This window comes from Lytechinus variegatus, chromosome 4 (assembly GCF_018143015.1).
Source record: "Lytechinus variegatus isolate NC3 chromosome 4, Lvar_3.0, whole genome shotgun sequence".
Lineage (NCBI taxonomy): Eukaryota > Metazoa > Echinodermata > Echinoidea > Temnopleuroida > Toxopneustidae > Lytechinus > Lytechinus variegatus.
The window spans coordinates 26,571,180-26,643,268 of record NC_054743.1 but is presented as its reverse complement, the minus strand read 5'-3'; the positions used below and the strand labels follow the sequence as shown (position 1 = coordinate 26,643,268).

Genomic DNA, 72,089 nt, shown 5'->3' with positions numbered 1-72,089 from the left:
GTGTGTGTGTGTGTGGGGGGGGCTGACCATGCAAAAAATCACAATCACATGGTAATTTTTTACGTTTTTTGTACACGGGTTTAGAAAAAAGTGGGGGGGGGGGGGGCTGAAGCCCCCAGCCCCCCCCCCCCCCGCGGCCCCTGTACATTATGTGCAAGCAAGTGAGAATTCGATGACACCGCCGTAATTGTTAAGCTCTTAATAATTGGAGACGTCGCTCCGTTCAAACCGAATCCTATTCCTATTTGTTTGTCCATCTATCGTTGTATCTATATGACTACACACACAAACGACCTCCCACCCTCACACATACACACACTCCCACACATATATAAACGGATAATGATAACGAATAATTAAAAAAAAAAATTTGAAAACAACTATGTCACATGGTGTGATCACAGTGTGTTCACATGGTGGACTATGTGAAAATATTATTCACACTCATATTAAATTTCAACAGTGTGGAGATATTTTCACACTTTGGACACCTCAACGGTCTGACTGTTCACACGTTGGACTATATGTGAATATGTGATTCACAGCACTGTCGACATATTCCAATTCAACAGTGTGAAGGTGATTTGACATTGTGTTCCGCACTGTGAACACACTGTGGGACACTGTGTTCTGTCCAGTAGGGATATGTGTATGGAGAGCAGGTGTGTTGAAATGCTCAAATTTAACAATGTGAAGGTGATTTTACATTGTGTTCCGCACTGTGAAAATACTGTGGACACACTGTTGGACAGCCTGTTCTGTTTAGTAGGGATGTGTGTGGAGTGAAGGTGTGTTGACATGCTCAAATTTAAATTTGTATGTGAAGGGGATTCCGGGAAGGGATTTCACATTGTGTTCCACACTGTGAACATACTGTGGCCCACACTGTTGGACAGCATGTTCTGTTCAGTAGAGATATGTGTATGGAGTAAAAGTGTGTTGACATGCTCAAATTGAACAATCTGAAGGTGATTTCACATTGTGTTCCACACTGTGAACACACTCTGGCACACAAAGTGTTTTTTTTTTCAGTAGAACATAGGGATACCTATCAATCGATCCACTGTTATTTCATGATTCATTTATGTCAAGCGAATGTTCATGTTCTTGCCAGGTGCATTGACCTCTAGCTTAATTAACAGGAAACGATCCAACATCTTTTCAAGTCGGACTCCTTCCACATTGAACTGTGTGGTACATCGAGCATGAATAGCATGCGTGTTTGGCACTGATCAGTCAATAATTCAAAAATGTCAAAACGAAGGAATCAGAAAAAAGTATTTTATTATCATTATTTTTCAGCAAAATTCAGATCTATCTAAACTAAGCGGTTAAGAGGATTTTTAACAGTAATCTATAGAATAAATTTTGGTGCTCTTATAGTGTTGATTGTTATAGGGTACGTACTCATTAAAATGTGAATAGTTATGCCCGCGAACGATAATCATTTATTTACTTGTTTTCAGATTATTAAAAAAAACATAACAATCAAACGAATATTTCTTTGTTTGCTGTAATAATTTCAGAATGTATTTTGTCATTATTGTTTTATTATTGAAGGAGAAATTCAACCTAACGTTGAGAATGCATATATGTTCGTGAAGATTCAGTGAAAGTAGAGCAGGATACGATGACGTTACATTCCCCTATTTGTTATGAGATAATAAAAATATATTTCCAATTTCTTTTCATTAGAAAATGATATTCCTGTGTAATCAATTTATCGTCAGATCCCATGGGATAGAATCTTTATTACATGGTATGATGCCATATGGGCAGCTGGGAGTGACGTCACAGGATACCTAATGTATATTGCATTATGCTACACCTTCTTTATGTTAAATTTCAATTCGTCATTTCTCTTTGTATATAGATGTATATCTTTATGATAATTAGAAATCTATGTATTGACGTATTACAAATTTTAACGACATACAGTTATGAATGTTCTTGTTTATGTTATCATTTTATATATTTTTAAAACAAAATATTCATGCCATATGAATGAAGTTTGTTAATGAATTCAATTCGTACAAAAGATTATGCTTCCCTCATTTATCTGAATTGATCAAATATAAGTTGACTCTTGAGTAGACTTTCTCTAATTAATAGGCCTGATTTTTCCTCTTACTTTTGGAGCGTCATGGTCTAGTTGTTATGACTCTCGTCTTTCAGTCAGAGGGTCGTGGGTTCGAATCCCAGGCATGGTGTGTGTGTGTGTGTGTGTGTAAGAAATTAACCAACTAAACTCAGCCCTGGAACCGGAAGGATTAATTCCTTAGATTTTAATTAGCAGCTGGAGCTACAGCCGGTGTATACAATAAAGTGCGTCATTCATTAGGCAACTAATCGGCGCCTCACAAATGCTATATTATCATCATTACTTTAACAGTTGAATCAACATTGTGTACAACAAAAAGTATGAATGGACAAAAAAGTCTATGACGACAAAAATTATGTACAAGTTGAGGCTAAAGACATACAAGACAAAAGAATAAAATATTAACAATCGCGTCAGTATGGTCATCATTGCATATATATTGTACTTTCAGTTGTGGATTTTTTCAATAATGTTTACATATGTACATAAAATATTATATTAGATAGCCAAGACAGATAGCCAAGCGCGATTGGTCAATTGCGCGTCACGTGATATGATCGAAATCCGTGTATTTTCCCAGCCGGTCCACCTTCGATGAATATATTGACCAACCGGTCCGTGAATATATTTTTCTACGCGTATGGCGCCCTCTTGTGGATTAGATGTTACCAACTACACGGAAATAAAATATGTGGGACTAAAGTGTCTGGACTGGACTCTAACTAAGATCTAGGGCTAGGCCTAAAACAAACTAGATTTGATTAGAAAAGGGCCATTCACTGCATTAAAGAAGAAGTAGAGTTATACCAGTTCCATTAATCACTGTGACTATCGTAAACAACAGGCTGCACGCATCGTTAGGCCATTTTTATCTTCATCATTAAAGGCTATCTAATATAACAGATATTGACTGATGGGATGTGTAAAAAAAACATTCTTTGGACCGCCTAAAGGATTAATATTTCCCCTCGTGATCATATTTTCCCTCAGCGCTGCGCGCTTCGGGGAAAATATAACCCCTCGGGAAAATATAAATCCGGCAGTCCAAAGAATGTTTATATTACACACCCCATTAGTCAATATCTGTATAATATTAGATAGCCAAGACAGATAGCCAAGCGCGATTGGTCCACAACCCGTCACGTGATATGATCGAAATCAATGTATTTTCCCAGCCGGTCCACCTTCGATGAATATAGACCAATTTCACAACGTGAGAGGGCAGCAGACTGGTCGCCATGCTGCGGTGGGCGAATCAACTTTTATACTACACAAGTCAATAGGGTATTTGGTACATTCGTTCGATTTTTTTTTATTTTGAACCAATTGAGCAGATTTCTTGTAAGATTCACAATGAGCATTAATCGGAGAAGTTCAGGTCGCAGCTGTGCTGTGTTCAATTGCCACAACAAGTGGAGAAAGCTTCAGGATTGGAAGCAAAGTGAATGTGAAATTCACTCGCCTTGGACTCATGAAGCCTGTTTGTGTGTGAAGCCGTACTCCCTGCATAGGTTTCCAGGCCGTGATGAAGGAATGCGTCGCCAGTGGATCTCTCTTCCCCTTCCTCTATCCTTCCTCTCAGTTTTATTCTCTTGCCTTGCCCCCTCCTTTTGGATACTTTTTGGCCTGCATAAAATGTGGTGGTGGTGTTTTTTTTTGTGGGGGGGGAGGGAGGGGGGATTTGTTTGATCATGCTTAGGTGGAAATATCAGTCCCTCTCTCTCTCTCTCTCACACACACACACACACACTATCCCTCTCTCCCTCTCACTATCCCCTTCTCTGTATTACACTATCCCTCTCTCTCCCTCTCTCACACACTCTCTCGCTAGCCCCCCCCCCCTTTTCTCACTATTCCCCTCTTCCCTCTCACTATCCCCCTCCTCTCACACATACTCTCTCCCCCTTCTCCCCTCTCTCATCCTCTCTCTTATCCTCTTCCTCTCTCACTCTATGTCTCGTTCACTCTCCCGCTACTCTAACACAATACTAGCAACAAGAAGTGAGCTCCCTGATGAAAACCAACAGCGATTCTTGGTCATCATCAACTCACTTTTACTGACAAAACTAAGGGGAAAAGGTAGCCAAAGTGCAATAATTCATCATACCTTCATCGGTCAGATATGGCCATTGTCTTACATCGTCTACCCAGGTGTCCATGCTTCATTTTATTGATTTATGATGAAGTTAATGACACAATATCAGAGTTTATCTGTAATCTTTCATTGAATTTGTACACAGAGCCAATCGCGAGCAGCGCACTTGCACACCGCAGGCGCGTTTCCGTTTTACACCCTGGCGAAGGCATTTTCCGGAAAAGTAGCCAAAAAGCGACTAGTGAAGAGTCTACGTCTACGTTTGTTTACATTATCAGCTGGGCGCGCGATCCAAAGTCGAAGTTATCCGCAGAACATGCCGTACTCGGCAGCTGAGCTTATACTTTCCAGGTTCAATACGAATGTTTGCCTTGATCATTTGCCTTGCCGATTTGCTGATGTCTGTCTTTCTCTCTATCTGTCTACATATCTATCTCTCAAATTCTATCTCTATCTATCTATGTAACTGCAGTATCTATATTTCTAATAATCTTCTCTGTCTCTCTCATTCTTTATGTAACATAATATCTATCTCAAATTCTCTATCTCTCTCTATCTATCCATCCATCTGTCTGTCTTTCTCTATTTCTCTCTCTCTACCTACCTATGTAACTACAGAATCTATCTGTTAATTTGTCGCTCTTCTCTCTCATTCTTGATCTATAGTGACATCTATCTATCTCTCTATCCATCTCTCTATCCATCTGTCTGTCTTTCTCTATTTCTCTCTATTTTTTAACTAGAGTATCTATCTATCTGTCAATTTGTTAATAATCTTCTCTGTCTCTCTCATTCATTAATTATCTATTTAATCTCTCCCTCTATCTATCCATCTGTCTGTCTTTCTCTTATTCTCTCTCTCTATTTATCTATCTATTTTTTTAACTTATCTATCTGTTAATTTGTTAATATTCTTTGTCTCTCTCCATCTTTATCTATCTAACATCTATCTATCTCTATCTATCCATCTGTCTGTCTTTCTCTATTTCTCTCTATCTATATATCTATCTATGTATCTATCTATCTGTTAATTTGTCTATTTTCTCTGTCTCTCTCATTCTTTATCTTTCTATCTATCTAACATCTGTCTCTCAAATTCTCTATCTCTCTCCTTCTCTAGCACCTGTCTGTCTTTTTTCTCTCTTTCTCTTTGTCCGTCCATATTTCTATCTATAACATCTCTCTCTCTCTCTCTCCCTCTATCCTTCTCTCTTTCTTTCTCTCTCTCCCCCTCTCCTTCTATATATCGACCTCTCTGTCTCTCACCCTCTCTCTATTTATCTATCTATCCATCCATCTCTCCCTCTTTCTCTCTCTTTCTATCTATCTATCCACCTCTCTCTCTCCCTCTCTCTATTTCTATCTATATCTGTCTATATCTATTTATCAGTCTTCTATAACTATCGGCAGCTTCTAAGTGTATCAATCCATCAAACTTCAATTTGTCTTTCCATTATAAGTATCTGTTTATTTTGATTTTGTCTGTCATTCTATTCATTTAGTTAATAATTTATTTTTAGAAAAAAAAATATAAACAACGCGACTGCAAAAGCATGTTCGGATTTCACTCCTGAATGCCGCTCTCTCTGTACATGAAGTGCCGAGGAACTCTGTGCTCTGATCAGTAACTGTGCAAATTGCATGCGGTGGTGGACCATAGGCTCGCCTGTGTCAGTGGTCGCAAGCTGCATGCAACCAGCGACGTGTGTAGACTCTTCACTAGTCGCTTTTTGGCTACTTTTCCGGAAAATGCCTTCGCCAGGGTGTAAAACGGAAACGCGCCCACCGCAGCAATGGCGTCGCCGATAGAGGGCCAAATACATAAACCGGCCGTGAAATTGGTCTATATTGACCAACCAGTCCATGAATATATTTTCTTCGTGTATGGCGCCCTCTTGTGGATTAGATGTTACCATGCATTATCGGCCTGCCTTGGGTCCTGGACCTGGACTGGGCTAGAAATTAGATATAGATCTAGGACTAGGCCTAAACAAAGTTGATTTAAATAGAAAAAGGGTCATTCACTGCGTTGGACTAACGTTACTTAGATATCTATAGATCAAGATCTAACGTTAGATCTATACCAGTTCAATCAATCACTGTGAATATCATAAACATGCTGCACGCATCGTTAGGCCTAACTTTTATTTTCATCATTAGAGGCTATCTAATATAACAGATATTGACTGATGGGATGTGTAAAAAAAACATTCTTTGGACCACCTAAAGGATTAATATTTTCCCTCGTGATCATATTTTCCCTCAGCGCTGCACGCTTCGGGAAAATATAACCCCTCGGGAAAATACAAATCCGGCGGTCCAAAGAATGTTTATATTACACACCCCATTAGTCAATATCTGTATAATATTACATAGGCTATGTAGATTCGAATCAGTGATAGGTCAATACGCCATCACGTGACCATAGCTGCGAGGATCGCATTTGTTATATTCTAGGTTTTGACGTCACTTTAGGGAATATACTGCGTTGTATTTTCAATTGCGGCGTTATATTCACTAAGGTGACGTCACTCGCTGCATACAAGTTGCGTACCAAGGTAGTTTATATGATGTACGCGCTAATGTTAACGCGTCGATTGCATGAAGAACGCGCTTGATGTATCTTCCAAAAAAAATCTATTATGACGTAGATGGATCAGAGCTGTAGCAAGAATTTCGCGTTTGAGCCAGATGATGAATGTAATTTCTGATGGCGAATCCACATATACTATATAATATAACAGATATTGCCTGGTCTATCGTTTTAACAAATAACATTTCAACTCCCCTCCGAAGCTATATTTTTCCCTCGGAATAATATTTTCCCTCAGCGCTGCTCGCTTCGGGCAAAATATATTAAATATATTACATCTATTTTCCCCATGAAAAACTGCGAACAGATTTTAAGAGCGCCCTCTCGTCATCTCGCCGTCTTGAAACAGATAAATATTAACGTAATAAATTCTACGTTTATGTGGCCTAATGTCTGCCTCATTGAGAAAGATCGCCCCCAATATTCCGCTCATTTTTACATATCACTTTCTTTGAAACTCTCATCCTCGATGGTAGTTCCAGAAAGGTGGGTACATATAGCGTATTTGATGGAGGCGGTGGCTATAGAGGAGACAACTGTCCCATTTGCAACGAGAAGTGTTGTCATTCTTACTTTATCGAAAAGTATTAGTCTCTTTAGTTGTGTTATTTTTATGTACACTGTCAATATTCCATATCGTCATGGTTGGGGTAAATGAAAAAAATAAATGCAAATAGTCAGATATTTCCATACCTCTTTCTTTTAAAGGAATTCATGGATACGCCCTATGCATGATTCATATCTGTCAACCTCAATAATCAATCTGTTTCGTAACACTTTATCCTGGTGAAGAAGCTTCATGGAGGTGATTTCACTGCTTGACAAATTCAAGCCAACAAGTTGCTGCGATTTCAGAAGCTTAGCCAAATATCCGATTAATGATCAACCTTCAAGAATGTCTAGCTAGCTTTCTTGCGTCAGTTTCTGAGAAAGCTTTTGACGTATCAGTTTCGACGTACACAGGGAATGAAAAAAAAAGACCGACTAAAACAACGTTATTTTAATTATCAACATTTATACGGTATATCCATTGGTTCCATGGGCACTGATCCTCGGCGGGGGGGTCCCTCGAATTCCGAAGTTTTTACAGCAGCCATTGGGTGAGATTCATCTCATCCCCACCCCTGTCCCTCTAGAGCAATGCCATAAAATCGGCCTACATGGTTCCGTACACGCTTTCACTGATCAGTAAAGCCACACTGCAAGTGTTTCATATATAATATATGCACCATCTCAAAGTCGGCTATGAATTGACGTTACGACATAATTCTTGTTCATCATAAGTTGGTATTTCGAGCATTTCGACGTATCCCTCGGTCCTGAGGAATCCCGTGGCGGCCTCCTGTCTGTTTTTATGGGACATTATGGCGGCTCCAACCCCGAGTGACGCAATAAGCGCGACCAGAGCAACTCCAAGGGCAGCTACCGCCAATGTCGTCGAGCTCCTAAAATGCCAGTAATTATCCTGGGCTGATTTCATGTATGGATCACCCACAGAGGGCCCATAGTGATCCGGTATGATCCGTTTGATTGGGTTAAGACGGTTAGCCGCGTCAGCCGGAGTTCCGGCCGCGTTATTTGCGGCTGACGCTGCGTCGCTTGGCTGTTGACTCTCTTCGCTTTCTGCACTGGTCGACGTGGAACTGCCAACTGACGCCCCGTTCTGTGATTGTGCACTCTGATCAGCTGTGCCTGGGTCGGCGGCGTTTTGGTTTAACGGAATTTTGAATTCTTTCACCACCATGCGTAAAGGCCGGTGTGCTGCTAGGGTTGTCCCCATTGACCCTAGATAAAGATGAAAATTTGAATTAAGTTATTGTTAGTTAAAAAAAACAAGAATACCTAGCAAATGAGAAGTTTGCACCCAATCGGATAATGAGAGTATCTGTGACGGCAAGTTTAGAATACTGCAAGGAGGGGGGGGGGGGGGGGGGGTGGAGAAGGGTACATAATCGTCAAGAGATTTCCTTATTTGATGCAGTAGAAATTTTGTTAATCTGTGAGATTGGTGAAATTAGAATAAAGAGAGGAATCAGAGTATACAAATGCCCCCCATCTGTGCTCTACTTATATTTGTAAATTTTTAATGAAAAAATAAACAAACATTATAAAAGAAAATTAATAAACATCCGCATAAACTTCGTTCTATAACTGGTTTATTGTTATGGTTCTTTATGTGTCTAGTTTTAACCAGCAATTTAAGCAACGAAAAGAAAATTATTGTAGAAATTTCTAAAACTTGTTTGTTTAGAATCTTAACATATCAGTTCATAAACAACTCAATTTTGTACAAATGTATTTTTTTTACTGTGAATGGGGATAGACTAGAAGGCTTATTAGACCTAATGATAATGGTGACATCATAATTCTTCCTACTTTTTTCGCTAAAAAAAACCTATTCTTGTATTTACAACGTATGTTTCCCCCTTCTATCCCTAAGGAAAATAATGGGGTGGAGTTGAATGGAGCTGCAATAGTGGCCTATTATACAGTGTGTATCAAAAACAATTTTACTCCTATAAAATTATACATTTGCAATATCCTGAAGACTTCCACATTCTAACATTGGTACAGATCCATATAAGCAAATGACGATATAACTGTCGAAAAATATTTCCGCCTGAGTGAGCACCACTTACTTTTGAAAAGTTAGTGAAAAATTATTTGCGAAGAACTTTGAAATAGTTATGCGAATAAAAGTAGACCTTAATCATGAAGAACACATGGAATTTAGCTAGTAAAATTGATTTGAAGATATCTTTTACCCTTTTTTCAACTTGCTTCCTTGCCCAAAAAACTTCGAAGAGTGCATTGCGCCCCACCCCATTCCCCCACACAATGAGGCGGCCATCGTGACAATATTTGCTTTACACTGAGCTGTGATTTTCATGAAATGGCCTAGGCTTGGTTTTTTTTTTGTTAATCCATATCAAGCTTGGAAAAAGTGTGGTGAAACAAGTATTAAATGAAAAATGAAATTTAAACCCACTTTAAATGATAAGAAATTTGTGAAAATGCTGGAGATGTCTGATATCAATTTTTGTTCCGCAGATTTAGTTATGTCTTCGGATCCAGCTGGCATAAAAAATGTAAAGATTGTGCTTACTAAGTGTTGAAATTTCAATTTGGTTGGCAAAATTGTTTCAAAATGCTTGAATGTATTCGTTTTATTTCAATTGAATAAAATTGCAAGGGAAATGTATGAGAAATGTTTCGCAGGGTAAGTTTGATTTCGCCCTTTCCCCCTTGACACGGGGTGACGAGCATTTCTGCGCAAACAGATTTCCGCGAGTTTTACAAAAATGGGCAGTGCTCACTCAAGGGTAGCATTCTGTAACAACATTTACTTTCATTGGATAGATGAGACCCTAACCCAAGAATAAATGTAAAAAAAATACCCACATGTTGTATATTTTTTAATTCCTGTGGCATTTTCAAAGTGTAAACTTTTTTTTATACGCACTGCAGTGCGACCCCATTGATGGTCAACTAATAGTGACGGAGCTGCCCCCCCCCATCGAATATGGAAACAACTTGAATAGATCATAGAATTCGATTGCCTAAGACTGAAAGAAAAGGAGAGAAACAAAATCAAAACTTACCGATGACGCAAACAAGCAAGAATAAATGCCGCGATGATGCATAAATCTCCATCATATTCTACATGTATATTGGTAAGTCACGGGTGATTCGGGATCAAGACGCTTGACTAATTAATGGTCAATGCACAATAATCGTGAGAAAATCCGTTAATCCAACTGCTCTCGGCGGGACGGAAAATCTATCTACAAAATCATGGTACAATATACTTGCCCGGAGATTCAGTGAGTAATTTAACAGTATTAGAATTAAGGTGGGAACGAATGGATAATTACCATATCACGAACTTTTGGACATTTTCCGAGTGACAAAAAGTAAAAGAAAACAAAACTTTCAACCTGCTTTGACCATGGTGACCTTTCAGAATACAAATGTCATTGGGACGGCTAAATCACTGCCATCTTTGACGCATCCCCTCATTTACCATTATTTCCTCTCATAATTAAGTCGTACATTTCAAAGTTGGCAAGGTATTACGTATTGTGCATTGATGATCAGTTAGCCAAGTTGTACACTTGTTGAGTACAATGGACATGCGTGTCTGCCTGTCCTTCGAGCACTTGTGACATGAGCACTAGGTCTTTAAAGTGGATTGTTAAATAATTATGTGTTATTAGAATGAAATGTCTAAACGATCATTACTTTCAAGAGCTTCGAAAGTGATAATCTTGAAAAGATCAGAGCTCGGTGTTATCTACATGTATAGCCTCTATGAATCGTGGATTTATTTGTTGATAGGCCTATCTCATCAAAAAGTACATTGGCACTTCAAACCACTTTTTTTTTGGGGGGGGGGTAGAGTAATGAGGACATAAGAAACTGGCGGTTGTGTATTAAAAACAAATAATACATTGAACAGTTTAAAAACAGGATCATTCACAAATTCCAATTACAAATCGGTCTCGATCGCTCCAACTCTCACTCTCTTTCTACACGTATCTTTCTCAACCGTTTTTATCTTAATAGATGATACGCCATAAAAAGTTCGTCCTAAAAAGTACTACATGTAACTTAAGAAAAACATGAAAAGAGAAAACCCTTACAAACTGAAAGGACGCTTTCGTTAAGTTCGCAATTAGTAAGCATACCCTGCATGGCAAAAAAGTTTGAAATCAATTGAGGATGTGATTAATCAAAGAAGCAAACCGGGAGGGGTAACTCTAAGCCCCGGCCCTCCCCTCTACCCATCCCGACACCGACATTATCTCTCTATCGACAGGTAGTTTCCCTTTAGGAGCACATTCATCAATTGTTAGACCCCTGTTGAAAAAGCCGAATCTGGATCAAAATGAACTTTCAAATGACAGACCAGTTTCTAATCTCTCTTTTCTTGCTAAACTCATTGAAAAAGCAGCTTGTTCACAACTAGTTCAACACATCGAAAGCAATAATATGTTTGATTCTGTTCAATCTGCTTACAGGTCGCATCATAGCACAGAGTCGGCACTGGTTAAAGTTAAAAACGATATCATGTTTTCCCTTGACTGTAACAGAGTTGTTTTGATCACACTTTTAGATTTATCTGCTGCTTTCGACACGATCGATCACAAAATTATTTTTTATCGTCTTTACAGCAGAATAGGTGTGAGATCTACTAACAGCTCTGTCATGGTTTGAGTCGGCGTACCTCACAGGATGTTCTTCCAGAGTAAACATTACTGGTGAACTATCTAAACCCAATATTGATTTTGGTCTTCCTCAAGGTTCGGTAGTAGGCCCCATCGGGTATTCTATATACACCCTACCAGTTGGTAACATTATTACACATCATTGTATCAGCTACCATCTTTATGCCGATGACACCCAATTGTACATTTCATTCAATCCGAAAATCCCAGGAGATTTAGTTGTTGCTATGTTTCGACTTCAGAGCTGTATTTCAGATATTAGAAACTGGATGACAGTTAACAAATTAAAGTTAAATGACTCAAAAACAGAATTCTTCATAGCAGCATCTCCTCACAGCCTACGCAATCTGCCAGATCTAAAATTAATTGGCGATCCATAAGCCCTTCAGTTACCGTTAAAAATCTTGGTGTAATTTTTGATAGAGAAATGTCAATGGTGGACCGTGTTTCACAAATATGCACTACTGTAACTTTTCATTTAAGGAATATTTCTCGAATTAGAAGATATATTACTCAATCGACCTGTAACCATGGTAACAATGCAATTCGTTCTCTAGTTCTGTCCCGTTTAGATTACTGCAATGGTCTTCTCTATAACATCCCCATTACCATGATTACTCAAGTAGATCGCATTCAAAGGTCTTCAAAATTGGGCAGCTCGAATAATCTATCAAGTAACAAGATTTCACTTCTCTAAACCACTCCTTGAATCGTTACACTGGCTTCCCATACGACATCGTATATAGTTTTTAAGTTACTTTTGTTTGTTTTAAGGCACCTTTATATCTGCGTGATTGTTTGACCCTATACACCCCTCGCAGGAATGTACGAGCCTCCAGTGACCCATTCCGTCTCACATATAAAATCACAAAGAAACTGGCTGGAGATAGGACTTTTACAGTAACCGCTTCTAAATATTGGAATCGCTTAAAATTACCTTTTACTCTTCACCATCTGTTGCTTCATTTAAAAAGTGACTTAAAACCTTTCTTTTTTCCAATCCCGATTTTTAGGATTTTAGAATTGTAAGGTTCATTTTTATAGTTGTAACAATTTCTTTTCTTGTTGTAAGCGCTTTGGGCCATTCTGGGAAAAGCGCAGTATAAAATAATAATAGTGTTGCCCCTTGATGGCGTGCGATCCCGAGAGTCTTGTTCATTCTTGATGAAATGAAGGAAAACTATAGAGAGATCGATGAGAAACTATTTCTGGACCCCCCCCCCCCCCTCCCCCTAACAATCACCATGTTCACAAAGCTCTTATAACATTGTGGGGGTGATTGAAAGCTATTCTAATAACTTTATGGTCAAAAGAAGTTGAGAAAGCAGTGTCTTGTCTCTGCGTTAATATTAGAGTTCAGCCAGTTTATTTTCCTTTTCATTTACGCTTGTGTTTATGTTGTGGTATAACTAAATGATCAATAATTCTCAGATGTCGGATGCACATGTTACCACTTAAAAGAGACATGAAGGTGTCAATTACGTAGGCCGGTGCCTTTCGAGTACATTTTTTTTCTGAAAATAATATTGCACTTTATGGACTTTTTCTACTTTTTTTAAGAATCAAGCTTACATGGCGAGTCGGGAAGCTGATTGCACGTGACGTCACAAAATTACAATTTATTAAAATCCACATCTCTCTTTTTCGCTAATCCTTCCTTGTTAATTTCTTTATTTAAAAGATTCCCGAATTAACAACAATAGCAATGATATTAATGATAATGACAATAGTAGTAAAGATAACAATAATGATGATAATAATAATAATGATAATAATAATGATAAGAATTATCATAACAATAATAGCAATAATTACAATGATAACAATCGTATAAATGCGCATAATATATATTAAGCGCTCAATTTTTGGCCTTTCAATATTTTTTTGGCAGTATTTGTGATTTAAAACATTTGTTGGCTCCCACAGTTTACATATTCGACTATTTATCTCGGATTATTGACAACTTATACCATGGTCACATTTGCTCTACGGCGGCCGTACGGCGAGTCGAAAACAGCCGTTTCAACATTTTTGTACCAACTACATATAGGTGGTTTGAATTGAAATTAATAAAACGGCTGTTGTCGACTCGCCGTACGGCCGCCGTAGATCAAATGTGACCAAGGTATTATTAATATAGGTGGATATAGACTTTATCTTGCTGGAAGAAAATATAGCAGCATCGATTTATTTTATATTCAACGACCTATAATAATGTACAATTAATGGTGATTTATACAATTCATTTTTTCACAAGAGTTTTTTTTGGGGGGTTTCATACAAAAGGGATTGAAAAGTCTTCAATTAATCTAATATTATCAATACATTTAATACGAAAGTGAAAGTACTTAGTGAAAAGAATATTAGCGCTCCTGATATCAAAGTTGTAAGCACAACAATCTAGACGATAAGAATCATCTCAGTAAAATTAAGGGGTTAGTTTTTTTCTTTTCCGCATGAGAAAGTTGCTATCATTTTCAGATACACATTCTCTTTTGCTTTGTGGTTTTCTCATTTATTTTTCCTGAATTGAATTAACGTTTTACCCATCATAATGTAATTATAATAGGCCCATCTATTTTCATAAGCATAGTACCGAAAGTAATAAAATAAAATGAAAGTTCGATTAGAGTTTAATTCAATTTGTTATAATAAAAACAGAAAAAAGGAAAATACTGCGGTTTCAATAAATTGCACATAATCGTTAGTTTTTTTTAAAATAACTTCTTCCTTTGTTAAACCACATCCAGATTTCACTTCCATATTGTTTTGTGCAGGCTTTACAAAGATCATACACTCATTGTGAAAACGTCTGTTATACTTTCAGTGCGTAATGAAATAATTTGTTAATATTTCCTCGAAATTCAAAGCGAGTTCAATTCCTTTCTATTTGCATTGAGATCATAAAGATTTCATGGGTGAAAGTTCAACTTCTTTAATATTTCAACAACCTAGCGCCAGTCACGTAAATTTGAATGTGTGTAAGGGATGCGTGTGGGTGTTTTTTTTTTTGGTGACATCATGATAGCTGAGACCCACCCATTTATTTCTCTTTCATTCTTTCTGTCTCTGTTTCTCTTAGTGGCACAAAGAGGCAAAATTAAGGGGTGTGAAGGAGGGGGGGGGGGTGAGGGGAGATGGGTTTTAAACTGTGCACTCTCTCTACGATAAGCGAGCGAGTGGAGCGCTTTTGGCAAGTAATTTGACTCAATTTATTTGTTCATGTTTTATTTACAAAATCCATAAAAACAGAGGGGGGGGGGTAATCCGATTCAGTTAAAAACCGCTTTACAAAGGAGCCCTCCACGAAAAAAAAAATGAATAGCAGTACATAAACATGTTGAATGCATAAATAACACAACATAATAAAAAATGAAAACATAAACCATAATTTAAGTGCGGCTGCACGTGGTATACTACACCTTCCTTCTAACATGTCTAAACTGGGCCAGGTTGTATACAGTTAGAGCATGTTTGTGAAAGGTTTGCAAAGTTTTTGAAGTTATTTAGGGACTAAGAGTTTTTTCAGGACTATGATAATTTATTCAACATAACATTTGCAGTGAATGAGAAAGATTTTTTTAAATTTAGATTTAGGGTATGGTATTTGTAGACTTGACTCATAGAGGTAGATAACTTTTGACTACATTTCCATATAATTTATAGTATATCAGAATTTTTGATCTTATACGATTTTCACTCCCCCCCCCAAAAACAAAGGGGTGTCATAGATCATATATAATTGTGGTTGTATGTAGAAATTTCATATATAGGGGGCATACAAATTATGAGAAAGTGGGGGGGGGGGGGGAAGGCGACAAAGTAAGTGAACAGGTTGATTTTTTCATTTCATATATAAAGATCAAAATTAAGGATTTGGTACACGCTTTTATGAGGGAATTTCCCTTTTACAAGTTTTGGTGGGGGTTAACGACGACCGGCACAGAGGAGAGAGAGAAAAAAACTCGTGTCTTTATTTGCAAAAAAAAATAGGAGACACTATACATGCTATAGCAATTTATTTTGTCTGGAACAACCACATGCGAAGCAAGCAAGATTTACTCTGCATTGGGCTATTATATCTGTTTCTGTTTTATGAAACAACAATTGCGTTTTCTGTGGAGTATATTTTTTACGCAGATAACCTATTTGTTATTGTACTTGACATTGAGAATAATTGTACAGTTTGTGTATAATATGGATTTAAAGTTTTAATCTGAATCTGAGTACAGGGGCCCGTTGCAGAAAGAGTTGCAATCAAACGCAACTCTAAAAATCATGCGTAACTTGATTTTCAACCAATCAACAGCGCGCATTTTGGAATTGCAATTGCTTTGTTTTACTTGCGTTTAAACGCAACTCTTTCTGCAACGGACCCCTGATCGGAGTTGTTTCTGTGCATCCCTCCCTGGCCCCCTCACCCATCCCCCCACATGTCTATCAATCTATCTGTTTCTCCCCCTCTCTCCCTCGAAACTTACAATCTATATTACCATTCATTAATTTTACCCAAAAGGATATAGGTCTACGTGTGCCAAAATCGCTTTTGATCAATTCGAACGGATTAACATGTTTAAGGGAAATTCCCTCGACTGTCAAGAGTTTCGAAGTAACCATGGCCTGATCATGGTCCCACAGGATTTGAAACAACATACGTTTAAACAAATGAAGCATTTCACTGCGCTTTTAGGTTCAGTAACCATAGTAACAATAACGAAACCAATTTCAAACGGATCACGCATATTGTCATTGGAAAAAGCGCAAATCGTATTGAATCCTTTTCCGCATGTTGTGGCGGTGTCTCAAGACTTAAAGGACAAGTCCACCCCAACAAAAACTTTGATTTGAATAAAAAGAGAAAAAATCAACAAGCATAACACTAAAAATTTCATCAAAGTCGGATGTAAAATAGGAAAGTTATGACATTTTAAAGTTTCACTTCATTTCACAAAACAGTTATATGCACATCTCGGTCGGTATGCAAATGAGGGAACTGATGACATCACTCACTATTTCTTTTGTATTTTATTATATGAAATGTGAAATATTTTGATTTTCTCATCATTATCATGTGAAATGAAGTTCAATTCCTCCCACTGTTTTAACATGTTGTGCTTCAGGCAAGGAAGTCCTAATCATCGAATTCGTAAAAATTGAAATATTGTATAATTAAAACAATAACAAACAAAAGAAATAGTGAGTGAGTGACATCATCGACTCTCTAATTTGGATGTAACTGGCTCTTTCATATTATAACTATTTTGTTAAAAATAAACGAAACTTTGAAATGTCATAACTTTCTCATTTTACATCCGATTTTGATGAAATTTTCAGCATTGTGCTTGTCTGATTTTTCTCTATTGATTCAAATAAACATTTTTCTGAGGTGGACTTGACCTTTAAACTTCTAAAATGCAAGAAGGAAATGAAATGGAAAGTCACGTGACAGGTATATGATACGGAAAATATATTCCATTAAAGGAAGGCGATGTGTTTAGTGTCAAAACAATAAACTTGAAAGTCAATATGATTAAAAGCAGGATTACAAGCAGGTGCGGACCCAGCATCGTCCAATGCGGGGGGGGGGGGGGATCTCAATAACAAGTTTCTTCCATCGGCTGCTCGAAGAAATGAGCTGAAAACTAGATACTAGTTAATTCATTAATTAATTTTATCGATTATTTTATTCAATTATTTATTTATCTATTTACTTCATTTTATTGAGTAGGGTCGAAAGATTTGCTATCTCTTTAGATCGAAACGAAAATAGCGAGCTGCAAAATACTTATGTATCTCATTAAACAGACAATATATGCACGGGGTGTGGAAGCGGAATTTTTATTTGTCATTAAAAAAAATTGCCATTTCTTTTTCGCCCTTTGAATTCAATATTTTTCTAATCAACAGGAGCATATCCGATAATCAAACTAACGTTAACATGTCAATACTGAAAACAAAATAAATTTTATTTTCGATATTTTCAATAAAAATCAAGAAAAGAAGTATTGAAACTGGAAAAAGTATTTGAAACAATCGCGGATAGGTCACAACCAGTGGATGTGATTAAAAAAAAGGAAATTGCATAAGCCGAGAGTTCGTTACCATCATGGGCGGAAATCTGTCCCCAAAGGTAGGGCGACCAGGGGCTGGAAAATTTGAAAAGCCCCCAAAAAAGTAATCATTATTTAGTCCTAAAAACATGTATCATTTCAATTGTGAATGATGTATTTTTCTCCATCATAAAATAGTAGGGGGCATTTGATATTGTGTCCCCCTTACTATTTTTGGTAGGGGGACGCGCCCCCCCCCCCTGGGATTTCTGCCCATGGCTACCATATTTGTGATCTTAAACATCTTTGCATGGCATACGATTTTCAATAAATTCAACCATTATTTTGATACATAACTTAATTAAGATGGGAACTGAAACCATGAAGAGCCCAATGACACACCGCTTAGTAGACCAGGGGCCCGTTGCAGAAAGAGTTGCAATCAATCGCAACTCTAAAAATCATGCGTGACTTGATTTTCAACCAATCAACGTCGCGCATTTGGGACTTGCGATTGATACTTGGCTTGCGTTTGAACGCAACTCTTTCTGCAACGGGCCCCCAAACTTTTAAAATCAGTGGCGTTATGAGTAAAATAATCTTGAGAGGGTCAGACATGGCGCAGGCGGCAAATTATTCTTAACGCTACGAACTAGCGAAGCGAGAAATATCTTAACATCTTGAATACAAAATCAAAATTGTGTGAGTTTTTTGCATATTATAAAAATTACATAATACTTTCCTTTTATTTTCTTTCTTTTTGTCCTTATACTTGTGGGGGTTGGGGTCCATTCCAACATCTGTTTGTTCCGAATGGTTGTCTTTGACATTACAAGCAACCAATTGAAATAAAGTATACGTTCATGCTAAGCTTTATGTAACCGGGTCCGGAATACTATTAAACCTGATAATGATACTCGAACTGAAATTCCCCCTTTTCTACTTAAAGGCTTATGTAATTAAAGCGATCGAAACATCCTTTGTAAATACCAGGCGTTTCCGTGATATGAAACTTGATCTTAATAGTTCCATTTTACGTCAAAGTATTAATTGATTATCTTTTTTCTATAATGTCTTTCACATCCATGCAGTAGGCATTATACCTGCTTTGCGTTTTTATAATCGTGGTTTTGAAGGAAGCAAAGAGCACTAGCACAACTTATTCCATATCATACGGATTTTATTTCCACAACTACATTCAAACTTGATTGCAAAAGTGGTCTAGACGAAGTGAAGTGAAAACATATGAGGAGTTCCTCTTCCATCCAAAGTGGATTATAGATCTATGCCAACATGACTACCCCAATGTCAACATTGTATGGAGATACATTTTTAACGACCGGGATGGTTACCGCGATGAATGCAACCGCCGAAACCGTCCTCCACAAGTCAAACTCACTCGCAGTTATCCTCGAGTCTTCCACGCTCGCTCTCATCATGGCGATCGCAATCGTAGCAAATCTGGTCGCCATGGTTACCATCTTCCGTGTCCCGATGCTGAGGAAGAATCCGCATAATATCTTGATCGTCAATCTGACGCTGGACGATCTCGGGGTCGCGTTAACGAGCATGGTGTTTTCAATGATATCTGTATTCGACGACGGCCGTCTCTTGAAGACATATCCTGTCCTGTGCGATGTAAGTGATGATAACGATGGTGATGATGACGATGATGACGAGAATGATGACGATGATAATGATGATATAGGAATGATGTCGATGATCAGGGTCAAGAATGCATAATATGATTTGAAGCGGATATTTTGCTTGTCATTCTTTTTAAGTAAAAAGGCACTCCGTGAGTATTTTTGTTGTTGCAAAAGCAGCCTCCCCGATATGGGCAATCTTGGATCTGCCCCAGTACTCCCCCCTTCCCACTCCTTACTGCCATGCCGCCATCGTGATCATGATCATAATGGTGATGGCAATGATAAAGGATAACGGCGATGATGAGATGGTGACTATAGCTTCTTTTATATGTGATAATGGTTTCAAAATCTTTTTGGAATGAAAAGGAAAATAAACATGGCAATGACGAGATATGATCCAGATGGCGGTGCTGGTGATTATACAAGTACTAGTAATCGAGAATGTGATGTTGATGATGCGATATGGTTCAACATTTTACAAGTTGTCGGAAATAAAGGAGCAACGATTTTAAGTTAGTGCTTGTGGTGGTGATGAGGATGAATTAAATAATGAACTATCTTTGGAGATGACAATTGACAGTGCGGTGATGATGGATGGTTGCTTGGGGTGATGATGAGGATGGTCAAATGGTAAAATGTGAAATGGCGATAATGAATGGTGGTGGTGATAACAGTGACGTTGATGGAAATAAGTATTAAATGGTGAGCTAGGTCTTGGGGAGGGGGTGACGATAATGAGAACCGAGATGGCTTGATCGCGTTGATGGTGATAATGATGCCAAAGGATTAAGTGGTGCAGGGACTGCGGAACGGTTGGTTGGGGGCCGGGGGTTACCATGCAAAAAAATCACAATCAGGTGGTAATTTTCACGGTTTTCAACACGGTTTTGGAAAAATGGGGGAGCGGCTGAAGCCCACCCAGCGATGAAACTAAAAATACATTAGATGAGGAAGTAGTAAATTAAGAATAAAAACATAAGAAACAAGTTGTAAAAGATCATTAAGAATAAATTGATATAAAATTGCAGGTGTTGCTTTCCTCATTCATTAAAAAGTTAACATTGCAAGTAGGCATGTTTATGGTATTGCTTTCAAATGATTAATGGATTGATTGATAGGGCATGTCTTTATTCAGGAGTATGGGGCTATTGCGGAATCGATTTGTTTTACATTTGTATTGCTGATATCTAGAAATTGGCGGAAATTGATGGTTAAGTTTTTTTAGAGGAGGTAGCCAGGTACCAAAGTTTTGATCTTTGGTTAAATATGATGTAGCATTTGACAAGGCCTCGTAACTTGGCTCTATTTATCGTCAAGCAGTGGCTGAGACGAGACTAGCGGCCGACGAAAAGAAAAAGCGATACGCGAGTGAGCGAGCGACTTAATAGTCGCGAGCACGAAATCCTCGCACCCACTCGGTTTTTGCGAATATTTTGTTTTCCCAGTCGGTAGGTATGTGATATAACTATGGCAACACAGGGCCTTGTTTAAAGGCTATAGATGATGAACCACAGATATAAAGGTGAAGATGACAATAACGAATGCATAGGTCATGATGGTAATGACGGTGACAATGAAGAAAATAGTGAGGATGACGATGGTTGTGGTGGTGGTGATGATGATAAAATAGTGGGGTGGAGACCCGGGGGGGGGGGGCACTTCCATTCACGAGTGGATACCATGCGCGACCATGGGGTCTCAAAAAGCACCCTAAACACGTAATTTCCATATTCTGAAAATGCACGCCTTAACAAGTATTGGCGTGTGAAACCCTACCCTTAACAAGTATTGGAAACAAAACGATACTCTTGGCAAATATTCCCTGAAATGAACCCCTAAACAAGTACAGGAATGTTTTATTGTTACGGGTCCATCGGTCGTCGGCTTTACCTTATTTGGTTAAGTACGACCCCACCTTCTAAACCTCGCGCAAATCGGACTCTAAACACGAAGTGTTGGGGCAAAAAGGACATCCTTTATAAAACATTTTAATTTTGTTTTATCATCCCCGCAAATTCGACCCTAAACACGTAATTTTCCTCGCGAAATAGATACCCTTTTTCCCACTATTTTTGTGTTTTTGAAACCCTTATCACGTTACGTACATAACGTGCCATATCGTGAAAAAGACATCCTTTTTACGTGTTTTTTGGTCGCGCATGGTATCCACTCGTCAATGTAAGTGGCCCCCGCCCCCCCGGGGTGGAGATGGTGGTAAGGGGTAGCGAAACGGTTTTGAAGGGGGAGGGGATGAGAAGTGGGGGGCTGACCCATGCAAGAAATATCGGACACCCCCCCCCCCTCTGGCTCTGCAGCATTTGGTGGTGGTGATGATGGTGACGACGATGTTGAATATTCAATAATGGGGGGGGGGGTGGTGATGATTATGGGGATGTTGATGCTGACGATAACAATGGTGGTAAATTGCAAATTCGTCCACTCACCACATGGTCTACCTTCATTTAGTCTAATGCCATTCCGTCTTCAACATTCCGTCTAACAACCATTTGGCCTAATAACCATTTGGTCCAATTATCACTTCGTCTAATCACCAGTTTGTCTATTACCATTCGTCTAATAACCAGTTGGTCTGATATTTTTTTATTTTCATTCATTTTACCCAATTAGCACTAGGTCTAATCAGATCAAATGGTATATGGACTAAATGGCTATATTGGACCAACTGGTTATTAGACAAAATGGCGAGTGGACAAAATCACAATTAGACCATGTGGATATTGGATGAACTGATGGTAGACCGAATGGTAGTAGAAGAGTTGGTAATTGGACGAATTGGCATTGGACCAAATGAAAATAAACCGCAATAATATGCATGACAGAAAAAGTCGTGATGCTGAAGACAATGGTGGTGATGATGATGCTGACGATATCAATCATAAGGTGGTCATGATAGTGATACGATGATTATAAGGTGGGGATGAAAGAAATACAACAGCAAGAGAGCTAGATCATAATGGACAGAAGTTTTTATAAAATATTTGGGAAACTACAATGAAACAGATTTTATCATTTGAAAGATTAATATTAGCAGTTTGGAAATCAATTCTTTCATATCAATGCAGGAATTGTGAAATACAAACTTGGTTCATGACAAGATAATGTACTTTGAAATTAATCTTCATACTTTTTACTTACAATTTCTTGTATGTAAACTTCCTTATTTTTCTGATTCATTCACTTTTTGTTGAAACTCATGATTACTTCACACACGAAAGATATTTTACTTTGTCATTGTTTTTCCAGTTTAATGGATATTGCACAGTGTTATTCTCCGCTTCCAGTTTTGCCACCATCACCTGCATCGCTATCGACCGCTACCTATCTGTAGTCTGGTCTACGCGCTTCCCGCCAAGCCATCGACGCTCCTGCATTATGGTTGTCGGGATCTGGATTTTCTCCGCATCATACGCAGCTCTGCCATTGGTTCATTTCCTTTCATCTTTCTCCTATCTGGACGGCACGCACCACTGCTCGCCCATCTGGGAGAGTTGTTTCTTCTACGTCGTTGGTTTCATGGTCAATTATGTCGTCACAATACCCATAATGTTTCTTTGTTACGTGTTTGTCTTCCGGGTCATTTGGAAGAAACAGGTGAAGTTAAGTGAATACCAGGCAGCAGCCAAGAACCTCACATATAGCCAAGTAAGTTCCAAAAAAGCATCATAAATTTTGACTATTAATCTCCTCCATAAATATTATTTTCCAAAGAACTCTAAAACATGTAATAAAAGTATAAAATGCAACTTCGAATATTAGCCAAAAATGCACATCTGGAATTCTTGTTTGGTTTAAAAAAAAAATAAATAAAACTAGCAACATGCATTAACAGACCAATGCTAGACTCAAAATATATGAATTGAAATTCCAAATCTTAAAATATTCACATTTGAAGCCTTTCAAGTTCAACTTTGATTGTATCCACTGGAAAATCTAATCTTGGAAAAGGGAATCACGTACTTTTTGGAAGAGACGATTCAATTTTGATGTTTCCTGAAATCTTAACAACACAGAAGGTACTTGTGATATATAGTTGCTTGCATTTTTTGTTCTTAATTTTTATTCTCTACAGCAATCATTTGATGACACAATTGGTGAATCTGGATCTAAAACGGGCCAGTCTGTTTCCTTTGCACTTGTTCCTCCATCTTCCGGGATGTCCACTTCTTCAGACGAGATCAAGGAAAGGAATGGAGTGGCAAGAATGTCCAAGTCTCTATCAATGCCACAGCTGGATGTTTTGGGGTCTGAAGAATGTTCTTCAGTTGATTTGAAAACATATGACAGATGTACAGGAGATTGCCATCTTAGAGGATACCATAACTGTGAGAGATGCAGATCACTTCTTATCGAACAAATTCGTGGCTGCACTGCAAACCAAGAGAATGGACGTGAAAGACCTGTCCAACGATCAGCAAGCACAGTCGGACCCTCACGGAGAAAGTCCAAGCGAGGTCAATCTCGCGGGCGGAGTTGTTCAACTGACAGACAGCTTTCTACATCCAGGTCATTTGGCAGAACTGACGTTGAGGTCAGAAAACCGAGAAAGGTTTCAAGAAGTCTTGACCGGTCCGGGTCTTTCTTTTCTCTGTCAAGTCTCCGTCGCAAGTCATTTGGGCTGAAACGCAATACAACGGGAAAAGCGACCAAAGAGCAGCGGAAGATGTACAGAAAACGTATGAAGAAACTCACAGCAGACAAACAAGTTGCTCTTACAGGTTTGCATTGTGTTTTTATTTGACACACCATGAGAAGACAAGTTTGTGCCATGAATGATTATAGATTGAAGAATCATGTGCAGCTGTATGTATTCTTGAAAATGATAAAGATCCAAAAAGTCTTGAACCAATTAATCTGAAGGCTAACATGATGGTACTTTATGGGCAATGACCTGTTTTAACCTACTTGGTACTAGGTTATCTGAGAACTAACACCAATTTCTTGTAGACCAAGTGAATATAAACTCAAAGATGCCATCAACTCAGACACACTGGACAAGTGTCCAGGATATGACCAGAAACTTTTCTCTAGGATCATTTAACAAGATTAGTTCATTCTAAATCCTTTTTTCTTACAGGGTCATTTCTGATTCTATCCAGCCTCATCTGTTGGTTACCTTATGCCATCACACGGTCTTGTTTCTTCCCTGTCGACACCAAACACTGGGTCGAGGTCACCGCCATGTGGATCTCCTTCGTCAATGCTTTCCTTGATCCAGTCATCTACGCTTTCATGAACAGGCGAGTCAAGGCCAAGATAAGGGAGGACTTCAGGGCTATTCGACGGTGCATCAGGTCCTGCGGTCGCAATGATTTAGAGGAAGACGACTCGTAGATATTGCTGATGGCATCATCATCATCAAAAGCAGCTGAAGCCTACATGCCAATCTTCAGACAATCCAAAGTATATTTACCACTGACATTTATGACTTGGAATAAAAAGGTAAAATCATTCAATACTTCATGACCATTAAATGTAGCTAGTAAAACCAAAAAGCCCACAGACCTGGGGCCCTGTTTCATAGAGTTAAAACAATTGCAACTTTGCCATTATGGCGATTACCATGTACACTCTGATCTTGGTTGGTAGTAAAGCTTATTCTCTGCATAGTTGTTTCAAAGGTACATTATTTCAAGACCAGCAATTTATAACACTCAGTTAATGAGAGACCAAACACTTTTGGACACCGTTCTCACTACCTTCCTAAAACTAGTTCAGAAGCAATCTTCACAGAATGCCTACGCTGTGGTTTCGAATTTCGCGCGATAAGTGTCACCCCACTGACAGCGTTCTCATAGCAAAAAGATCACTTTACATGAAGTGATTTTAACAAGTGGAATGCCTCTGGCCGTCTCACCTGCATCACGCGGTTCAATATAGCAGCAGTGCTGACTTTGAATACTACTCTAACTCACACAAGATGTTCAGTGATACATGGTTACTCTTATGTCCACTTTTTATGAACGAGACCAATAAACTTACAGAGATATGATGGTTATTCAACAAAAAACCCCAACATAGCCAAAGTTCATTGACCTTACGTGACCTTTGACCTTGATCATGTGACCTGAAACTCGCACAGGATGTTCAGTGATACTTGATTACTCTTATGTACAAGTTTCATGAATCAGATCCATAAATTTTCAAAGTTACGATGGTAATTCAACAGATACACCCAATTCGGCCAAAGTTCATTGACCTTTGACCTTGGTCATGTGACCTGAAATGCGTACAGGATGTTCGGTGATATTTGATTACTCATATGTCCAAGTTTAATGAACTAGACTAATAAACATTCAAAGTTATGATGGTAATTCAACAGATACCCCCGATTCGGCCAAAGTTCATTGACCCTAAATGACCTTTGACCTTAATCATGAGACCTGAAACTTGCACAAAATATTCAGTGATGCTTGATTACTATTATGTCCAAGTTTCATGAATCAGATCCATAAACTTTCAAAGTTATGATGGGAATTCAACAGATATCCCCAATTCGGCCAAAGTTCATTGACCCTAAATGACCTTTGACCTTGGACATGTGACGTGAAACTCATGCAGGATGTTTAGTGATACTTGATTAACCTTATGTCCAAGTTTCATGAAATAGGTCTATATATTTTCTAAGTTATGATGACATTTCAAAAACTTAACCTCAGGTTAAGATTTCGATGTTGATTCCTCCAACATGGTCTAAGTTCATTGACCCTAAATGACCTTTGACCTTGGTCATATGACATGAAACTCTAATAGGATGTTCAGTAATACTTGATTAACCTTATGGCCAAGTTTCATGAACTAGGTCCATATACTTTCTAAGTTATGATGTCATTTCAAAAACTTAACCTCAGGTTAAGATTTGATGTTGACGCCGCCGCCGCCGTCGCCGCCGCCGTCGGAAAAGCGGCGCCTATAGTCTCACTTGCTTCGCAGGTGAGACAAAAACCACTTCCGGGTGATCGAATGGGAATGCTAGCAAAGCAATCTTACAAACTGGTTTCCTCAACCGGTTTCCAGTAAACTAGTTTTAGAAAGTGTAGTGAGAACAGGGTCTTGGTCAGTCATTCTACTACATAAGTATGTGCATTATCGTCACACATTTCACTGACATATCGCTTCTCAGTCACAAACCTCTTTTCCACTCACCATCAAGTCTGAATTTGGTCTGAACAAATCTGAAACACATACGAATTGCACTCTGTAGACGAGCACTAAACCTGCATCTTGCCAATGCTCACTCTCTCTCACACTCTGTGCAATATACAAATAGCAAATAGGCATGAGTGCGATGGTGCGAGATTTCGCATGAGGTGAAAGATGCTCTATTCAACGAGGCGTTAGCCGAGTTGAATAGAGCGTTTCTTTCTTTCACCGAATGCGAAATCTCGCACCATTGCACGAATAAGAATATTCGCTATTTGTGTTGTACAACGCCTCGGAATCTAGCGAAAATATGAAAAAAAAAAGTTTTTCCCTCCAGTAATCTATGAAAAGGGAGCAAAAATATTGAAAGCAAAAAGCAAAATCCCACAAGCCGGGCCCACAAGCACACATGATCTTGGACAGCATTGCGCATTTAGCCAGCGGGCTGTACGCGCATTGTCACCTTATTCAATGAAATCGCATTGTGACGTCACCTCCTAAAGCCGTGCAATGGTACATTTTGGATGGTACGTCTTGTGTGCAACGGTACGAATGTGTGACATTCAGCCTCCCATTTGATCGCGTACAACAAGCTAAGTAGGCGTTGTACAATGTGCCTTAACGATCAGAAATAGACAACTATGCACTATTCTTGTTATCACAGATTCTATATTTTTCCATTCACCAATACACGTACATATCATATTACAGAATTAGTCATTTTTCCTAATTCACCATCATGCATAATGTATACATGAATGAAATCCACACAGAGAAATGAAAGTTACAGCACACAGGCACTTCTCCACCTTGTGTGGAATTTTCAACCTCTTATATTCTCAGATTAGAATTATATTCAAAAACTGGTTAGAACACAGAGAATAAACACTTTTTTTTCACTTTTATAAATAGTTTGTTTTACATGACACTTCCTGCACATTTTGAGCAGATGCCTGAAGAGAACAAAAAAAAGTTTCAGCATGACATAAAATAGAATACATTACAAAGAAAATGATGGACCATGCAAACATTGTTTTTTTAGGTACTGGCTATGGCCATCTATCTACATCATTGTATGCAGCAATATAGAGGTATATTTCATATTACATCAGCTTTTTTCAAAGATAAAGTCTGGTACTGGAAAAAAAACACAGAAAATAAAATGTTCACAGAATTGAACAAATCTTCCACAGAAATACAATAAATAAATTAATGATACATGTATCTGCCAAACTTTTTTTCCCCAGAAAAATGTATAATTACAGAGTAATAACTAAATTTATTGGAAAATGCCTGTCTGTTTATAGTGTGGTCCCACATGCTGTATCCTGTGTTAGCTACACCGGGAAAAGCAAATGGTAACAAAATGAATAATTACAAGCCTGAATTAGTTCAATTGAACATTGTTCTCAATAAGCATTCTGGCATATGACAAATACTTCAGTACTGCTTCCAATCATTTCCTAACAAAATTAGATTTCTATAACAGAACTCAAACTTACGTTTTAAGAGAGGTAAACTTCTGTTACCGGTATATGCACACCTTGTACTTAGACCCTGTAGCTCAAAATAGTATACTTTTAAACAATGATGATAGTGATTTTTTTAATTTTCACATTTTATTGCTTTAGCAGGTTAATCCAAACAATGCAAGAGGTAAATGTGATTATGAATCCTAATAACATGCAACATTTTCATAATGCTAAATACAATGTTTCTACGGGCTGCATACTATTACCCCGGCTTTAGCACGGCTACCCTGATCGGCGCATCAAGTATTCAAAGAATTCCTTCTTACCGGGTACCCATGTACAACACCTGGGTGAAGAGTGACAAATGTAGATAAACGCCACGCCAAAAAGATGCAAGTGCCATGGTGGGATAAGAAATCCTGACCTTTTGTTTTGAAGTCTAGATACTTATCCACTGAGCCACAACACCTCTATTTATGTGTACACCCTGTATAGGGACCCTACAGTTTAAAGGTCAAGTCCACCTCAGAAAAATGTTGATTTGAATCAATAGAGAAAAATCAGACAAGCACAATGCTGAAAATTTCATCAAAATCGGATGTAAAATAAGAAAGTTATGACATTTCAAAGTTTCGCTTATTTTCAACAAAATAGTTATACGAACGAGCCAGTTACATCCAAATGAGAGAGTCGATGATGTCATTCACTCACTATTTCTTTTGTTTTTTATTGTTTGAATTATACAATATTTCAATTTTTATGAATTTGACGATTAGGACCTGCTTGCCTGAAGCACAAAATGTTAAAATAATGGAATTCCACTTGTTCAGGGAGGAATGAAACTTCATTTCACATGACAATGGCAAGAAAATAAAAATATTTCATATAATAAAATACAAAAGAAATAGTGAGTGATGTCATCAACTCTCTCATTTGGATGTAACTGGCTCGTTCATATAACTGTTTTGCTGAAAATAAGCGAAACTTTAAAATGCTATAACTTTCTTATTTTACATCCGATTTTGATGAAATTTTCTGTGTTATGCTTGTTGAATTTTTCTCTTTTTATTCAAATCAAGTTTTTGTTGGGGTGGACTTGTCCTTTAAAGTAATGTATTTTTCAAGTTTGTGTTGAAGAGGTTGTTTGAACAAGGCAAAGAACACTTGTCAAGTTTTCTGTAGTATCTCTCTTTTGGTGCATTTGATATTTTGCCAGAGATGTCAACACATACATGTAAATATAAAATTTATAAATAATCATGGCAGAAACACTTACAGAATGTAATTCTTTTTTAAACAGCCTGATACAGGTCATTTTATCTTTTTATATACTTAGTTCACCTGTGTTGTTGATGTATCAACGTGCCAAAATCTATATGTTTATCATTCTCATCAATTATGAAATTTTCTCTGTGAATATCACAAAAAATCTAATTTATATGTTGTAAAAACAGTGAGCAGGTCTTACATCTTGTATGAAATGAACATATTGTATCTCCTTTAATGAAATGTATATATATGCACTGTACATGGACAGAGCAAGATATTAACTCAAAGATAATTGTCATGCTTTTGTGCTGCAGCTTAAAGCTCCCACTCAGCTTTACAGCTGCATGGTAACAGGTCCATGTAAGTTAAATGGCTGACTTGCCCAATTGGTTTATATATGTCACCTTTGTGGAAATTTTGCAGAAATGTCAAACTTGCAATTGGGAAGCACCATAGATAGTGGTTACTGAATACTACCCAGAGTGGAGAATGTGCGGATCCTGTTGGCAAAGTCCAAATCTAATCTGTTAAATATTGCTTTCCAAAATCAATACACTATGATTACTGTAATATTGCTTGAAATAAAAAGAAATAGATGGATATCAACGGATAACTTGTGTCCACTTTGTTCTTTGTGTATATCTTTAATCTTTATCATTGTGTCCATCAATGAGCATACACTACACATTCACTTATCCCCACATCCGATTTAACCTATAATAGAAGTATCGATTTTTCCTTAGATTTACATAGATATTTATCTCCTATCCCTCCTCAAATTGGCAACATTTCAAAAATAAATACTGACTTTTCAAGTTCACAAAAATTGAAATGGATATGAAATAGTGTCAAATAAATGATGATAGCAAAGTTTCAGTAAAACATTGCCAATTTACATTTTTAATACTAATCTTTTTTGTGTGTGGGTTTACTTGTTTATGCTGCAAGGCTGGTTTAGAAATTGAAATAACTGGCTTAAACAGCTTTTATTATTAAAGGAACCAGACAACATTCAGCACTGGAAATATATTTTTCTTATTAGATTTGATTTGTGATGGTATTATGGATTTAGAGAAACCGTAAAATGTATATCTTTTCTTTATAGGTGCAAATGAGGAAGTTTGTATCAATATCTCTTCATTGTTGTTTTTTCTGTCATGAAGCTCTGTTCTTATAATAGAAGTTGGAACCTCGGGTGAAGTGCGATCTTATTTCTATTTAGGAATAAGGAGAGAGTAATTTCAGATGGATGTTTTGTTGTTTTTGGTACCGAGTCAATGAACTAGATTGCGTGTCAGAGCAGTGTCCACTTGAAATCGGTGCCAAGAAAAAATCAGAGAATAGTATGAAATTCACAGGAAAAATATTAAGATAATAAATTGTTAACATGGTTTGTTACTAAGGTGCCCAAATATGGAACTCTATTGAAATGAAAATTCCCCCTTGTATCACTTTATATTCCTTTAAAACACATCTTAAAAACATACTCATTCCCCCCATTCCTGGTTATTGTTGTTAACAATGCCTGCATCATTCCCCACTCAATCAGTCCCTTAGCCCCGACTTGAGTTTAGGTTATCTTTTAAGTTATTTTTCTTATTGTTCAATTTTTTTCTAAGTTTTTCTTTTAGTCCCCCTATTATTTTTTAATTATAGTTTGGTTTTATTATCATATCGTATTTTGTTTCTTTTACCAATATTGTATATTTTATGATTTAAGTCATATGATTTTGTGAATTTGTCATTACTTTGTTTGACTGTACGTTTCATTTTTGTGTGTATGGATCCCTATGAAAAACGGCATTTGCTGATAGGGTGTTCCATCCCACAAGTGGTAAATAAATAAATAAAAATAAAATAAAACATTACCATGCGATATGAAAAAAAGATAAAACATAAGATAACAGTAACATTAACATGATGAATTAAATAAACTTGAAATCAAAGACTTCTGAAATATAATCAGTACCGGTATATTAAGTTTTACTTGAAGGCACTGACCCAAACATTTAAATACAACCATAAAGCATCTAGAAATATATATTATCATAACATTTTATAATCAAACAGATTAATCCTCAAGTACCATCAATATCACCATTAATAACAAGAATATAATTATAACCAAAATTATATGTTCCTTCCCCTTCAAAATTGCCTCAATAATAAACATGATTATAAGATGCAAAATAAAGAAAAAATTCTGTATGAGATCAACTGAATCAATTTTGGAAGCGGTCTAAAGAATGACCTTACGCTTTCTTGTCTCTGATGTAATGGCCGAAGGTCAGGTCATAGTTCTTGAACTCAGAGTACTGGCGATCTTGGCGGGTGTAGCGGTCAAGGAAAGTCTCCTTCAAGGCTCCACGGCTTGACCGGCATGCTGCTTGCTGTGGGGTCAGAGAGGGAGGAGGGGGGGGGGCAAAGTATGGCGAAAAGTGATTTGAATGGATGAATGGGGAAAAGGAGAGAGAGGGGAGGGAGGCAGACAGGAGTACGGGAGGGGGGAAGAGAGAGATGCACAGAGGAAAACAGAACAAAACAACACAAATAGCAGAGACAAGAGACAAAAAGAAGAGCGAAAGGCATGGATACAGAGATAGGAAAATGAGTGATGTGAGGGGAGAAATAGAGAGAGGGATGGGGTGGATAGAAGAAACAAAGCAGAGATGGATGGATGGATATAGCAAGTAGGATATAGAGAAAGATGGAGAGAGAAAGGAAGAGACAGAGAGTGACAGGAAAGAAGCAAACAAAAAAGCAAAGAATTAAGAGAGGGAGAGAGAAAGTGATGAGCATGTTAAATGATCAGAGAGCGATTCTAAAATCCAATTCTTCACTCTTGAAAATAATAATCCTAATATTTCATGTAATACAATATGAGACCAACACAATTCAATGACCCTTGGTATTGTTTCTATTTTCAAAGAATTTGATTTGACTTTTCATCTGACTTCCCATTTGACACAAAAAGTCTTTAACATTAACATTACACTTTCAGATGGCTATAGAAAGTACTTAATAGTGGAATTAATATGTATTGATACAAATCAATATGCAAAATCGCCACTTAGAAGCCGACACCATTAATCCTTCCTGTCAAATTTTGTTCTCTCCAAGGTAGATAAAAAAAGCCAAGAAGTGAAACTATAAAGAAACCACAGGGTAGAAATAAGGTCATTTATACTTTTATAAATATCAAATGTATTATCTAGTAGTGGGCAGTGGTGTAATTGGTGAACAATTTAGAATGGGCAATATGGTGTATGTGAGGAGTAAAATGACCTTTCAAAATGAAATTCAGATGTTTTGACTTCCCATTTGACAAAGGACGTTTTACAACATTAAACAGATTAATACCCTTTCAGACGGCTATAAAAAGTACTTAATAGGAATGATTAGTGGAATTAATATCTTGTTGATAAAAATCAATACACAAAATCGCCACTTAGAAGCTGACACCAAGCTGACTGGGCAATATGGTGTATGTGAGGATAATAATGACCTTCCAAAAATGAAATTCAGATGTTTTGATAAGTTTTTATGATATTCAACAAATAGTATCTTATTTCATCCTTTTTTCATTTCCTTTCCTTTACCCCTTATTTTCCCCCTTTTTATAATTTTTCTTGATAATGGTATTTTTGTTTTTTTCAGGGGGGGAGGGCTCTGATTCCTTTAGTATGTACGCCAGTGGTAGTGAGAGGAGCTCCTTTGGATATTAATTGTAGCTTATTTGTCAGCTTGAATGAAAATGGCTACATAATATATCGATGGTGGATTGTAATCTAAAACCTCTGGTAACGTTTAATTTCCATCAAAAATTGTTTCAGAAAGCTGCTGATTTTTAATTCATTAAAATTTGTCCATAAATGACAGAAAAACAATGAGTTTCATGACCTTGAGATTTGTTTACTTTTATCTACTATACTCGTATTTAAAAAAAAATCAAACAAATTGGACATCATCTATATCGTGAGAAGTGGACACTTGTGCCTGGCCAAAACATAAAACTCAAAAAAATTAATTATGGAACAACAATAAGTAAAATAAAAGTCTGAAAAAGACAAAACTAAAACAATCTCATGTTGCTGGCAGAAATCATTCAAGCTCTCAAAAGAATGACATAAACACCATGAATAAAATGAATAGATGAATAAAATACAAATCAATTGTTACAATGAAGACATGAAAATTTAATTGAGTTATATACTTTCAATCAAGGGAATAGAATGAAATGGAAATTAACTTTCTTTAATCGGTGATATAGTGACAATTAAATTTCGTTTCACTGACTATCTAGCAATAATCAGTGCTTACTGCAACAACATTCATATCAATACCCGGGTAATAATTACCTCATTAGTGAAGAGCGTCATAACAAATTTCCCAGGCCTGAAGGTAGTGAGAATACGCTCAACGAGGCTACTATACTCCTCCTGTAAAAATTAAAATAAATAGATAAATAAAAACAATATATCCTAATTGTCTTAAAAGTGGCATTTAATAATAATAATAACAATAATAATATGCAACATTTATATGCACTAAATACAAATGCTTCTAAGCACTGCATACTATTATCCCAGCTTTAGCACGGCTACCCTAATTGGACGCTCGAGCATTCAAGGAATTCCTTCCTCACGGGTACCCATTTTCTACACCTGGGTGGAGAGTGGCGAATGGAGTGCTGTGATTTGATCCTGAACTTTGTGGTTCAAAGTCCAGAGACTTATCCACTGTGCCCCAATACCTCTACATTAATTACATTTAACAACTGACAAGTCAATGAAGGAAGTAAGCATATTTTTAAACTTGCATGGCTTGGGTTCTACACAAGGATAATCATGCTATTGAAGTGCCATGATTTATTGCCTAATCTGTCAAAGTTTTCACGATGAGAAAACAATCAAGCAGTTAATCATATGGAAAAACACTTAGGATCGTTTAGAGACACCTGGCTATAAAGATATACGGTGGTATTCTGATAACCATGGTCTAGTTAAACCTGGACTAATTTAAAACACTTTTTTTTATGGATTTCCAGGTGTCAACCCATTCATCAATTAAAAATCATTCTTATCCTGCTGCAAAAAACTGTAAAAAATAAATAAACTCAAGTCGTGATAAGGAAAGAACAGGAAAATACATGTACAAAATATCTTATTATATTTTAATGGATTATTTGGTATAATATATTGGACACAAATATGGAACAAACATATGAAGACTAGCATTACATGGAGGTGTAGTTTGAAATTCTAGTTTAGACGTTTTAACCTAGGTTTAATTACGGGAATACCATCCATAAAGTTTGGATTCTCTTGAATAGTTTTAGCCTTATAACTTATACTACAGCTAGCCATCAAAACAATCCAACTGCTCATACATGTTTTCACTGTTTTTCTCATCTCCACTGGGTAATTTTTACATACTGGGCCCACTGGGGCCAGTTTCATAGAACTTGTTATAACAGCAACTTTGCAATGACAGTTACAAGCTACTGAAATGCTTCTATCAGGGTCCAGTATCACAGAGGTTAGCGATAGATTGTACACTTGATTTTCACTACTAATGGTACATTGTAGTCAATGTAAACAATCATAGAAAAATGTTCTATGATCATTGCTAAGCTTTGCATTACGGTCCCATGGTTGGCTGATAGCAAATTTGGTATGGAAACTGTTCATTTGTTATCGTAACGATTCTTTCTTTTACAGGTTTAAGTTAGGTATTTCATACAGCTGTTAGTAAGTTACGAGCGACTTTACGAAGGACTGGTGATCAATTCTTAGGAACTCAATCACCACCTCTGAAATTTCAATGCACATGATTAACTGCAAGATATGATCACCAGTCATTCGTAAAGTCGCTTGTTACTTACAATCAGCTCAGGTTTCACTGTTTAATAGGAGAGAAAATGATTTACCATGGAAGCATTGGTCTCAAAGCTGACATAGGAGAATTCCTTTTCTGGTGTAACATGGATAGTGACATAGCCATCCTGAGAAAGACAAAATAAAAAATATATAAATATAAGTGACGAGCCTAACAACTGCATGGATTACATTGATAATCCCAAAAGATTAAATATACAAATTTAAATAAATTTCTCAATATTACATAAAAAGTAGGGACAGTGATTTTCTATCTGCCCAGTAAATTGAAACGGAAGGGCCATTTTGTTTCTTTTATACTTTCCACATGAAATTTCATTCATGTTGCTGAGTTCATTTTGCACCGCAAAATTGAATTTTTATTTTGCATCCAACAAAGTTTTCATTTTAGACCAAGTTTGAAATGGAATTACCCTAGAGGGCTTCAGAAACAAATAAAGACCAATGTCTCTATTAAAAGATGCTTGCTTTGGGGTAAAATATGATGCAAAAAGATTTTTTTGTGAGTACATATTAACAGAAAATTGCATCAAAGTACAAACAAAATGAGGAATTAAAATTTACATTTAAAGTGTAGATTTAATTAACTGTGTCTCTATATATTATGGATACATGACATCCTTCTTCCTTCATCTAGAGTACTATAAAAAAATAGGAAACAGGAATGTTTCATGAAAAGTTTGGTCGGTGATTTTTCCCCGACAGATGTTACAAGCTACCATACTTTAAATCGTTGCATCTGATTGGCTGAACTAGTCAATGAAAATCACTGATTTAATTCTTCATGAAAAGCTTCCCTGACATCTCCACAAGATAATACTCATCTATTCAAATTATGATTTCCAAAGGGAAGTCCAGGAAAGCAAGGGGTTAAAATCACGAAAAGCATATCTTGTTCTGAGCAAATTGGTAAAAATTCATTTTTCCACTTGAATATTTGTTTAACTTCCTGCAGGCCCCACATTACAGGGTTTATGACCTCAATCAAGAGGATCTTGTAAAATTAATAAAGCTGGGAAATGTGCTCAGATTGACTATTATATTCTTTGTGTGAATTTCCATTTTTTAAGAAAACAAACTCTCTTGAATCAAATTAAATTTACTTTTTGATATTGTACATGTATAGTCCGCTGCCCTGAATTTTATCAGCCAAAATATCAGAAATCCATTTAATTACTTCTTAAAATCAAAACTTTGAATTTATTGAATGTAGATTTGAACTAAAGTGAAACCAAAAACAGGAACTCACCAAACACACTGAATAAAAATATGATATGAACATTTGGCCATTCTATCAAAACTCACTTCATGTTCGTTTGAAGTATTGCAATTTATCTTTAACCTACTTAGTACTGAAACCAGTTGCCTTTGCATATACATTACAAGGCCTACAGGAATTACATAATTCAGTACTCGATAGGTTAATCTATTTCTCACTTGAACAGGGTTGCCCATGTGCAAAGACTACAATATTCAATTGGTTAACCCATTGCCCACTGGAAATGGACTGTCTTTGTACAAAGCCAACAGGAATCACAGAATTCAGAACTAAACAGGTTAACCCATTGCCCACTGGAAATGGACTGTCTTTGTACAAAGCCAACAGGAATCACAGAATTCAGAACTAAACAGGTTAACCCATTGCCTACAGGAACCAGGTTCCTGATCGGAATCAGAGCCTTCAGAGGGGTGTTTCACAAAGCCAATGCGCACGTTAATCAACATGTAATCTAATTGATGTGTATGTGGTAATGTGCATCCCATGCACATTATCTGGTGGGTGTTTCATAAAGCTGTCTGTAAGTTAAGAGCGGCTGGTGAACCTTTCTTACGCTCTAAATAGTCACCAATGAACATTTAATGGTCAATATCATTTACCACAAGAAACAATCACCAGTCGTTCTTAAAGTCGCTCTTAACTTGCCATCAGCTTTATGAAATGCCCCCCGGGCCAATGCGGGGATGCGTTACATATCACACACAACTGCAACTCTAGGTCACACTTACTTAAATTTTGTAAGGCACCCCATCCCCCCCCCCCCCCCCGGAATCAAATGGATGAAAACAAGACACATTGGCCCGTATTCTGAAGTCAAGTTTAACTTAGACCATGGTCTAACTCCGTGCTAAAATTATGGGAAGCCAAAAGTCTCAAAATTTTTATTAAGTTGTATGTTTCTCACTTTTACTGTGCTCTTTCCTGATTCATCGATGGTGAAGATGATCATCTATTTATACTTCCTAGACAATTATGAATGATTTGAGAGCAAAATGAGCTGAAATATGATCTCTACCATTAGTGATTTATGTAAGAATTGGCTATCCATACTTAAACCACAACTTTAAACCCAAGTTTAAGTTAACCTGCTATCAGAATAAGGGCCTGGGAGGCTATCTACGTTGCTAACCCATATTGCTGGCCAAAATTTTCAAAATTTTCAAGGGCCTGCCCTCTACATCTTCTGCACAATAGCTTCATGTACTAAAACACACTCTAGTTTGTACTGTTGTAGTGGTGAGAAATGAACGGAGTTTAAGTTAAACCCGACTTCAGAATACAGGCCATTGCGTCAATATGATTAACAAACAAAGATTAACAAAGATCAGAGTCCTGTCTAACAAAGAGCTGCAATCGATCCAATCGATCACAACTATGGATGGCCAGCAACATCAACATCTAAAATGTATTTTTATTCAAAATATTCAAGATATGATGTATATTAATACATTCATCATTCTCTTGTAAATTCAGTGTGATTCTCTGTGTTTACCAAGGAGATTGTGCAGATTTCCTGCAGAAAAAAATTATGGTATGGATGGATTTTATAGAGTTGAGATTGATTGGATTGATCACAACTCTTTGTAAGACGGAAGCCAAATGTGCTAGAGAGGTGACACTGATTTTGTATCCTGCACAAAGAAACTAACTTCCTTTCATTGGTAATTCTGTCAATCTTTGTTTTTGAGGAATCAACAAAGCACTAGGGTTTGCCAGATGATACTCACATTTTGTAGCAGTCCATTCATTGAGTAGCCGCATGGATCAAACACAAAGCCGTCAATCATACAATCTGGTAAAAGATCAGCTATTCCACTGTCCTGTGTTATAAAACAAAAATGGGCAAAAATTATATGTTATGAGTATGGTATAGGCTGAACTCTTTAGCCCGTATTCTGAAGTCAGGTTTAAGTCAGACCACGGTCTAACTCTGTGCTTAAATTATGGGGAGCCAAAAATTCTGTTTATATTGTATATTTCTTTTGGTTACTGTTTTACTTCCTTTTGGTTTTAAAAAGAAGAAAAATACTTCAGTTATCATTCCCAGCAATTACGAACAATTTGGGTGTCACATGAGTTAGTAAATTGAATGTGTAATTGTTAGTGATTTGTGCCCCCAATTGGCTCTCTATAGTTAAACTATAACTCTAAACCAGGGTTTAATTTAAACCCGAGTTCAGAATAAGGGCCTTTGTGTTGTATTTCCCCCTCAAATTCTGGGATGTAATGACAGCAAACATGTAGCTTTAGCCATGTACCCTATTTTACAATACGATACAACGATTGGGACACGCTGCATCAAAATTCCTATTATGGTAGCTTTACCATTCTATTGAAACTTCTAGAATATTGTGATTGACTGTTGAGCATTGTAACCATGGATATCTACCATAATAATTAATGCAACAGGAGCCTAGAAAAAGATAGTCTATTTCATTCTGCCTTTCATGTATTAAGTTAATTCAATAAACCATAAAATAACACAAGGCAAAAGCGATTTTGTGTCTCGCCCAGGTATGAAAATAACAAGAAATATCGTGATTCGTGAGGGCATGCAACAGAATTGTATCAAAACTTCATTGTAATATAACTAAGATGGAATAACACTTGCCTTAAGAGCCTTGCACGTAAATTTTAATGTTGACCTGAAAATTATTCTTTGACCTTATCATGTGACCTCCGACTGCAGCATAACATGCAGGTCCCCCAAGTCAATCTACCATCCAAGTTTGGTTGAAAAGCACCTTACGGTTGCGGAGTAAGGTAAGGTTGACCTGAAAATGACCTTTGACCTTATCATGTGACCTCCGACTGCAGCATAACATGCAGGTCCCCCAAGTCCATCTACCATCCAAGTTTGGTTGAAAAGCACCATACGGTTGCTGAGTTAGGTAAGGTTGACCTGAAAATGACCTTTGACCTTATTGTGTGACCTCCAACTGCAGCATAACATGCAGGTCCCCCAAGTCCATCCACCATCCAAGTTTGGTTGAAAAGTGACTTACGGTTGCAGAGTTAGGTGTCATAAGAGAGTCTTCAATGTAAACTTTAACGTTGACCTGAAAATGACCTTTGACCTTACCATGTGACCTCCGACTACAGCCTAACATGCAGGTCCCCCAAGTCCATCTACCACCCAAGTTTGGTTGAAAAGCGACCTACGGTTGCGGAGTTAGGTGTCTTCAGAGAGTCTTGCATGTAAACTTTAACGTTGACCTGAAAATGACCTTTGACCTTACCATGTGACCTCTAACTGCAGCATAACATGCAGGTCCCCCAAGTCCATCTACCATCCAAGTTTAATTGAAAAGCGACTTACGGTTGTGGAGTTATGTGTCATTAGATTTGTGATGGACGGACGGACGACAGACATTTGGATCCCTAAGTCTCGCCTTCACCTCTGGTGGGCGAGACAAAAACTGTACAAAGAAATCTGTTAAATCAATCTCTTAGGTCCACAGATATCGTCCTAAGGAGAAATTCACCTCTATTTGAAGCACCAGCACCACTTTAGATGAATATTTTATGAACCAAATATTAATATGACAAGGTGTGAGAAAGAAGTACACAACTTTAGGGGAAATTAGACCATCTTGGCATTAGACTAAATGTCATATTTTGAGAATGAGACCTAATGAGGGTTGCATCAAATGGCGATTGGACCAAGTTGATCGTGGACAAAGTAGGTATGGCAATGATGATGTAAAAGATGATCTGAGAATTAGACCATCTGCTAGTAGACCAAGTGAATTCAGATCTCATAAAAAGCTTGCTCATTTGAATAGATTCAATCTTACCTTAGTGACTGCTTCTGACTTGCGTCCCTTGGTGTTCTGGAAGTGGGCCATGATTTCATCATCTAGCTCGGTCATGAGGATGTAATGTAATGGTCAAGGATATTGACCACTGACCCTTTTCTATCAGAACAATACATGTACAGTCAATCCTATTGTTACATAGAATCCCAAAGAGAGTGTTTAGAGCAAAATTTAGAAGTTTTGGAGCTTCATTTAAAGATCAAAAGCCAAATTCTGATTTTATGCATAAATTAGCATACTTAAAGATAAATGCCAGTAGTTGCAGTAAACACCGATTTCATGAGAAAGTCTGTAAAACCAGGCTTAATTGTTAGTATATCATCGAGGATCTAGATCTGGTACAGTTACATAAACTGAACTTTGTGAAATCTTGAAATCTACGCTGAAAAATGTTCACACTGAAGATCACCAACACAGATAGGCACATGTGGGACAGTGTATTATTATTGCTGGAATAAAGACCCGACGGAAGTGACCGAATCCGCTCTTATTTTGCTTATTTCTCAGCGATTACACAATTTCTTCCAGAATCCATTGGCACATATTTTTTATTCATACAAACAGACACTTGGGTGGTTATTATATTAGATTCTGTAAAAAGTCATTTTGAGATCGTTACCAATATTGGCATTTATCTTTAATCAGGCCATAATAAAACAAATTACTATAATTACATGTAATGTTGTACAATTTGGTACATCACTGTGTAAATAAAGTTGATTGTGACATGCATATCAGGGGGAGAGGTGTTCTTAGGCTATTGCAATTTAAAATAAAAAGCTACTAAAGGCTGAAGCCTGCCTATTTTAACTTGAGTTTAGTGCATGGTACCATTCCAATTTACAGTTCTTATATGGAGGAAATAATGAGCGTATTTGATTGAATTTTGTGATTTCAAATGAAATCTATTTTGATTGATAGCCCAATATAAATCACTTCAAAAGAATAGGGAATGGGCTATAAATTTGTTGGTGGATTTCTGTTATCTGAATCACTAAACTTTGTCAGATGTGTGCTCAGAGGACCTTTTAGTTAAGAGGAATGCAAACAGTTCTGAGAGACTGTGAGATATCAAAAAATTGAAATAAAATTTTCACAAAGAATAGACAGTTGGGAAAAAAAATCCTACAGCCGAAACATTTCTTTTCCCGACTAGAATTTTAAATGATACTCAAGTATACTTCGCATTATCATCCATGAGTGCTTTCGACAAGAATAAAAGAAAATTTGTCATTAAAAAAATTCCGAAGGATATTTCCAGAGTCTGATCAGGTTGTTCAATACTGGAGTTGTCCAATGTGTAAAGATACCTGAAAAATAAATATGATAATAGAGAATGTCTTATTATTGGTTGACATGTTTGATTTTCTGAAAAACAAATTTTGGAACAGTATTGCATGGTTTACAGGTATTGTTTACAAATATGAGGTAGAGTAGATTAAAACTGTAAGTCTTTCATCTTACATTGCATGGGAGTTAAATGGGGTGTTTGAGTGAAAACGAGATTGGTATTTTGAGAAAGACTGCGAGAGCTATGGCAGAGCTGCCAAGTTGTATTTTGCATTTTCAGTATTCTTATCCCCCCAAATCAGTATTTTGACCAAAAAATCCGTATTTTTACCATGAGATAAATATGCATGCATAATGGCAAAGTTCGATCACTTCTTACATTGTTTGGCGCCCCACACCGTCGCACACGAGACCGAAAGCTTCAGTCTAGATTTTTGTTGTTCCGCTGAACTGCGTTGGATCACTCTCCAATACATAGACTGAAGAATTTGGAGGCCCGTACGTACAGACAACGTATTAGGAGTAACGTTAGATCCAACATTCGACGGAAACCCGTTTTTTTTTTTGATCGTTTTTTGGCACATAAAATCATAAAATGTCACATTATGAAAAAGAAATTGCATCCATATTTACGGAAAAATGTATGAAATTCAGATATATCGTACCTTAGACCGCAGTTACGGCTAATTCGTTTCAAATTATGATCGAAACATCGTCATCTTCAATCCTTCCGTCGGTCAACGTAAGTTGCCATCTTGGATGACGTCATCATCCTTACAGACGTATTTACCAGTCGCAAAATATCGCGATTTGAGCCGCTGCTTTGCGCTTGTAAACTACGTGTGCGCTCGGAACTTGTCACCCGCATTGATTCGCCAAGATATTGAAAATTCTAATCGGAAAGCCTTGATGTAAGCATAACTCATTGAACGTAGAGGGCAGCAACACACGGAATACCTTTTCTTCTCTAATTTGTTTTTCCCGTATTTTATCATGAAAAAGCGTACTGACGTATTTTAAATTGATTTCCGTATGAAATACGGAAAAATCGTACTACTTGGCAGCTCTGCTATGGTGAGCGCGATGTGTGGTGTGAAGCTGATGGAAAGGAAGAAGACTGAGCTTTTGATGAAGTTATTGGAAGAGACGGATCAGATGTTGAATACAAAGGCGTACATTGGTATGGGCATGTGTTCAGGAGGGATATTAAATGTTTTGAGATGTGCGCTTGAGTTTGAGGTGGCTGGTCAGAGGGGAAGGGGTGAGGGAGACCGAAGCAGATATAGAAGAAGCAACTGTTCGAGCTTGGTGTTTCAGCCATGTTTAGCAGCCTTTTTTTAAGCTCTCAACACCAACAATGTACTTGAAATCCCCCAATGTAACAAACAATTTGAATTTCTTTCATAAAGAGAACAAACAATGAATAAAATTGTCGAGTGAAAAATCGAAATAGATGTACCCAAAACTTTAACAAGTAGAATGCCTCTGGCCGTCTCACCTGCATCACGCGGTTCAATATAGCAGCAGTGCTGACTTTGAATACTACTCTAACTCGCACAAGATGTTCAGTGATACATGGTTACTCTTATGTCCACTTTTTATGAACTAGACCAATAAAATTACAGAGATATGATGGTTATTCAACAAAAAACCCCAACATGGCCAAAGTTCATTGACCTTACATGACCTTTGACCTTGATCATGTGACCTGAAACTCGAACAGGATGTTCAGTGATACTTGATTACTCTTATGTACAAGTTTCATGAATCAGATCCATAAACTTTTAAAGTTATGATGGTAATTCAACAGATACACCCAATTTGGCCAAAGTTCATTGACCTTTGACCTTGGTCATGTGACCTGAAACGCGCACAGGATGTTCAGTGATACTTGATTACTCTAATGTCCAAGTTTAATGAACTAGACCAATAAACTTTCAAAGTTATGATGGTAATTCAACAGATACCCCCCGATTCGACCAAAGTTCATTGACCCTAAATGACCTTTGACTTTAATCATGAGACCTGAAACTTGCACAAAATTTTCAGTGATGCTTGATTACTATTATGTCCAAGTTTCATGAATCAGATCCATAAACTTTCAAAGTTATGATGGGAATTCAACAGATATCCCCAATTCGGCCAAAGTTCATTGACCCTAAATGACCTTTGACCTTGGTCATGTGACATGAAACTCTAATAGGATGTTCAGTAATACTTGATTAACCTTATGGACAAGTTTTATTAACTAGGTCCATATACTTTCTAAGTTATGACGTCATTTCAAAAACTTAACCTCAGGTTAAGATTTGATGTTGACGCCGCCGCCGCCGCCGTCGGAAAAGCGGCGCCTATAGTCTCACTTTGCTTCGCAGGTGAGACAAAAACAAATAACTCTTTCAAGAAATAAAAAGTTGATTGGGCATAAAAAGACATTAATCTTTTTGTTTGTTTTGTTTTGCTTTTAGCTTTTTTTTTTTTTGGGGGGGGTCCTTTTTGACAAAACAGGTGCAAATGGTGAACCATAGAGGTAACATGGGTTAACATTTTCTTTCCAGAAAACATAAACTTTTTTTCCTCCCAGAAATCTTTATTTTCAAGTCTAGTCTGTTGTTACGGGCTGACTCCACTCTAACAAAGGACACAAAACAAAGTATCAGGCCAATTATAAAAACACACTCACTGCTGAAACCTTGTATCAATGTATATCATGAGATAAATAGTGAGTAGGCATGAGTGAGAGATTTGGCATAAGGTGAAAGAAAGATGCTCAATCCAACGAGACACGGCCGAGTTGGATAGAGTGTCTCTTTCGCTGAATGTGGAATGTTGCATCGTTGTGCAGATGAGATTATGCAGTATTTGTATTGTACAATGCCTCGCAAGTTAGCGAAAATATGAATAATCAATATTTTTCCTATGTTAATTTATGAAAGTAAGAATAACTGAAAGCCAATAGTAAGGTTCTACTTACCAACAATCCCCATTCATCCTCCCCAAGACATAGGCAGCGCCACCTGCAAGAGGAAAGAAACATAAAAAAAATCCATATCTTATTGTTCGAAATAGAGGTCTCAAATGGAAATACTCAGAAAATTTTGCCCAATTGATCATGGGCCCAGCTGCCACTGCGCAGTGTGCGATTGACGTAGCTCTATACAGATATTATCAAACAATCAATAACTATGATATAACTGGCTGTCATAATCACCCGGGCCAGGTCTCACAAAGAGTTATGATTAATTCAATCTAATCATCCTAAACTATGATGAATGTAATACATGTAATACAGCAATTGGTCAATTCTTCTTTGAATTATTTCAATGTATCCGCTCATTTTTCTCTCAAATCATCCTAAACTGTTTCTAAAAAGTAAATAAGATAGCTTTTTTCACCATTCACGAGTTAGGAAAGAGCATGACAAACATTCATTGTAAGGAAAATTTCGACATTTTTGACTTTCGATAATTTGGCACAGAGTTAGACCATGGTCCAAGTTAAACCTGACTTCAGAATACAGGGCACTGTATTCATTCTAGATGTTGGTGCTGCTAGCTTTCCATAGTTATGATTGAGCAGATGAAAACTTAAGTGGATTGGGAACTTACGATCAAAGATTGAATCGAGGTACTTGACCTCATCCTCAAAGCTCTTATAGAGGGAGTGCTGAAGATCCGGTCGCATGAAATTCTTCCTGGAGTAAAATATATCCTGATGAAACAGAAGAAAAAAAGGCAGTTGGCAATTGGCAGTTGGAATCCTACTCTGGCTACAACTATTTTGCCTGTACATATTGATTTGATCTCCATCATCATCAACATGATCACTAACACTATCAGTATCATCATCACCAGCAGCATCATCATCATCACCACCATCACTATCACCATCATCATCATTATCATCATCATCATCATCACCATCATCATCACCATCATCATCACCATCATCATCACTATCACCATCATCATCATCACCATCATCTCCATCAATATCACCATCATCTCCATCACTATCACCATCATTATCATCACCATCATAATCATAACCATCACTATCATCATCATCATCATCACTATAGTATCATCATCACCATCATCACCACCATCATCTTCATCATGATAATCCTCATTTTCATCATCGTTCATCATATTCATCATTTTTATTTACTTACAACTACTTTGAAGTTGCAGTATTTTTCAGCCAAGGTAATAAGAGGCTCAAGACTAGCTAGAATGGTGGTCATGCCGCAAGTCTTTAGGATCAAGCGTCTCTTGCTGATGAAAAGGCTACTTTCACTGAGAAAATACAATTAGAATAATATAGACAGGGGGTAATCATTTGAGTGTTCATCTGGACATGATGCATCTTTAATATCTTCACAGTACTTTTTTCATATTTCATTGTACAGTATGTAGAAATTTCCAAACGTCTTTTCAAATAAATTCTTTGTGTACAACAATGTTTGAAGTACAAATCTCTATATAGGGGAGACTGGGGTTAGTTGGAACATGGGGTAAGTGAAACATTTACTGTATTTCTGTACAACGTAAATGCTTGTGCACTCATACATTGTACATATTTCCATACAATATAATGCTTGAGTGCTCACATCTCACAGGCTCATTCATACCATGGTCACATTTATGCTACGGTGGCCGTACGGAGAGTCGAAAACAGCCGTTTTAACATTTTTTGTACCAGTTATATATCTAGGTGGTTTGAATAGAAATGAATAAAACTGCTGTTTTCATCTTGCCGTACGGCCGCCGTAGAGCAAATGTGACCGAGGTATCAGTATACATGTATGGCACTAGTTAGACAGTGTTCCATTCAACCAATTCACAATCATCAAACAATATTTGAATATCAGGGTGTCTAAAGAGTGACACAACAATCAATCCTGCGACAATAGCTCCCAGCTTCATTTCGTCTAAAATGAGGGTTATTAACAAGTCATGTTGCAATCAGGGTTTAATTTATATGAGGTTTAGAGTTTTAATAGTTATTCAGGTATAGCCTGGAATTCATAGCAGAACAATCGCTGCCTGGTCAATTGTCATGAAATCATCTGGAGACTGGAGATAAACCCCTTGACAATGGACCCAGATTCTCCTATTGGGTCATTCCATGTCAAATCACCCCCCAAAAATATAAATTTTAACCCGACCATTTTTTATTTTGAACCCTCGTATCTCAAAAACCACTGGGCCAATCTTCACAAAATGGGTATCATTGGAAAGGGAATTGAATAAGGATTCTAATTCTGCCATCACTTTTAAGATTGGAACATATTGAGGTGTTTTGACACTTTGACCTTAGTTTTGACCTTGAAACTGACCTTGTGGATCACGTGACCTTGATATTATTTTTCGTGAAATGTAAGCCCCAACATGTTCTTTACGATATATAAAAGTTTCAGAGACGCAATATTTTTTGTTAAGGAGCAAAAAAGATTGGAAGTATGCATACCACCAGATATTCATAATGAACTGTATTAAAATATGTATAGTACGTATGCATATACATGTATATAGGTGTGCATTGCACATCTTGAGCATATCAGTGATTTTGCACTACTTTGACTTGTTTAGCTCATTAGTACAAGAACTACAGTAAACAATGTCCCAACATTCATCATCTGACTTCTACAACACATACTAATAGTCCATGAGAAATTAATGCATTACCTGTTCTGTACTATTTAAAGGTCAAGTCCACCTCATAAAAATGTTGATTTGAATCAATAGAGAAAAATCAGACAAGTACAATGCTGAAAATTTCATCTTAATCGAATGTAAAATAAGAAAGTTATGACATTTCAAAGTTTCGCTTATTTAAAAAAAAAATAGTTATATGAACGAGCCAGTTACATCCAAATGAGAGAGTCAATGATGTCACTCACTATTTCTTTTGTTTTTTATTGTTTGAATTATACAATATTTCAAATTATTCGAATTTGATGATTAGGACCTCCTTGCACAAAATGTTAAATTAATGGGATTCCATGTGTTCAGATAGGAATGAAACTTCATTTCACATGATAATGACGAGAAAATAAAAATATTTCATATTTCATTTAATAAAATACAAAAGAAAGTGAGTGAGTGATGTCATCAGTTGCATACCGACCGAGATGTGAATATAACTGTTTTGTGAAATGAAGCGAAACTTTAAAATGCCATAACTTTCTTATTTTACATCCGATTTTGATGAAATTTTCAGTGTTATGCTTGTTAAATTTTTCTCTTTTTATTAATATCAAGTTTTTGTTGGGGTGGACTTGACCTATAAATTAATTTCCTATTGTTGCAGGTCAACTATTCAAGTGTTGGCCACCTTTCCCATACTTCTGCAATTCTGACAAGGAATGTTTAATAATAGACAGGCATAAATCATGTTGACCATTCAGCCCTGTAATTTTCCAAGTAATGCTAACACAGAGAATGAATGGATATACTGTATTTAATACTAAAACAAAGAAAGGATGCGGGAGATGCAAGATGGAAGTTATATGCAGTGCATATTGCATGCATTTGGTACACATTTCATGTAGGGGAAGGCGGGGTAAGTTGAGCATAGGGGCAAGTTGAGCCACCAGCCCCAGGCCAATAATGAATGAGTCAGACATTGTGGTGGTGTCATGTATTGATGACCCATAGCATAACCCCTAACCCCACCACATTGTTTTCCACTTCGAAACAAAAAGTAGTTTTTTAGAGGGAAAAGTATGAATTTCAGCCAAAAAAGTAAAAAAGAGTGTGAAATAGATAAGTACTTTATTCACACACACATCTTCAAATATAGTAAAGACATGATAACAACATTGTTAGTCCAGGTATGGATCTTCATTCTTGTCAGAGTCTTTGATATGATGGATGCATGATAAATGTGTGGATACAAAATTATCGCACTAAGTTGTTAGTCCAGGTATGGATCTTCATTCTTGTCAGAGTCTTTTATATGATGGATGCATAATAAATGTGTGGATACAAAATTATCGCACTAAGTTCGGACTGGGGTAAGTTGAGCCAAACAGCATGGGGTAAGTTGAGCCATGGTAATTCTTATGGTAATGTATCTTAAAAAAAACCCATAAAAATCGATTGAAATGCAGGCTGAAAGGAGAAAATTTACATGACTGCTCTTTTCCTTTTAAAGGATGTTAGTATTTATAGAGAATTAGCAAGTGAAAAGACTTCAAACAAAAAATTGACATGCTGGTTCTCCCCCATACATTTTGTATGTAGTTTTTGTGGCTCAACTTACCCCCAGACGGTGGCACAAGTTACCCCATATATGGGGCAAGTTGAGCCGTTTGACATTGGTTTTTTCAAAGGTCATGATGACTTTCAATGTGGGGGTAGAAAGTTATATGTAGGTGAAAAACATTTCCCAAGAATCAAATTTAAAGGCAAGATACTTATTTCTACAATAGTACTAGTCATATCAATTCTAACATGCAAAATGCAAAAAGTGTCACAACTTACCCCGCCTTCCCCTATAGGGCCTACATGTTACACTGTTCATTATGGATTTTTCTGGTGGTATGCATACTTTCAATCTTATTTGCTCCAAAACAAAAAATATTGCGTCTCTAAAATTTTTTATATATTATAAAGAACATGACGGAGCTTACATTTCACGAAAAATAATGTCAAGGTCACGTGATCCACAAGGTCAGTTTCAAGGTCAAAACTTAGGTCAAAGTGTCAAAACACCTCAACATGTTCCAATCTTAAAAGTGATGGCAGAATTAGAATCCTTATTCAATTCCCTTTCCAATGATACCCATTTTGTGAAGATTGGCCCAGTGGTTTTTGAGATACGAGGGTTCAAAGGTAGCCGGCCACGCCCATTTTTGCCGAAAATCTCGAAATTCGACGGTCCGTATCTCGCGAACCCCTGGCCCGATTGACCTAAAATTTGAAATTTGGTACTGTGGGATCACACTAAACAAGTATACCAATTTTGATCAAAATAAAAAATGGTCGGGTTAAACCCATTGGGTGATTTGACATGGAATGACCCTATTCTATTCTGAATGAGTACATGTAAAAGAAATTTGGCACTCAACAATAAGACCATTCCCATATATTAACTACATGTATATAAGTATACAGTTCTAGAAAAACGCTTAAAAAACTACACTATTCCATTTTGAAAATGTATTTGGAAAATATATGTTTGCTTTAATAATAATTTATATTTATAATCTGCCTTTATATATCGCATAATACATGTATCAGAACTATGTTACTAAGCGCTTTACAGATCTATATTATCACCCCGGTCATCGGATCCTGGCATGCCCATGCACAATGTATGCACTTTTTCCACTCCCTGGGGAGCATTCCAACATTGTGCGTCACAGCCATGACGACAGTGTTCTCTCAGTTTCAAACAGTAAGTCCACATGATCAAAGTTATTTCTAATCATTATTTACACGAAGTTCAGATATCATGTGAGCAAAGTTTTTGGAACAAAACCTCATTTAATTTGTTGCCATGATAACCATATTAATAAATAATAATTTTACAATTTGAGTTTAAAAAAAAGGAGTGACAAAAAAAGTAACATTATGGGCCTGAATTCACAAAAATGTTTTGAAACTTGGTTGAACCCATGGTTTATGCAGATTTTGTATAAATTATGCTTAATTTACCGCATAATAATTGTCCATTACTGATGCCTGATTGTGTCACACTGTTCCAAATTAACGCCTGTTGCCATGGTTAGACATACTACATTGTATTTCATTCAAGAGTGCACTGTTTTGAAGAGTGGACTCATGAATAAGATAGTGGGCCATGGGGTTCCTAATGTAATAATAACATTACACACATTGTCAGCTTGACAAGGCAAAAAAAAATTCACAAAAGCACCAACGAGTTACAATCATTAATATAAATATTGGCATGCAGGAAAAGGGCCCAACATTTGAAGCATTCCACTTTAGGGCTGGGGGTGGGGATTGCTCCAATTTCAACGAACATGTACAGGCCATACATGAAACAAATATTTACCAATATCAATTGATGTCTATATCGTTGGTACACTTGTCTTCAAAATAAGAATGATCATTACCATAGTAACAAATTCAACGTTTACAATACAATAGGGCTGCATTTGTGCGACTTCAAGTGCAAGAATCACAAATAAGAATCATGATTCAAAACACAAAAATATATGAAAATATTTTAACAGAAATATTCTCTCCTGTCCATTGATATTATTCCTCACAGCTTACTGAACCTAACATATATGTGTCACTGATGACAACATGACGGCCGGCAAAGATTATATTAACTGTGATCTTACAGAAGTGTAGGCCTCAAATAACTTTTTTTCAAGCTCACCTCAATACATATGCATACTGCTCATCTCGCTCTGAAAAGCTAACGATTTCACACTTCACTTTGACAAGCATTTCAGCAATCTCATCTCTGAAAAGCAAAGGCAAATTAGATGTAGATTGAATTAGATATTGAGTGATGCTGCTAACTACAACAACTACTAAGTACTTCCACTACAACTACATAATGGCAGGCTTATTATAAACGGCCGTGTTAGAGGCACACCACTTACATGACTCTTTATAACAAGCCCAATGGCCGTACTTTGATGAAGATGTTGATGGTAATGCCATGATGATGATGATGAAGATGACGACGATGATGAAGATAATGATAAATCTGACAATAATTTGTATAAAATAACTAATCAAAATATTGAAACAAAAACTACCATAATAACAATATCATTTATTTTCTACAACAGCTCTAAGCAACACTAGGGTCCGTATTCTGAAGTCGGGTTTAACTTAAAGGTTTAAAGTTGTGGTTTAAGTATGGGAAGCCAAAAGTATCAACATTTTTATCAGGTTGTAGGCCTTTGTTTCCTATGTTAACTGCGTTCTTTCATGATTCATCGACGGTGAAGACAATAATATATTATACTTCCTAGACAATAATCAATGATTTGAGAGCCAAATGAGCTGAAGTATGATATCTCTACTGTTAGTGATTTATGTAACAATTGGCTATCCATACTTAAACCACAACTTTAAACCAGAGTTTAAGTTAAACCTGCTATCAGAATACGGGCCTAGGAGGCTAGCTAAATTGCTAACCCATATTGCTGGCCAAAATTTTCAAAATTCTTAGGGGCTGCCCTCTACATCTTCTGCACAATAGCTTCATGTATTAAAACACACTCTAGTTTGTACTGTTGTAGTGGTGAGAAGTGAACGGAACAGAGACATAAAAACTTTGGTCTAATATTAAACTGTATACCCGACGAACATGTATGATGGCAAAAATTATGTTCATACCTTGGAATGACTCGGAGGTCATCTGGCAACTTAGGCTTTTTAACCTCTCCATTTTCCAGGGTGATGGTGTCAAACCATAGTTCTAGAAGCTTCTCTGTGCCTTCGTAGTGTGTCAGCTTACTGCCCTCATTGTTGACCTTATCACTGCCCTGATCCATGTTTGCATGGTCAAAGGAGCCACCAGCCTTTCAGTGGATTCTGCTCCCGTCTACATGAAAATCTTGGACACAATTCAAAATTCAAATTATTTACTTTTACTGTCTGTAAAAACACAGAATTTCGCCTCTGCTGGCCCCTAATCATTCATCACACAATCACAGACAAAAAGAAAAGTATTAAACATATCAGATACAAATAAAAAAGCATAATCTTTGCATAAATAATCGACACAATATATAATCAACTTCTTATAGCCCTCTCTGACCCACGACAGAGGCACATGGCAACAATTCAGAGAACTGAATCTGCTGCTCTGAGCCCCTACAGTGGTTAAATGGGCCAGATAATGCTGAAAGTTGATTACACATATAATTCTAAGGTAGGAATTGAAGTAAGGAATTGAACAATTTTTCAAGACAATCATAAATAAATGATTAAATCATACATGTAAAAGAAATAACTGAAAATACTGATTTGGGTTTAAAATACATGTATGGTATGCATTCCATGGCACCTTCATGTACATTAGCTTTTTGAAGATCTGTTATTATATGGCAGTGTATACAGCCACACGCGTGTGTCTTTACCATCCAGCCACACGCGTGTGGTTATATCCAGAACACATATCTGTGGATACCGCCACACGCCGCCAGTAATAACAGTGAAACACGTATGTCTGACCGTCTATATCACGATCAAAATAACCTCATTTCTTCATTAAATTCTTACATTCTAAACCCCTTTGATATCCTTAGATCGTTTCAATTTCATTCTCACCGTCTTCTCTCCTTGCTTTTCTTGTCTTGTTACAAACGGTCGTCTGTTTAACAGCAAATTCTCTTTTTCTACTTGTGTCGATTCTGGCTTCCTTCGCGGTGGCAGACCCATACAGCGTTAGCGCAGCGCAGTATAGTAGACATACACAGTTTGGGTTTCGTACGTACGCGCACATAGCCTAGATTCAGTAGAGAATCGACACAAGTAGAAAAAGTGTGGAAATTTGCTATTTAACAGGCGGCCTTTTGTAACAAGACAAGAAAAGCAAGGAAAGAAGACGGTGAGAATGAAATTGAAACGATTTAAAGAAATCAAAGGGGTTTAGAATGTAAGAATTTAATGAAGAAATGAGGTTATTTTGATCGTGATATAGACGGTCAGACCTATACCGCGGTACGTGTTTTACTGTTATTACTGGCGGCGTGTGGCGGTATCCACAGATAGGTGTTCTGGATATAACCACACGCGTGTGGCTGGATGGTAAAGACACACGCGTGTGGCTGTATACACTGCCTTATTATATTGACCATACTTGGACTTATATATGTTGAAAAACAATGTAAGCCTTCTGACTGTATAGCTTTTAAGTGAAAGTTCTTGATATTGATATTTTGTCCCTACACATGGACAGCGAAGTTGGCCCAGTTGAGATAGGGTAAAACGAACAAACTTTTCCTTCAGAAAAATGAAAATACCTCATAATCCACTCCTTTTTTTTTAAAGGTCAAATCCACCCAGACAAAATGTAGATTCAAATAAAGAGAAAAATCCAACAACAATAACCCTGAAAATTTCATTAAAATCGGATGTAAAATAAGAAAGTTATATTTTGAAGTGTCGCTTAATTTCACAAAACGGTTATTATTCACGTCCTGGTTGGTATACAAATATGACGTCACCCAATCAGTACTTCTTAGAGTATAATGGTCCCCCCTTCTGATCTTGGCTGTCGTTCGCGCGATCGCGCAGAAATTCCAAAGTATTTTCAATGCTGCTTTTGCCCTTTCTTTAATTCTTGCTTTTTCTTTTACTTTCCTTTCTTCCCTTCTTTTCTATCTTAGGGCCTATTTGTCTTTTTTTTTACTTCTTTCTTCCTGTCAAGCTGTCAAGTGTCATTTTGTTCATCCATCATTCCTTTCTTTCTTTTGAGTTTTGTTCTTTCATTCATAATTCTTCTTTCTTTCTTACTCTCCCTCTTTCTATCTTTTTGAATGAAGAAAACTTGTTGACGTGTAACACTAACAAATTAACATTTACTATTTAGTTTTATTATTTCTTTTCCTTCTTTCCTTCCTTTCTTTTCCTCCTTCCTTTGGCTTCATTTCTTTCTTCCATTTTTCCTTCCTATCTAAATTATCTTCTTTATTTTTTCTTCATTCTTTCGATTTTTATTCTTCCACGAGTAAAATTGTAAAAACTGTGTTAAGAAGCGGGAATTTGAGTTAGCTCCCTGATTTAAGTTAGCTCCTGATCCAACGCTTCCCTGCGGCGGCGCAACGAAGGGCTATGCCGACACGACCCGGTTTATCGCTCGCGCTCCCGGTACCAGGCGTTCGCGAGCGACCATAGACAGTACCGGGTAAGTAGACACAGTTCAGCAACAGCGGTGCGGCAGCGTTTGTGATTTAAACAAAAGTACATAACAGTCTTGAAATTTCTCACCATTGAAAGTAAAGGTAAGCTATTATCGGCAAATAAATGGCCGGAAAATCGACTTGTGACAAATATTAATGGAATCAACAATGTAATCAAAGTGAAAAGTTAGAAATTCACTCACCTTTGGCTTTGCCGCGCCCTACACTTCTCTTGACTTTGCCTCCAACGTGCGCGCGTGCTGGATATGATAGTTCAGCGTCCCATAATGTAATAGTAATGATATTAATAATAAAAAAAGGTTATAGAACGCTTATTTTAAGCCAAAGTTACGAAATACTATCAAATAAAGAGAGAAAATCAAACAAATCAAATTAAACATTATAAGTTTTAGCCCAATGTGATGTAAAAAAGAGATAGAATATTGCTTCATCAGAGAGATATATGTTCATGATGTTATGAAAAACAAGTAATCCCATATAATGCATATAGGCAGATCCAGGGGGGGGGCGAGGGCCCGGGCCTAATTGGCTGAGCAAAAAAAAAGAGAAACAAGGGGGGAAGAAAAAAGAAAGAAAAAAGAATTGAAAAGAGAGGAGAAAAAAGGAAGGGGAAACATAACAGGAGGATCGAGGAAGACGAGTGAATAGGGAATATATTATAGACTTTCATATAGTCTCATAAAATTTTCGCTTGAAAACGGTACGTGTCAAGAAAATATCTTGCAAGCCTATTTCTTTCCCAGAAAAACAAGGATAAAACTATGTGTGCAATTTATATTCTTATATTCAACAAATATATATATATATACAAGGTCAAAATCCAAAAGTTGCAAAATGACACCTGAAGTCCCCGTTTCCTTTCTTTTCCTGATGGCATGCATGATCATAACAAGCATTTTAAAGAGAATTAAATAACTTTTTGATTGATATCAAATATGCATTGTGTATAATTGGGAACTGGAGAAATTATAATGGCCATGCAAACTCAGATTTATACTTTTTTGAGATACTCGCTCAAGGATATAGGAACTCGCCATGGCCGCGGGGATAGAACCCCGGACTTTTCTGTGTCAGGCGCCTCACAGACCTGCCTTAGACTAGTATAGTCGGGCCCAGACATAGAGATGTATAAGATGTATAAGTATTAAGTATATATCTCTATGGGCCCAGATGGGCCCAGATCATAGAGTTAACTCTATGGCCCCATAGAGATGTATAGATTATCTATCTCTATGTATGGCCCAGATTCAGATCAGTGCTCGCGGGTGCGGGCTTCGTCATGGGGGTGCTCATGTCAAGGAGCCCCCACCCCCCCCCCCCCCTGCGTTCCCCGATCCGCCTTGCCCCCCCCCCCCCCTCTCCTGGGGACAAATGGGACGTACAGCGCAGATTTAGTCAAATCATTGTCACCCATCGCATTTCAAGTCTCATAATTTGCTTTCCGTCCTCCAATCAATCAAATTTGACAACATTGATCTGATCCAAAGGCTCACAGCGGCTGGGCCTGGGACATAGTCTAGAAGAGGGGAAGCCCCGCGAGTTTCCGCTGGTTCTCGTATTGATATCGACTCTGAATAAAGTTATCGTTGTACGCTGAACACCGCAGCGAAATTATGATTGCATAACCCCCGCTTTTTTAGATTCAGAGGGTAATTCAGAGTCGCGTCCCTGCTGCTACACACCCGCTTTTCACCCGGGCTTACTACAGCTGAAAGCAGAGCAATCGGAGGAACGACATTTTCTTGAGAGTCCGCTCTGTCTAGTCTGAGGCTCTAGTTTTGTAAGTGTTTTTGTTTGTTTCATGTGTTTGTTTTTTGTAGACCAAATTGAAAGCTTCGGCCTCTGTTCTGTGTTCAGCTGAAGTTACTCCGTTGGCTTCACTCACCAAATTAATACGGACATGACCGTGACGGAGGAGAAATTTAAAAAATATGTTAAAAAACTCCTCGAAACAGACGGCTGCCAGCTGTCTAGTTTTTTTGGTGCCAGGTAATAATGGCAGAGGTAAAAATTAAAATAGCAGAGCCAGAGGAGAGGTAATTATAATGGCAGAGGTAGCCACTAGCCAGGAGGCTTCTACTTCTAGAGAGTAAAATCATTCACTAACGTAAGGTTTACTCTCATACTCATACTACTATCGGAAGCCAGGTCTTCCTTTCTATACATTTGTGTGTACCACCAAAAAACCTGAAAATTTCGCTCCCGAGATTTCTACTTTCTCTCTAAAAGATCTAGCCCAAAATCATGTATGGCAGCGAGTCCAAACTTCGCGGACAGTCATTATCTCCAAAACTAGCCAATATCCTTAAAATCTGACATCATCAATGTGAAATTGAAAAGCGACCTAAAATTACCCTTCGTTGAAAGTTTCTGTAGGATTAGTGCAGTATTCATGAAAATATTGGCAAAACATTGTGTACAGGAAATGAGAGTCAGGTACGATTTAAAGAGAAATTCCAGTAGTTGCAGTAAACACTGGTTTCATGAGAAAGTCTGTAAAACCAGGCTTAATTGTCAGAATATAATTGAGGATCTAGATCTGGTACAGTTACATAAACTGAAATCTACGCTATAAAATGTTCACACTGAAGATCACCAACACAGGTAGGCACACGTGGGACAGTGTATTAATATTGCTGGAATAAAAACCTGACGGAAGTGACCGAATCCACGCTTATTTTGCTTATTTCTCAGCAATTACACAATTTCTTCCAGAATCCTTTGGCACATATTTTTTATTCATACAAACAGACACTTAGGTGGTCATTATATTAGATTCTGTCAAAAGTCATTTTGGGATCGTTACCAAAACTGGAATTTATCTTTAATGTCTGATGATCGAACAATATTTTTTTACTGTTTTTCTTAATGACAGATTTGGTAGTACAACCTCCTTATTCTTCATCATGGGTAAAACTGTTGCGAGGGTTGCTCCTTCTGCTGTAAGTAAAGCTGCAGCCAAGGAATCCAAGACCAAAGCAGGCAAGGTCACGAAGAAGAAGGTTCTACCTGCCGGCAAAGGGTCAAGCAAGAATACCAATAACGACGCCAAAGGTATTTATTTTGAAGTTTTTGCACAATTGACCTAAAGGCCTGGTCACACTGCCCGAGCGTTATTGGAGCAGTCATGGAGCAGAGAGATCACCGCTCGCTGGCTCGCTGCTGTTCACCATTTTCAATTTCGATTGGTTTTTTTTTACTCGATTTTTGTTTTCATTTTTTTTTCCCAATTTTGTGAGCGAAATTCGAGAGAGTCTCTCCCTACCACTCCACGACCGCTCCAACAACGCTCGGGCGGTGTGACCAGGCCTTTACAGAAAGTTGCGTTTTCAATGGCGACCTGTTGTGGACTCCAATCACCTCAATTCCTGATATCTTATCTTTGTACATTAAAGGGATACTCCAGGCTGAATTAAATATGATTTGAACACAGATAAAGAAAAATCAGACCAACAAATTAAAACACTGAAAACTTGATAAAAATCCAACAAGGAATAATGACATTTCAAAGTTTCTCATTTTGCGGTGAAACAGTTCTAGGCATGTATTTATGAATATTCAATGAGCAAATTGATGATGTCACATCCCCACTTGTTCTTTTGTATTTTATTATATGAAATTAGGTTTATTCAAATAATTCAACTTTTTTCCTTCAAGAACTAAAAAAAATAAATTGAAATGTGATTTAGTTCATTAGATATTCATTGATGCAACCAGGGTGACCAGATTTCACAAAATGAAATACGGGACAATCGACAAAAAGGATCAACAAAGAAGGCTACACAGTGTTACACCTGTGAAAAATTATAAAGAATTGGAAGGGAGGGTGAACGAAAGAATGAAGGAGAGAAAGAAAAGATGAAAGAAAAAATATGAATTGAGAAGGAAGAAAGAAAAAATGAAGGGGAAAAAAAAAGAACAAAAGAAAGTTAGAATAAAACGATGAAAGAAAGAATAAAAAGCGAAAAAAAGTTTCTGTCATTCTTTGAATGGAATACCGAAAGAAAGAAATAGAAAGGAATGGAAGAAGAATACATGTGTGAAAGACAAAATAAAGGAGAGAAAAAAAAAAAGTAAGAAAAGGAGGAGGAAAGAAAAATGTTTCCTTCATTCTTTGAAAGAAAGAAACGAACAATTAAGAAAGAATGAAAACAGTAAGTAAGGAGGGAAGGAAGGAAGGAATTAAGGGTGGGAGGAAGAGAAAGAATAAGGGAAAGAATTAGAAGTGAAAATAAAATAAAGAATGAAAGAAAGGAAAAAAGAGAAGAGAAAGAATGAAGTGAGGAGGGAATGAAAACATACTGGAAGAAGAGAAAGAAAAAAGGAGAGGAAGGGAGGGGGAGAAAAAAGTTTAAAGAAAGAAAGAATGAAGGAAAAAAAAGGAATTTGATAAAGACAGGTAAGAAAAAGGAGAAAAGAAAGAAAAATGAACACACAGAGAGAGAAAGGATCAGGAAAGAAAGATAGATGGAACAAAAACGGGCAAGCAGGAAGGGTAGAAGGATGAAGAAAGAAGGATAGAAAAGTAAGAAAGAGGAAAAAAGTTCAGACTTCAAGCAAACAAAATAATTCAATAATCTAACAAAAATTCATAATGATATTTGGTGTTTTTCAAATATATTTTTAAAACTAAAAAAAAATTTTAGAAATGAATAAAATTTCAAAGTGATTTTCTTTTTATTTAAAAATTAGATGAAACAACGCGGCATCATACACAACAAGACTCAAAACGAAGGCTTAAACAACTAGATCTATAAACTCAAGAACTTGTTCCTCCCATAATATCATACAAATTTCCCGCCGATTTTTTGATTATTTTCGCATGTTTGGTGGAGAGAATCTGCTCCGATCCTACATGCCTAGCTATAGTAGCCTGCCACACAATGGCAGGAGGCCAGTTCGATTGCGATGTATTGGGGTTAGCAAGAAAATCACCGCAGAATTTGCATAAATTTATTTATCAATTTCATTGTTGTCTCTGCTTCGTCATATGTTGGTTATTTAGATGAAAATTCGTCACTTTTAAATACATTTTGTTCAATATTCTGAAATACGGGACAAATAGGTGTCCCGGGAATGGTTTGTCGGGACGCCGGGACAAAGAAGCAAAATACGGGACAATCACGGGAAATAGGGGACGTCTGGTCACCCTGGATGCAACTTATTTCATTATGAAAGAGGCATAGGCCTATTCACACATTTATGAAATATTGAAGCAATTATGATTCCATGGAATAACATAAGAAAATGGAAAGTAGGGATGTGACATCCTCAGTACACCCACTGGTAGACCTGGGAAGGGGGGGGTACAGAAGCCAAATTAGAATGCAGTTAAAACAGAAGTGTACCCCCCCTTGAAACCAAAGAATTTTTTTTTCTTTTGCTTGTCAAATTTTTTTGTGGGACAAAATATCCTTACTTTTGGGTTGAAAACTTTTTTTGTGTGCCTTTTTTTCCTCAGGAAAATGTGCCCCCCCCCCTTTTTGGAAAATCCTGGATCTACCCCTTAGAAAACCTATTGAATATTCATGATGTGCATATCACTGTTTTCACAAAATGTTGCTAAACTTTGAAATTCAATATCCTTTTTATTTGTTATCCAAATTTGATGAAATATTCGGCTAAGGTGTCTCTCACTTCCCTGTTCAGTATGAGCTCATATTTCATATTCCATTTATTTATTTCACATTAAAAACCAATATACGCAATTACAAAAGAAAGAAAAAGAAATTACTCCATGTGTATATATAAAAGAGATAGATAAAAAAAACATACAACAAAATTAAAATACGATGGTAAATGACCGGGGATAGAAAAAGCAGAGCTTATCAAGTCTAGCCCTGGTATAAAAGGAAAATATGAGAAGGAAGGAGAGGCCCACCCCGGGAGCACGTAGGGTCAGAGGCATTAGGCAGAAGAAAGTCGGGACAGAAGCGATGCTTGTGCCCCAAAATTATTGTGGTTTGAAGAGTATAAACTAAAAGTGTGTTTTATTATACAAATTTAATTTGATTGGGTACCAGATCAAATTGATTTTTTAAAAGGGGTAAAGTAAGTGCTTGAATGGCAATTCAAAATAGAACTATTATAAGAAATAACCTGAAATCATTTGAGATATAATATGTGTAGCTACATATATTGGCTGACCAATGCTCATTCCTTGTTGATATTTCTCACAGCAATTGCAAAAGGAAGCAATAAGAAAGGAGATAGCACTTCCCAGGAGGAGGCGATTCGCAAGGAGCAGGGGTACACGGAATCCCTCCCCAAGAGGAACGCCAAAGGCGAATTAGTCTTCCAGGATTACCCTGAGATGAGGCCGAACATGACCCCCAAGGAAGTCCTCCAGGCCGGCAGCTTTGGGGGCACGTACTTCAGACCAATAAAATCATCCGTCACTGGTAAAGTGTCAATGTCCAAGATCAATTAAATGTCATACAAATACATGTATAAAAAAAACAGATAAAAAGTGCTTGCCCTTTCTATTATTTCCATTCAAACATAATACAAATTAATATCAGAATTAAGAGATAAAAGTTATTACAAATATGTAATTGGTGATTTCAAGACAGTATAAAGATTTATATAAAACAAGCAGTATCAATTAGAGCATATAAAAATTGAAAGGTGGGGGGGGGGTCCACAAAAGGCATGCTTTCAATATGAAGGAGGATTTGGTTACCAGAAAATTGAGTCAAGTCTGTGAAGCATAAGAAATGCGTAATACATATACTTTACAATTTACAGTAATATGTAGAAAATTAACATATTCATTGTTTCTGCTATTAAATGTCTATGTTTCTTCCATCCAGGTGAGAAATACTCTGGCGTATGGAAAGAACTACCAAAGAATTGGCTTGAAGGCTTAGATATCTCTAAGCAGGTGAGTATACATGTAGTATTTGGACTATTGGCCATTACATCATAATCCATCTGAATTTATCATTTTCCCATCATCATTCTTTTAAGTCAGCATTTTACCCTCTTGCAAACAGTTACGGACTCTCACACCATGATGATATGTTTCTACCAAGTCCAACCATACCGCAAGGTCACATGTGTTCTCACTGTTACATATTTTAACACCTTACATTTTTGTATCATGGCTCTTTCTGTTCTCCTCTAGTTACCTTCTTCATCTTCCCGGTTTCTGAGCCACTTTTGATTCTGTCCTGCTAGGGTCCACACACCTTCCTCACCTGAGTAACCTCGGGTTTGGTGTCCACCCGACAACGATCAGGCAGTACTGACATACATGGTTACCAATTGCAGGAGAGGCCTGACCCGACTTGAATTTCTTTACAAGCCATTTGCTAATTGATTGCAAACACCTTGAATTAAACTGCCACAGTTATTTAAAAGGGCTGAAATTGTTGTGTCGGTGCAAGAACACCCTTAGCAAAACATTTTTGCACACCGCATCGGTGCAGAAACATCCTTACACTGCACGCAATGTACTTACCTCACAGCTTCTGCTAAGGGTGATTTAGAGTTAAAGGTAAATGCTAGTTTTGGTAACGATATCAAAATGAGTTCGTACAGAATCCAATGAAATGACCACCAAAGTGTCTGTTTGTATGAATAAAACGCATGTGCCAAAGAATTCTGGAAGAAATTGTGTAATTGCTGAGAAATCAGCAAATAAGCACAGGAATCGGGTAGGGCGTCGGGCCCGACGCCCTAAGCAATAATTATACATTGTCCGACGTGCGCTTATCTGTGTTGGGGATCTTCGGTGTGAACATTTTTCAGCGTAGATTTCAAGATTTCACAAAGTTCAGTTAATGTAACTGTACCAGATCTAGATCCTCGATGATATACTGACAATTAAGCCTTGTTTTACAGACTTTCTCATGAAATCAGTGTTTACTGCAACTACTGGAATTTCTCTTTAAGTGTGTTCTTGCGCCGACACAACAAAATAAAGACTTGGGGCCCACCGACTTGGTCTAGGTTTTGTTATGGTATTTTCAAATTAGAAAACGAATCTGCCCTCAGGAGTGCATGGCAATCTTTTAAAATCACCTTAGAACCACCATTAGTAATGAAGGAACTTCAAATAAGGCAAGGCATTAGAGGTTGGCTCCCAAGGTACCTGTAATGGTCTTAATTGTCTTTCATCAGCACATTAATCTAGTTCAGATTGTATGTTGATGTGTGGAAGCTCTCTTTCCCACAAACTAACATAGAGGGCCTCCTGACTCCAAATTCAGTTCTCAGTGCCAATCCTCTCATAAGGAGGGGAGATGAGTGGATTGGCACTGCGCTAGGGATTAGAAATCAGGAGACCCTCTAGTTTTAGGAAAGAGAGCTTCCACACATCAATGTTCAATCTGGACTTCCATTTTATACCCCCTGGGTGATCACGCCCAGGAAAATTACCCACAGGAATACATACCCCTCAATGCAAGGACAATAACCAATCACAGATTAAGTAGCATCTTGAAATTGGCTTTAAACCAGTAATGTACAAATTCAACTTTTTATCTGTTGCCACAGGTCGCATCGAGTCCTTACCGAGCAGAGGTCAACACGTACAAGGTCAAGTGCGGAGGAAGCCTTGAGATGTGGGAAAGCTCTGGCTGGATCGACAAGCAGGATCCGTATGGCTGGTTCATGTGGTATTGCAGGTAAAATCGGTTGTCTGCTGCCCTCATCTTTCTCCTTCTCTTCATGGTATTTGTTCCATGATGCATAAAGTTACATATTCACATGACTTCAGGAGTGTCTGCTCTATTAGAATGCCCCCTAAATACCGGGAGCTAAAACTTTAAACTGCATTTCAAATAAGTTTGAGAATTCTATTTCTAATCTTATTAAAAAAATGTAGATAGGATTTAACTTTAGTCTTGAGTAATAATTAAACTACATACTTGGAATCCAGTTGCATACATAATCACACAAAACTCGACTGTGCATTATGTGCAAGTCCAATTCTTTACCAATTCATCTTATCATTCTTTTCTTCATCCGACAGGTTCTACTTGGGGCGGAGAACAGCTGATGATGAGAGACAGGTGGGACGCTGGAAGAAATGCGCCGGCGTCAAGGGAAGATGGCGAAACAACCTTATTGCTAAATGTGCCAGAAGTGGTTGCGCTTACGATAACTTTGCAGTCTCCCCGGTTGTGCGACAGACCCTGCAGCATTGGGGATACCGTCTAACCAAAGAAGACTTTGAAAAAGCAGCCAAGAGATTCAAGTAACATTAGAGACCTCTTTGTTTCATGCATACCGGTATCATCGAACTTGCCTTTCTCCGATTGCGGAAGGACGATTTCATTGGAAGCACTTGTATATTTATCGTGGGGTTAACAGTTGCCATTTTTAGAGATACAGTCTTAGCCAGGTTTCAAACACATCAGGCTTTTGTACAGCACATATTAGGATTTAACATGCTCTGGCTCCTTTTCAGGCCTCAGGGAGTATAATTGACCGGTGTCCCTGCTTGTACAGTAGCAACCATTCCTCAAAATTGTCATTTTCATGAGATTGGCATACTCGTAAAGGATTCTACTGAACTAACATCTATCCCATGAACTCTGTACACCACGGCGTGCCTCATACAGTGCTGTACCATGTTGGCAATAAAGCACAAATCCAATCTTGTGTGGGGTGAACAATTAATTGCAGATATGGTTTTTACCCACCTTATCTACATGTAGGTTCATCTTCATTCCATATGTTGTAATCCTAGTTGGTCTAGTTCATCTGCAAACAATTTAGTCCAATTGATATGTAGCCCATTTTACTATTTTGTCTAATTTCCAATTAGGCTGCACCCATCTCATCTTATAACCACTTGCTTATCAGCCTAACATCACTCAAGTAGAACTGTATCGTTTATGAACCAAATTATTTTCATCTGACAAAGTAAAAGTGATAATTTGATGAAGTGGAAATTAGACCTACTGTGCATGAGACTAAGTGAGAATTGGAGTAGACCAAGTGCGTATTAAAAGACAAAGTGTAGAGCAGACCAAACAGCAATTAGACCAAATTGATATTAGACCAAATGGGTTTAGCCCATGTGGTATAAGACTATATGAAAAGACCAACTGCTTGTAGATCAAGTGACTATAACTGATCTATTGGTGTGTCTTTGAGGGCAGGGTGCTACATAGGCACTTGCCTGATTGCCCAGGGCAAGTAAAAGTTAGAGACGGGCAAGTGTTTTAAAGTAAAGACCAAAACTACTTGCCCGAATTGGGCAAGCAAAATTCACACAGACAGCAAAATTCTCACAGTAGAATGACCGAAATTCAGGTCAAAATGATGATATTGATTATAATTTTGGTCATGGCAAGCAAGATAAAATCACTTTGGAAAAATAAATGCAATAACAAGGTAGATAAGCTCATGTCAAAAGAGAGAAAAAAGGCCAATGGTTTATAAAACCGCAAAACTTTCTTTTGAAGAGGTAAAAAAATTTTCAGGGATTTTTTGGGGAAAGTGAAATAGATTTTGGGCAAGTATATTCCATTCTGTTGAAAAATCTACTTGCCCGACTGGGCAAGTGTTTCTAAAAAGTTATGTAGCACCCTGGAGGGGTTTATGTACAGTGTATATATCTCTCTGTAAGTTATTCAATGTCTGGCCACCTGTGCTGCTAAATAAGGAGGCCCCTTTTTTAGGGGGGGGGGGGGTGAGTGGGAGTAAATTTCCTATATATCTCTAATTTGGACAAATCATCCCAGCCATGGCGTAATTTCCTTCAGCAAGAAACTGATCCACAGTGTGCTGCACTCAACCCAGGTGAGGTAAATGGGAACCGGCAGGAAGTTATTCCTCAAGCTGTGTGCGCTATGAACGCCTAGCTTAGCCGGGTAATATTGGAGCGCCTCGAGCACCTAACAAGGTGGATATGTGCGCAATATAAATACCCTATATTATTAATATTATCTTCATATATGCTTGTTAATACAAGATATTTCATATATCAGATTTCAACTAAAATTGGTTGAAATCAACATGAACCAAGAAAAGGCCACTAGTCATGCGTAACTTAGGAACATCTATGTGCATTGACTTTATTCAGATTCTAAACCTTGCTACACATACCATGTTGATGATTTCTTTGGGAGGGTAACTTTAGAATAAAGCCCAAATAAGTTTCAAAACAATTACACTACTGCTATGATATCAACATCATTCATTTCCTATGACAAGAATGCTTTTTCATGTCATGATTTTGATTTCACTATTTCTGTTTAAAAATCCAGAATATTTTAGCTGTCATATAGGATGTAGATGAACACTTCACAACACAGGAACACTGCCAACAGTTAAAAAAATTTACTTACAGATTTTACCACGAAGTATTGTATTGTTTTATTGGATTTTGCATTGAATCCCAGGCTTGTCACAGTACTTTTCAGTACTTTTCACAATACAATTTTGAGGGGCATGAAAATTATATTTTCTATGAAATTCTGTGAATTAGTATGTTTTCTGTTAAGTGCCATACCATGTAGTATCATGATTCTAAGACTTGATATTCTGGGGCCTGTGTTATGAGATTTGTACCGATAATAGATTTGCAATTAAAGTTTAAAGGGGAAGGTCACACTGACAAAAAGTTTATTGTAAAAATATTTAAAAATATTGGTCAAGGTTTGAGAAAAATCCATCAAAGGATAAGATAGTTATTAGAATTCAAATTATTTGATTTGTGACGTCATATACGAGCAGCTTTCCTACACATGGGATGGTAAAAAAACATAAAATGTCATTTTCACAGAAAATTTTCAGTGTTACATGTATGCTTGCGGGATTTTTCTCTTTTATTCAAATCAACTTTTGATTTGGGTGGACTTGTCCTTTTATCAATTTTACTCATAATTCACCAATATTTCTTATTTTTTCTGCTAATTTTACAACAAACTTTTTGTCAGGGTGGACTTCCCCTTTAAGATTGACTGACAGTAACTTTTTACAGAAATTAATTCATATCATGCATTTTAACAAGTCTTTGTGACCTCTTATGACGCTGAAGTTACAGTAGGCGATTGTTTAGTTTAGTTTAGTTTACTCCAACGATGTTGTAGGACGAAGCCTGTTCATCGATCAAAGTAGAAATGTCTATTGTTGCTCTCCTTCAGACAAAATTAGATGCGCTACTTATGTTGGCATGGAGGGGTGGCAGGGGTATCGTAGACAGTGAAAAATCCCATGGAAACACACAAGAAACGAAAATTACTCAAAGTCATAGGCAATCTTCTCCCAATGCTTATCCAGTCTATTCTTAAAAGCAATCACTGAACAAGCAGTAACTACATCTTCTGGGAGACTGTTCCACACATCTATCACTCGGTTAGCAAAGAAAAACTTACGCACATCAAGACGCGAATATCTTTTCTCTAGCTTTAAGGAATGACCTCGCGTTTTACCACCTTGTCTCAGATAGAAAAGTTCAGAACTTGAATCATAGTAACCATGCAGATATTTGTACACATCAATCATGTCACCTCTTTTACGTCGATGACTGAGTGATGGCAATTTCAGGAGGCGAAGACGTTCAGAGTATGATAGGTGCTTAATACCTGGGATCAATTTAGTAGCTCTACGTTGGACACTTTCTAACCGCCTCTGCTCACCCAGCTTATACGGTGACCACGCAGCCTGGCCATACTCTAAGATAGGGCGAATAATACCCTTAAACAAAAGCTTAATAGAGGTCTTATCCAAATGTACAAAAGTTCTTCTAATAATACCAAGCAGTCTATTAGACTTTGACACCACTTTAGAAATGTGCTCCTTGAAAGAAAGACGTGAGTCTACCTGAACTCCTAAATCTCTCTCACTCTCACATTCACGTAGAACAACCGATTGTGAACCTTTGGTCATATGATACTCAGAGTCAGAACTACTTCTTCCAATCTTCAACACAGTACATTTATCTGGGTGAAAACGTAGCTGCCACTTCTCAGCCCAGGCCTCAAGCTCAGTCAAATCATCCTGCAATTTACCGGTGGCCCCTGGAACATCAGAACGAACATACAACTTAGTATCGTCAGCAAACAGTTTGGCTGAAGTCTGCACTATATCTGGGAGATCATTAACATACATTAAAAACAAAATGGGGCCGAGAACACTGCCCTGGGGTATTCCACTGCAAACTTCTGACCAGTGGGAATGTTGACCACTGACAACGACCCTTTGACGTCTACCAAGCAGGAAATCACTAATCCATGCATGCATTTTCCCTTTGACTCCAAGAGCTTGTAGTTTACTAAGAAGTCGGTGATGGGGGACAGTGTCAAAGGCTTTCATAAAATCCATGAACACTACATCTATACTACCGCCATCATCCAAAATGCGGGTCCACTCATCCAAAACTTCTAAAAACTGTGTAATACAAGAACGTCCAGCAATAAAACCATGCTGATGAACAGAGAGCAGCTCATTCTCCTGGAGATGACGAATAAGTTGTGTCCTTATCAAGCTTTCAAGTAACTTACAAATAACACATGTCAGACTTACAGGCCTGTAGTTCCTACCTTCTGATTTGCTACCCTTTTTGAATACAGGGGTCACATTAGCACTCTTCCAATCTTCAGGCAAAACTCCTTGTCCTACACTTTTCTGAAACAGAATGGAAATAGGAAAGCAAAGTACATCAGCTAATTCCTTGAGTACACGTGGATGGATTTGGTCAGGCCCAGGAGCTTTACTTGGTTGCAGTTTACACAGAAGATTGAATACATCATTGGAAGATATCTCTATTTCATCAAACGGAGCAATAAATACACCCACAGGGGGAGCTGGCATGTCATTCATATTCTCCTGAGTAAAAACTGATGTGAAAACATCCTGCAAAACTTCAGCCTTTTCCTTGTTTGAAGTAGTGGTACTCCCATCAGGTTTGACAATGTTGGCAACTGACTCCCGGACAGTGGTCTTGGATTTTACATAGGACCAAAAAGCTTTAGGGCATTGTTTAGATCCAGATGCAATACGTCCCTCAAAATTATGAACAGCTTTTCTACATGCCCATCTGGCCTGATTACTTGAACGGGCGTAACATTGGCGTTGTTCATCAATATCCCTTCCACTGTATCTTGTATGATTAACACCCTTTAGCATATCACGCAGTTTCCTATACTGTCTGTGCTTCTCCTGCACAAGGCCAAGGGTCTTTGCATCCATCCAAGGTTTCTTTTGTTGATGCCTCTTTGAGTCAATCTTTGGGGTATATCTATCGACAGCATCATGTAACTTCTGCTTGAAAAAGAGCCAAGATTCCTCAACAGACTTATCTGCAAACTCAGCTTCCCAATGAACATCATGTAGCTTATCACTCATAGTTGCAAAGTCTGCCTTGTTAAACAGGTACTTGCTGTCTCTAATGGAAGAGATAAATCCCTTAATCTTCATATCAAAAATGAGAGTGCAATGATCACTTTTCCCTATGCCTGCAGTCGTATTAATTTCAGAAATGTCATCCTCACTGCAAGTAAAAACCAAGTCTAAGATGTTAGAGCGCTGGCCTTGTCTGTGTCTAGTTGGTTCTTGTTGATGCTGTACAAGGAAAGCATCCCTCGTGCTTTCAAGAAATTTAAAGGCTGAGTGTTCTACACCAGGAATACATGTTTCAGACTTCCAATCAATCTCGGGATAATTAAAATCACCAAAAATCAAAACATCTTTAAAACCACCTGATCCAATCCCACGTAAAGTAGAACAGAGTTGTTCATTCTCAAGATCATTACTATTTGGGCTGCGATAAACTAAACCGACTAGAAGTTTGGTGCTTCCAGAGAAAGGAATCTGAGCAAACACAGCCTGCTGAAATCCATACACAGACAAACCTGTAAATAACTCGGGTTTCAAAGAACAAGATATATACAAACATACTCCACGACCGTCTTCTTGTAGGTTGTGGAAAACTTCATAACCATCTAGCTGAATTTCAGCTAAAGATAGATTGTAACGAGAATTCTTTGGTTTAACTTCTGTCAAACCAATAACATGGGGATGATAACTAGAAATAAGAACTTGTAACTCATGCCTTTTATTTAGGAACGTATCTACATTAGAATATATACACTTGAGGCTACTAGGATATGCATTTACTTGCTGATCTCCGGGAAGTCTTTTCGACTTGCCAGATCCAGCTCTGGAGCTACCTGCTGCCCTATCACCTGGGGTTGGCGAGGATCCTGCACTGATCTCATAGGAGAAGCTTGGTTCCTTCCGATGTTCACAACCCTTCCATTTCTCCTTATCCACTTTGCAGACAGGTCGCCCTGCTGAAAGGACTCTTTCTTCCTCTTGTTTAAGGCCTCCATCAAGTTTTTTTCTTGCTTCCTCTGGAGCGGAGTTAGATCTTGCCTAACCTGAATACTCTTCAGATCATCAAACTCCTTAAGACGATGAGCTGACTTCAAAATTGTGGGTATGTTGGAAGCACAATACTGTAATAACCTTAAAATAATTGAAATAAAGTATTTTGACATCGTCTATTCCGGGAATGCCAACCCCGTAACAAAAAAGAATTGCAGTATTTTGTTGAGGGATGCAAGAAAAGGATTTTCGGTGTAAAAAGATGGTATTCAACTTTCTCCATTAGACAAGTGTATAATACAATTTTGGAAATTTTTTTCATAAAACCTTCAGTATTTGTATAAAGGGGACAATGAATAGGCCTACTTTAAAAATGGAACAGTTACATGTAGCATATCTGCTTTAATATAATCAAATATTTTGTAATTTAAGCTGCTAAAAGACATTGCATTAGAAAGGAATATTTAATAATCACATGGACTTACCTTTCTCCAATCATGTAAGGAAGTGAATGTTAATCTGAATTGCCTCCTCTTGTGAACTTCATGTGTGTGACAGTATTTACTATGGCCTATCTCAGGAAGTGTATTTTACAAGTGTATATTTTTTCTAGTTTGTTTTTTAATGTATTATACATGTGCTACAGTATGTTTTAGTTCAATAATCTATCACATGTACATGTATGCAAATTTCAAATGAGTACATTTTTTTACTAAAAAAAATTGTTGCCAATTTGAGGAATGGAAACCAGGGGCCCTTCACACAAAACTAAGCGATGATTGTAGAACATTTTTCTATGATTGATTCCATTGACTACAATGTACAATCATTCGTAAAAAATCACTAACTTTATGTTACGGGACCCAGACCGCCTTAATTTTCAATCATATCAAGTATTATTTTACATCATGAAAAAGTGTGTGGTATAAGTGTGAATGATTCTGTCATTTGATATTTGTGAATATGTACAGTGAATAAAGTGCTAAAAACAACCAGCTGCCAGATTTTGTTACCCTTGCTTTCTGTCTAAACCTTTTAAAGCCTGTATTCAGTTTCTAATTAATTGATTATTCATTGTGCAAAGTGTTAGTTAATTGCCAGATATACTGCACATGTGATGAATTGGTATATCACATGATGCACATATGTGTGAAAAATAGCTGATCTGAACTATTACAATGTACATCTACAAGCTATAGGTAAAGTCAATTGATGTGAACATTTTTCGTAACAATTTTCTCTCTATTATATAGTATATAACAAATTCCCAGGCTTGGAATGAGACAAAATTTTTAGGACATAATCTTCTAGAGGCAGTGTCGGGGTTTTCGATAGTGAGTATTGGTGTGGGTGGGTGTGTGTGTGTAAGGGTGAGGGATGGGGGTGGGAGAAAGACGCCCTAGATGTAACTTTGAGAAGACTTGTTTTCAATTGGATAACGGGTACAATGTAGTATAGTATTGCATGCATGATTCAGATTTCTGGCGTGGGTCTATATTAATACTGTACTGTTCCTTCTTTTTTCCCACTACTTTAAAAATTATGAGGGGGGGGGGGTCACCCCTAGCTGGTAGCACCTTCCTCACAATTTTCACACATAGGAGTACCCATGTTATCCAAGCATCTCAAAATTGGACCCTAAATGATGTAATCAGTGTCAAATTCTATCCTTAAACAGAATATTAAATGGCAATAAATTGGGTAGAATGTACCCCTAAAATGTCAAATGTAGGACTGAAAACTACCCACATTTTCCCAAAAATGTTGATGCCTTGGGTCAGAAATCAAGCCCTTATTCTACTTTGTTGGACATGCATTGGTACCACATCAGTCTGAGAATGCCCTCGGGCTTTGAAACATGACAAGGCATAAAATGAGGGTCTTTGGGTAATACACATGTATGGCAAGGGCTCCTAAAGCTACGGCGTACGCACATGCAATTTCAATGACAAAATGTGCACTCTCTTCAGAAACTGTGATTGCATGGCGAACGATTCCTATTCATATTTTCTACAGAAGCTGCAATTAATTCTATAA

The 72,089-nt window shown here is 37.4% G+C and overlaps 5 protein-coding genes across 6 annotated transcripts in view; 3 read left to right on the top strand and 2 right to left on the bottom strand.

Annotated features, from left to right (window-relative positions):
- LOC121412623 (histamine N-methyltransferase A-like) overlaps positions 1-17 on the top strand; it is a 4,086-nt gene extending 4,069 nt beyond the window's left edge. For both annotated transcript variants that reach the window (XM_041605402.1, XM_041605403.1), the window contains exon 4: positions 1-17. This exon is cut by the window's left edge and continues 1,189 nt beyond it. The gene's annotated coding sequence lies outside the window, so the exon portion shown is untranslated.
- Positions 18-7,695: 7,678 nt separating this feature from the next.
- LOC121412622 lies at positions 7,696-10,658 on the bottom strand. Its single transcript, XM_041605401.1, has 2 exons — positions 10,392-10,658; positions 7,696-8,574 (listed from the first exon to the last, which is right to left on the bottom strand). Exons 1-2 carry the CDS (start codon positions 10,444-10,446, stop codon positions 8,033-8,035), a joined length of 597 nt encoding a protein of 198 aa, XP_041461335.1. The 5' UTR covers positions 10,447-10,658; the 3' UTR covers positions 7,696-8,032.
- A 12,473-nt stretch (positions 10,659-23,131) lies between these two features.
- Positions 23,132-25,553, top strand: LOC121413717. Its single transcript, XM_041606642.1, has 3 exons — positions 23,132-23,379; positions 23,807-24,452; positions 24,812-25,553. The coding sequence occupies exons 1-3, from the start codon at positions 23,251-23,253 to the stop codon at positions 25,066-25,068; spliced, it is 1,032 nt and encodes a 343-aa protein (XP_041462576.1). The 5' UTR covers positions 23,132-23,250; the 3' UTR covers positions 25,069-25,553.
- A 6,060-nt stretch (positions 25,554-31,613) lies between these two features.
- Positions 31,614-55,002, bottom strand: LOC121413716 (S-adenosylmethionine decarboxylase proenzyme-like). The gene is made up of 12 exons (XM_041606641.1): positions 54,950-55,002; positions 52,237-52,456; positions 51,263-51,349; positions 46,077-46,200; positions 45,511-45,613; positions 44,877-44,919; positions 41,868-41,922; positions 40,592-40,672; positions 38,522-38,614; positions 35,548-35,622; positions 33,977-34,057; positions 31,614-32,008 (listed from the first exon to the last, which is right to left on the bottom strand). Exons 2-12 carry the CDS (start codon positions 52,392-52,394, stop codon positions 31,871-31,873), a joined length of 1,038 nt encoding a protein of 345 aa, XP_041462575.1. The 5' UTR covers positions 52,395-52,456; positions 54,950-55,002; the 3' UTR covers positions 31,614-31,870.
- A 1,459-nt stretch (positions 55,003-56,461) lies between these two features.
- Positions 56,462-64,987, top strand: LOC121413715. Its single transcript, XM_041606640.1, has 6 exons — positions 56,462-56,547; positions 57,643-57,821; positions 60,947-61,168; positions 61,580-61,650; positions 63,267-63,397; positions 63,745-64,987. The coding sequence occupies exons 2-6, from the start codon at positions 57,674-57,676 to the stop codon at positions 63,971-63,973; spliced, it is 801 nt and encodes a 266-aa protein (XP_041462574.1). The 5' UTR covers positions 56,462-56,547; positions 57,643-57,673; the 3' UTR covers positions 63,974-64,987.
- Positions 64,988-72,089: the final 7,102 nt, after the last annotated feature.

Excerpts from the sequence above, each read along its gene's own strand:
- LOC121413715 (XM_041606640.1), top strand. The coding sequence starts at position 57,674 with ATGGGTAAAACTGTTGCGAGGGTTGCTCCTTCTGCTGTAAGTAAAGCT. Across the intron at positions 61,651-63,266 it reads GCTTAGATATCTCTAAGCAG|GTCGCATCGAGTCCTTACCG; the intron begins GTGAGTATACAT and ends CTGTTGCCACAG. Across the intron at positions 63,398-63,744 it reads TGGTTCATGTGGTATTGCAG|GTTCTACTTGGGGCGGAGAA; the intron begins GTAAAATCGGTT and ends TTCATCCGACAG.
- LOC121413716 (XM_041606641.1), bottom strand. The coding sequence starts at position 52,394 with ATGGATCAGGGCAGTGATAAGGTCAACAATGAGGGCAGTAAGCTGACA. Across the intron at positions 44,920-45,510 it reads CCTCGATTCAATCTTTGATC|GTGGCGCTGCCTATGTCTTG; the intron begins GTAAGTTCCCAA and ends TTCCTCTTGCAG. Across the intron at positions 38,615-40,591 it reads AGTCAGAAGCAGTCACTAAG|GACAGTGGAATAGCTGATCT; the intron begins GTAAGATTGAAT and ends TTTATAACACAG.
- LOC121413717 (XM_041606642.1), top strand. The coding sequence starts at position 23,251 with ATGGTCAATTATGTCGTCACAATACCCATAATGTTTCTTTGTTACGTG. Across the intron at positions 23,380-23,806 it reads AGAACCTCACATATAGCCAA|CAATCATTTGATGACACAAT; the intron begins GTAAGTTCCAAA and ends TATTCTCTACAG. Across the intron at positions 24,453-24,811 it reads CAAACAAGTTGCTCTTACAG|GGTCATTTCTGATTCTATCC; the intron begins GTTTGCATTGTG and ends TTTTTCTTACAG.
- LOC121412622 (XM_041605401.1), bottom strand. The coding sequence starts at position 10,446 with ATGATGGAGATTTATGCATCATCGCGGCATTTATTCTTGCTTGTTTGC. Across the intron at positions 8,575-10,391 it reads CTTGCTTGTTTGCGTCATCG|GGTCAATGGGGACAACCCTA; the intron begins GTAAGTTTTGAT and ends ATCTTTATCTAG.